Source organism: Ceratotherium simum, chromosome X, assembly GCF_057802395.1.
Source record: "Ceratotherium simum simum isolate JZ-2026a chromosome X, ASM5780239v1, whole genome shotgun sequence".
Classification (NCBI taxonomy): domain Eukaryota; kingdom Metazoa; phylum Chordata; class Mammalia; order Perissodactyla; family Rhinocerotidae; genus Ceratotherium; species Ceratotherium simum.
The window spans coordinates 17,236,852-17,308,940 of NC_141940.1; the positions used below are offsets into that span (position 1 = coordinate 17,236,852).

The 72,089-nt window shown below is 41.2% G+C and overlaps 3 protein-coding genes across 3 annotated transcripts; 2 read left to right on the forward strand and 1 right to left on the reverse strand.

Moving 5' to 3' along the window:
* Positions 1 to 17,240: 17,240 nt before the first annotated feature.
* Positions 17,241 to 43,153, reverse strand: CT55 (cancer/testis antigen 55). Its single transcript, XM_004443788.3, has 5 exons — positions 42,994 to 43,153; positions 39,833 to 40,017; positions 29,109 to 29,253; positions 18,419 to 18,531; positions 17,241 to 17,641 (listed from the first exon to the last, which is right to left on the reverse strand). The coding sequence occupies exons 1-5, from the start codon at positions 43,082 to 43,084 to the stop codon at positions 17,450 to 17,452; spliced, it is 726 nt and encodes a 241-aa protein (XP_004443845.1). The 5' UTR covers positions 43,085 to 43,153; the 3' UTR covers positions 17,241 to 17,449.
* Positions 43,154 to 64,415: 21,262 nt separating this feature from the next.
* On the forward strand, positions 64,416 to 64,994 carry SMIM10L2B (small integral membrane protein 10 like 2B). The gene has a single exon (XM_087427469.1). The coding sequence runs from the start codon at positions 64,611 to 64,613 to the stop codon at positions 64,845 to 64,847; it is 237 nt and encodes a 78-aa protein (XP_087283595.1). The 5' UTR covers positions 64,416 to 64,610; the 3' UTR covers positions 64,848 to 64,994.
* On the forward strand, positions 64,913 to 68,324 carry LOC147911764 (uncharacterized). The gene is made up of 4 exons (XM_087427568.1): positions 64,913 to 64,951; positions 64,994 to 65,245; positions 66,175 to 66,341; positions 66,965 to 68,324. The coding sequence occupies exons 1-3, from the start codon at positions 64,913 to 64,915 to the stop codon at positions 66,292 to 66,294; spliced, it is 411 nt and encodes a 136-aa protein (XP_087283694.1). The 3' UTR covers positions 66,295 to 66,341; positions 66,965 to 68,324.
* The last annotated feature ends 3,765 nt before the right edge of the window (positions 68,325 to 72,089 follow it).

Genomic DNA, 72,089 nt, shown 5'->3' on the forward strand with positions numbered 1-72,089 from the left:
ACTTGTTCCCCCAAAATGAATTAGCCATTTGAGAGTTCTGGAAAAAATATCAGGATAAAGAATGAGCAGTTATTTTCCAATCAGAAGTTTAGTCATTTAGATGGTATCAAACCCTTCATTCTTTCTGGCAGTCATTCCACAAACATTTAAGTGACAGTGACTCTGTACTGGGAATTTTAATAGCATTAGGAGACATATATATTAAAATAAAATTTCTTTCTATACTCTTGGGACTCAAAATCTTCTAGAGAAGGAGAGAGTCAAGTGTATAATGCACAATTGGGTCACAAATATTAAAATGAAGTTATGAAGTAAAGCACTGTTAGAGGCACACCAGGGTGGGTCAGAGATGGTCTTCTGAAGAGTGCTGTCTGAAGTGAGTGTTGGAAGATAAATGTTCTGCAGTCAGCCCCATACTAACTTCATGGTACATTGGTATAACCTAAAGACAATGGGTGGATATGGATAAACTAAAATTAAATATATCCATTGAATGTTTACTGAAGTATGGACACAAATCATAATTAGACCATCCTTATGCAAGGTTCTTTTCAATGAGACATTTTTGCAGCTCTTATCTACATGGCTTTGATTAAGCAAATAATCTGAACATTGCTTTTATTTTCCCTAAGAGTGTCTTTCTAATCAGACTGTCCACTGTTGTATGTGAAAGGGAGATCGCTTTCAAACACCAGGCTGTTGAGACTCACAACAGAGTCTTATATCAGGTGAAGAGACTCCAGGCATCTGTTAAGGAAAGGACTGAGGTACACTATGATTGTTACTGTAACCACTGGCCTAATAGTCTCTCCTCTAATGACACATGAAGTACTAGAATTTTAATTTTTGTTTTTGAGTAGAAAAATTATCAAAAATATATCTTCTAGGATAAAATAATACAACTTGGCAAACTTAAGAAGATAAATTTGTCTATAAACTTGTTTTTGCTGCAGAAAATTTAATTTTGTTGGGTAATAGTTAATTTTTGGATGTCTAAGTCAATTTTTATATGTATTAGCTTATAATATCAGATTGAATATTTGATCGAGGATTATGAAAAAATGCCTCTTAAAATTTAGTAGCATATTTCTTAAGTACTTTAAATTAAACATTTTCTATTTAAAATTTTTTAAAAACTACCAAACTGAAACTTCTATTTATAATAAGGAAGTTCATCCTCTTCCAGGCCATTTAATTCATTTAATTCAGTTTTAATCAAGGTTCCTTTCTTACTCTCATCTATTTTACATAAGGCTCCTGGACAGATTTTACTAATCTCCAAGACAGTGCACTGCAAGTTCCTTAGTACTCGCTCAGTGGTATGCTGGTAAATAGTTAACTGGCTCTCTAAAAAATATGTAAATAAATAAAAAACACTGATTTGTAATGTTTGCCAATTTCTATCATGTAAACACTTTCACCATGGTCAATTCCAAGCCACCAACATCATGTCGCTAAACATACAATCAGCTCTTGGCAGTTGTGAAGCAGTATACTCTCGGGAACTAGTGCCAACCAGCTCTAGCACACTACAGGACCCACTATCTCCCTTTCCAGAGTACTATTGAACACACTCACAAACATATTGACTTCTGCAATAGAATCGGGTACAGAGTGATCATGGTCTGTAAATAGGTGTGTATATTATTGTTGTTAGGAGATAATCTGGGTTTATGACAGCAGTTCTGACCTATTACTACTGATTTATGGGACAAGGAACAGAAAAGAGTTTTCTTCTTTTGTGCAATTAAGGATTGTTTATCAAGCACAGAAGTATGCCAGCAGCTGAAATGGGGAAAAATATTTTTTTAAAAGCCTAAATAGTTATTTTTAGGTACACACTCCTCTTCAAATTGAGACTAATTTTTTCTTGTAACAATTGATTCAAAAAGCAAACCTACATGGTCATAAAAATATTTAAATGCATCTTTCTTCTTAAAAACTTAAGTGATTGAATCTTTAAAAGATTAAAATTAGAACTACCAAATGATCCAGCAATCCCACTTCTGAATATATATCCAAAAGAATTGAAAGCAGGGTCTTGAGGAGATATTTGCACACCAACATTCATTGCAGCATTGTTCACAATAGCCAAGAGGTAGAAGCAACCCAAATGTCCATTGACAGATAAATGGATAAACAAAATGTGGTCTATACATACAATGGAATATTATTCAGCCTTTAAAAAGGAAGGAAATCCTGTCACATGCTACAGCATGGTTGAACCTGGAGGACATTATGCTAAATGAAACAAGTCAGTCACAAAACGACAAATACTGTCTGATTCTACTTATATGAGGTATCTAAAGTAGCCAAATTCATAGAAACAGAAAGTAAAATGGTAGTTACCATAGGCAGTGGGCAGGGGAAATGGAGAATTGTTTAATGGTTATAGAGCTTCAGTTTTGCAAGATGAAAAATTCTCGAGATCTATTTCACAGCAATGTGAATACACTTAACACTACTGAACTACACAATTAAAAATGGTTAAGATGGTAAATTTTATGTTATGTGTTTTTTACCACAGTTTTTTAAAAAAAGCTTAAGTGATTGAAGTGTTGTGAATGGAATGCTTATGATTTGTAGTGGTCTAGCTCTTTTTCTATTGCATGTGTCTGTGAGAAGACAGGGTACCAAGTTTCTGGAGAGAATTTGGTCTCTGGAAATTTGGGTTGAGCAAAATTTGCTTGTACTATGACTGTATTGTGTGGAGGCAAGGGGATATATCTAAAGGAAGAGCCACATAAAAGTGTCAGGTGGGCCATCCCCTGAGCTGTGGACCTGTAGGGCTTATATAGAGAGGAAGAAACTGCCAGAAATGGGATAGGACTGAAATAGGAGGGGTCAGAAGACAGTGAATGCTCAAAGTGGAGAGATGAAGAGAACCTGGAATAATTCACTTGTAGGCAGTAGGATGTTTTACGTGATTTCTACCACTGTAACAGGAATTTATGAATCCTCCCACACAAAATGAGCCTAATTTGAACTCATTTGAACTCTGGTCTTGATTTTTTCAGCCAATAAATTTATGTAGATTATAAATAGGTCAGTGTTAACTAACAACTTTTGGGTTTCATTTTATATGATTTTGAAAAATGTGTGTTTCCTGCCACATATTTTCCAATGCATTTCAAAATACCATTATTTGTAATTTAGTTTACATACCGGAATACATTCATACACCTGTTCATTCATTTTTTTAACCCATCCACCACTGTGTTAAGCCCTGTGCTTGATACCAAGATGTGTAAAATTTTCAATAAACATGCACTCTATTAGATGAGATAACTATATACACAAATTATTGTTAAACATGGAAAAGTAAGTGTTTTAAGGAAATATCATGGAAAGCTGGAGAAGGAAGCTCTTACTTCCAAAAAAGTTTATTAAGGAGAAGACCAGGAAAGTGATGGGCCTTGAAATATAGGTAGGAAATTTATAGTCAGAAATGGAAGCAAAGTATATTCCACACCAAGGGAATACAATGCCTAGAGTACTAGAAATGTGAGAAAGTGTATGGTGTACAGGGAATCAGTTGTCTGCCTGCACCTGAGAAGCCCGCACAGTGAGAGAGGAGACTGAAAATGTGGGTTGAGGTCAGATCATTGAGTGTTTAGAAACCTGGACTTGATTCTTTAGGCAATGAGGAGCCATTGAAAGTTTATGACTCATTTAAAAATAATATTATGTAGAAACATTATTGGCAAGAGTTTGAAGAATATCTATTAGAGACAAAGGGAAACTATTATGAGCTAGAAATCTACAAGGCAATCCAAGCACAATATCCCAATTAGGGGCCTATCAGAGTGGTCCAGATGAAAGATGATGAAGGCCCAAACTAGATTGATGACTGTATGAAAAGAAAGAAGGAGACAGCTTAGTTTTAAGATTTAATTTTTTGAAACTTAAATGGAATCCTCATTTAAAATGGAGTTGGGAGGCCAGAAGAGAGAAGGTTCATGCACATGTCACTCATGGCACACTACTGACCCCAAAAGGAAGAGACGCACCTTGCAGCTCCTATAGGAAGTGATACTACTTTACTACCTCAGCAGAAGGAAGAAATTCCTCCTTGCCCAGGAATAGCTCAGCCAATGAGAGACTGCCATAGCTCAGCCAATGAAAAGCGCCTATACCTGGAACACCCAATCTCCTCCAATGTACTCTTCCTTTACAACAGCCTCTCCCAACTTCATAAACGAAAGTTCCTCTCCTTTGTTTCTCCTGACTTGCAGTGTGGTTGGCTGGAGACCACAAGTCCCAAATTGCAATTCTTTGCTGTTCCTGAATAAACCTATTTTTCTGGTAAAATAACTGGCTGTTTATTTGTTTTAGGTCAATAATTTAACATAAAATTTTTTTGGACAAGGCTTAGCAACTCATTAGATGTGAGGATTGAAAAGGAAGTAGAAAATGACTCAGAAATTGATTACTGGCCTCAGTGGCTGAAACAATGGTAATTTTGTTTAACTGAAGTAGGACATAAAGAAGGAGAAATGCTTTTTCAGTTTAAAGTAACGGATTAAGTTTTGGACAGATTTAAGATGTTTGGGAGACATCAGTAAGGCAATATCTACCAAGCAGTTAAAGCTCTTGTTTATAGAGGGCTTACTATGTGTTGGCATTTTGCTAGGCCCTTGACATGCACTATATTGCTTAAAACTTACAATGGCTTTATGAGGCAGGTTCTTTTCTTTTTTTATCATCTCTCTATTATAGATCAAGAAAAAGAGCCTTAGAAAAGTTAAGTAACTTTCTCTAAGCCCCACAAGTTGCTAATACTTGAGCCAAGGTTAAACCTAAGCAATCTTACCTTATGGCCCACCCTATTGGCCACTGCCCTATATTAGCTCCCTAATATGTAGATTTGGAGCTTAGGAGAAAAGTCAGAGCTAACAAAGTAGATTTGGAAGTTTATTCCACAAGGCTTTATTGAACTCCTGCCAATGTCCAAGCATAGTGCTCTGAGTTGCAAGCACACACATGCCGTTGGCATGACCCTAGAAATGAGAATTAAAATAATGGACTAAATCTGGGCCGGCCCCGTGGCTTAGCGGTTAAGTGCTCGCACTCCGCTGCTGGCGGCCCGGGTTCGGATCCCAGGCGAGCACCGACGCACCGCTTCTCCGGCCATGCTGAGGCCGCGTCCCACATACAGCAACTAGAAGGATGTGCAACTACGACATACAACTATCTACTGGGGCTTTGGGGGAAAAATAAAGAAAATTAAAAAAAAAATGGACTGAATCAATGAGTGCGAACATTAGGAAGAGAAGAGGCTAAAGTGAAGAATCATGGATTGGGCTCATGAATAAGTAACACTCAAGAAGAGGGAAAATAAGTAGTCAGAAAAATGAGAAGAAAACTCAATCCAGGTGGCAAGAGAACTAAAGAAAGAGAGTGGTCAATTCCGTCAAGTATTCCAGAAAATAATTAAATGAAAGAATATTGATAGGAGGTGTGGAGTTTTATAAATTTTGGTGTAATTAATTATCTTCATAGAAACTAGCCTGTCATGACTTTTTGAGAGAATGTGAAGTGCAATGTGAAGATATATGTAAACTAATATACTTAGAATTTTGAGCATGAAAAGACAGATCTTTTGCCCATTTTTTAACTGGGTTGTTAGTTTTGTTGTTGTTGAGATGCATAAGTTCTTTACATATTTTGGAGATTAACCCTGTATCAGATGTATGGTTTGCAAATATCTTCTCCCAATTGTTAGGTTGTCTTTTCGTTTTGTTGATGGTTCCCTTTGCTGTGCAGAAGCTTTTTAGTTTGATATAGTCTCATTTGTTTATTTTTTCTATTGTTTCTCTTGCCTGGTCAGACATGGTGCTTGAAAATATGTTGCAAAGACCGAAGTCGAAGAGCGTACTGCCTATGTTTTCTTCTAGAACTTTCGTGGTTTCAGGTCTTACATTCAAGTCTTTAATACAGAGGGGAAGGAGGGAGGGAGGAGGGTGAAAGGGATAATTAGGCACATGTGTGTGGTGAGGGATTGTAATTAGTGTTTGGGTGGTGCACATGAGAACATGATGTAATCCATGCAGAAATAGAAGTATAATGATGCACACCTGAAATTTATACAATGTTATAAACCAATGTTACTGCAATAACCAAAAAAAAAAGAAAAGAAAAACAACAAAAGAAAGACAGATATGAGAGGATGGCTTAAGGGAGAAGCCAAATTGAAGACAGGGTTTTGTCATTTGCTTTCTGCCTCACAGACTTTTTTGCTGATTCTACAGCCTGAGGGAAGGGTATTATGTGTATAGTCAAAGCACTCTGTTCTTACAAAGTCAGAATTGGAGAGTAGATGATCCATCAATTGAAAAAGTTGATTCAACAGAAAATCGTATAAATAATGATATCTGCATACATTAAGCATTTTATTTTAATATGAAACATGTAAATATTCATTTATTTACCAACTTTTTGCTGAGGAGCCAAGGCCTTTTCTTTACATGCAGGCCTGCTAGTTGCATTTCCTCATTGTCTGTCCTGTATAAACTGCATTCATAATATAGTCTCCACCACTTCCTGTCTGGGTTGCTTCAAAGAGAAGGAGACCTTAGAGTCACTGTGAAGCAATGCAGAATACAGAGACCTTCTTGATGTTTTTGATTCTTTTAATCTTTTGCCATTTTCTTTCTCACACATAATTCAACAATTTTGATAATGACTTTCCAAAGCATTCAATCTGGTTTTCATAAAAGGATCAACTCTCTTTTCACATAAATATTTCACTAGTTTGTACTCTGATTCAAGCTTACACAAGGCCTCCAGGCAAGAAACAGGTGAAAGAGGCCCATGGTAGCTGAGCGGAGGACCACAGGAAGAGAAATTTGTCCTGCTCTTGGGACTGCAGGGTGAAAAGAGGGATGTGTCCCTGCCTAGGCCAGATGTGGACTCTGTGAGTGGGAGCCTTCCTGGGTCGTTTGGAAAAGGACCCCGCCATCGGAAATAATCCATAATCAATCTATAAATCAAAATTGGGGTGAGTTTATTATGAGCCAGGTCTGAGGACTATAGCCCAGGGGCTTTCTTCTCCAAGGAAGGAAGAACACCAAAGAAGTGGGGTGTACAGGGTGGTTATATACCATCTTGGAACAAACAGCATATATCACATATGACAAGAATATCTCTTTTACTACTGTGACGAGATGCTTAGCTGGCACAGCAGGTCAGGGGTCACAAGGTGAGCACAGCAAGTTAGTAATTAATCCTTAGTTTCTAGGAAGAGAAGCTTATCCTTAAAGAAATGCTGATATGCGGGAAAGCTACATCCCTATCTTTAAGGGCATCATTCTTGTCGTTGGGACATTGTAAATGTTTAAAGCAGATGTACAATGCATGCTCGATAGGCCACATCAGGCCTTTTTGGAAAAACAAGGTCAGGCTGAACTAGTTTTAAACTAAATGGCTTCCTCATATACTCCAATATATCCTGTTGCTTTTTATTTATTCATCAACCCCATCCAAGAGAACTGCCAGGAGCAGGGAAATCTGAGCAAAAAAGGCTGGAGGTGCACTTTCAGCTGCTGGGAGTGTGTCTTATGGGAGGGACAGAGGAGAGGTGTTGTCCAGGTCCCATGTTGAAGGAGTGGTTGTCAGATGTTCCTTGGGGAGGAATCTCAAGGAAACACATGAAATGCATCCCATAAAGGAAAGAGTCAACTCTCAACAGCCATCCAGACCAGACAGCATCAAGACCAAGTCATGACACTACTCTTCAAGTAAGACTCTCCCCTCTCCAAGGGTCACCCTTCCCCATCCCACCTTGACCCTAGAGATGTGTAAAGCCCCATCAGCAAGCATAGGTGTGAAGAAAAAGATTTGCAAGGCAGGTAAATAGACTAGAAGCCAACTACATCTCCACTTTGCTGCCAGAAGCTTTCCAGCTTAAGCAGGTCTTATCTGGGACAGGGACATGATTAAATTTTAGGTATAGTTGGGATTTTCACCGTTAAAAGAGAATGGAGATTTTAATTACTGAAATTATCTTATTTTTATGATTAATAGTGACCACGGAACATTTTATCTAAAAGTAATCAAAATAATAACAATAATGATAGGAACTGGCCATGATTTTACACAAAGAGTGAAGACAGTTTGTACCCCCAGAGAGGGTTTAAACAAATTTGGAGGGGGTGTGCGGTGGGGGACAATCAAGTACTCTGCTTGTACCCTATATAGCTATCTTATTCTCATGCAAAAGTTACAAATAGTGACCAAAAATGTATTTTAGCTTCCAGGGAATGTTGATTATAAATGGAATGATACTTTTGCTCTCTTATTTATATCTTTTGTACTATGATAATCATCTTTCAGGATGACGTAAGAGTACAGTCATTTAGATGTAAATACTAATTTGACATAACTCATGCAGAGTTTTTCTTGGTGATTTCCATATTGCCCTACCCTGTGAATGGCTTCCTCTCCCAATGTCAGGGATTGGAAACAGAGGTTTTACTTTGTTTTAGATTTTTTTTCTATCTCCTACTCGTTATAATATCCTTATTCATTCCATAAATAATCATACAAGGTATGCACAGGTCTCATGGAGGGTACAGGCGTGTATAAACAGAAAGACAAATAACGCCCAATCTAATTGCAAAATACGTTGAGCTCTGCAACTCTCTCTGGTTTGCCTAGAGTTTAGGTGAATGGTCATTGTGTTCACACGCTCATGATGAAATCTGTCTGTGTGTGAGGTTAAAGCTGCACAGATCTGTTACTTTCGAATAAAAATAATATCATAAGGCACTTCTTTGTGCCACTTGAACCCCTAGCAAAGATGCATTTATTTTTTTAAAGCTTGTTATCACCTGGTTGACAGGTAATAAAATTTGTCCGAAGTAAAAGCTGAAAGCGGAAGTGTAAAGTAATGTATGAAAACCTCAAAAAATTCATCTGTGCAGGCAAATCCATACACAAAGTACTGAAAAATTAATGTGACATGCATATATATGGAGCTTTTTTTACATTATGTAGATGCTGCTGTAGTTCATAAAATAAAGCCATTTAAAAGCAAAGAAAAAGTCACCTGTGACATTTGGGCACACATATGATGCGGCTCAGGGCAAGCCACCCAAAATATAACAAAGTAGCATATTAATTATTTTGAATTAAAGTTACTTGAGGAATAGCTGGTGCAAGAACTCTCTGACCCTCTTATTTGTCCCCCTGGAAGCTGGGAATAAATCCCCCATGTGAAAAGCACCCTCCCTGCACCACGAGGTAGAGAGACATCCTTATCATCAGAGATTGGGAATTCAGGGCTGAGAAGGCTATGTAAATAAACTCTGCTTAGATCCTTCACTAATTAGTACCCAAGCTTAAGTTTCTTTGTCTTGTCAGTTCTTCAAAAATTTATTGTTTCTTTGTCTAAAAGGTTTAAAAGCTGCCTGTTCCGGTCACTTCTCTGAGCCTCATATCTTCGGGGTTCCTGTATGCATGAAATTAAAATTTGTTTTTTCTCCTGTTAATCTGTCTTGTGTCAATTGAATTATTACACTAGCCAAAAGAACCAAGAAGGGTAGGGGGAAATTTTCCCCTCCCTGACACATACACAACTGATCTTTCAATTGAGGACACTATTCCCAAACTAAATACAATATCCTAGAAGAAGTAAAGAGTTTATAGTCATAATTTGGTTTTGTCAGAGCAGAATATGCAAATAAACTAATACTTGCTACTTGGATTAAACATATCCTTACCTTGTTCATACACTTGATATGAAGGAGTAATGGCAAGGTGTGTTCTCCCTGCATGCATAGCATTTGCAGGCTGTCTTTCTATGACTGTTGAAGGGGCACGTGCATGCTACACTGAGTTCTTCTAACTGGACCCTGTAAAATCACAAATGCTCTGTTGCTAGGATTTGTAGGATTCTTTGTGTTGCTTTATACAATTTCATACACTGATACTATTTCTGAGGTGGGTGTAATAATCTACATGTCAATTAAATTTTTTTTGGTGAGGAAGATTTCCTTGAGATAACATCTGTTGCCAATCTTCCTGTTTTTGTTTGAGGAAGATTAGCCCTGAGCTAACATCTGTACCAATATTCCTCTATTTTGTATGTGGGTTGCTGCCTCAGCATGTCTGACCAGTGGTGTAGGTCCACACCCGGGATCCAAAACTGTGAACCTGGGCCGCCAAACAGGGCGTGTGGAACTTAACCACTATGCCTCACGGCCGGCCCCCTCATTTAAATTTTTCCTACACTATAAATATTATTAAAACTGTTATTTGAGTTCATGTTTGATGTTAAAATACAAATCATACACTTTTATGTATGCATTCACTTTCCCCAATACTGTTCTCATTATATTCCCTTTGTGTGGAATACACTTTGCCTCCATTTCTGACCATGAAATTTCTATCTGTATTTCAAGGTCCTCTCTTTCGTGATGTTTTCCTTAACAATAATATTTCGAATTAAGAACTTCTTTCTCAATCTTGCTATAAAGTCAGTAGAAGAGAATACTTTGGAAGAGCTGCAGGAGTTGGGAAGTTTAGATGATGGACTTAGAAAAGAGGATATACACAGCCCTATGAGGATGATGGTCTAGTGGCTGATGCAGTCCCAGGATTCCTGGGCTTTTTGTGGTGATTGATGTGAGGATCTCAAGACAGATCGTGGTGGTGAGGCAGGGAGTGCTGGTGTGGAAGGCAAAGGTAGGAATACTTGCCAGGAACATACAGAGTTCTTGGGTGTCCTCCTCACAGTCTTGAGGCAGTGAGGACCTTATTTGGAGACAGTCAATCTTAGGGGCTCCTGCTTTATGCTCAGAGCACATGAAGCTCTGGGGCTTCCCTTCAGCTCCCAGGAATGAGTTGATGAGGAATTTGAAGAAGTAAGCCTGATAAGGACGAGAACTGTGCCTTTTCATCTTTTTCACTAGCGTTAGCTGAGCATGTAATAATATTGCTTTAAAAAGTTAAATGAATTACCAGACAGCCCCTGTCTTCCATAATTCACTCAATTTAATTCATCGTGCTTTTAAGGAGCTTAAAAATATGCTTGAGAAGCACAAAAAGTTACACAAAAGAAAACACAATAAAAAAGAGATCACAAGGTCAATTAATTGCAAAATTAGAGGTGCTGATGACTGAAGTGCTTATGGTCTGCCAAATGCATTCCTTACATCAGGGTTCATTGGGTTTTGTTTATATAGTAATAATAATAATAATCCTTAGTTTTCTCCAAGTAGCAGATTTTGACTCTACTCAAGAAAGTACTAAAAAATCAATTCTATTTATGTTCTTCAGGTTAAGATCATAATCTACTCTGAGATGCATTTAACATTGTATACTTCACAGCGTGGTGTTCAATATGTATTTTAGAATATATTGCCATTGAAGTAAATATGCTGACAAATTTGTGATAATTACATGGAGTATTCATTTTTCCTACAACCATTGTATGTGAACCAGCTAAGATATTGACTCCACCCTCCTAAGTTGTGTGCTGGGCCTTCACCCTTTTGACTATCTTTGCTGTTATTTGTTTGTTGCTTTTTTATGATCAAGTTTTGGTATCAGACAATCATAAAATTCTCTAGACATTGAAATTGTCTGTGTCAATGAATAGGAAGGGGTATTCGTATTCCATACCCAATACAGAGAATATCTTATATCTTAGTTTATATTGTGGGCATATATATATATGGGCAGTTAGGTCATAATTTTGTCATTGAATTTAAACCAGGCTACTATCAATTGCACTGCTCCAGGCTTTTTAATAAGCCCATTATACAACATATTTCAGATATTCTGCAAAATGATTTTACTTTAAAATGGCAGGATAATAGCACAATGCAACAGCAAAAAGAACTGCATTGACAAGCTGCCACATATCTAGATGATTTTGTTTACCTCAATCCATAAAATGATTATTAATTTTAATAACTAGACACGCAATTATTTTGAGTGAGGAAGGAATTTATTTTGCTTCAGCATCAACTAATATTTATGAGCTTGCTATGTCTTAGGTATTGTGCCATATGCTTCCATGCACATTGTTTCAGTGCAAGATTTGGAATATATTTGATTACAGCTTACACGCTCTTCAGAATAGGGACATATGCAGGAAATGGAAGGTCCCTATATCAAGAAAGGCCTCTGATCTTTAGTAGAGAAATAAACCAGCAAAGTAATGAAACAGTCCATATTATAGAAGAGATAAGGAAAGTTTGGATCAAAAGATATGTCTTTCTCACTCTTTATAAGGTGAGAGGATTCTCGTAGACTCTTGCTCCACTTTTCTTTTTTTTTTTTTTTTTTTATTGCAGTAACATTGGTTTATAACATTGCAAAAATTTCAGGTGTACATCATTGTACTTCTATTTCTGCATGGACTACATCATGTTCACCACCAAAATACTAATTACAACCCATCACCACACACATGTACCGAATTATCCCTTTCACCCTCCACCCTCCCCCCTTCCCCTCTGGTAACCACCAATCCAATCTCTGTCCCTATGTGTTTGTTTATTGTTGTATTATCTACTACTTAATGAAGGAAATCATACGGTATTTGGCCTTCTCCCTCTGACTTATTTCACTTTGCATTATACCCTCAATGTCCATCCATGTTGTCACAAATGGCTGGATTCCACTTTTCTATTAAACAAAATAGAGCAGAAAAAAGCCTCATCTATCTATAACTCCTAGATTTTATGATATACATGGAATAGAGGAACAAATAAAATGACACCACAAGGAAGCAATCAACCAATTCCAAAATGTGGGAGATTCTTCAAGAAAAAAAACTCATTCTTAAATCAATAAAAAAGGATGTCAGGAGAGGACTATTGAATAAAAGATACTTAGATATAAAAAGCAAATTAAATCTGTGGATGTTATTTGGATTCTCATTTGAACAAAACAAGTAAGAGAAATTTGAATATGAATTTGGAATTAGATGATTTTTTTTAAGTGGCCTTGGAATTACTATTAATTGGGATCTGGCATATCCTTATGACTTAGTAATGCATAATGCAGTAATAAGGGGTGAAATAACATAACGTTTTGGATTTGTTTTAAATTACTTCAATCAAAAATGTCAGGGGAAGGATAAATGAAACGAGGTGGCCAAATGTTGACAATTATTGAAGCTTTGGGACAGATAAAGGAATCTCATTAAACTTGTCTTTTAAAAATTATGAATGTTTAAAATTTTCATAATAAAAATTAAGAAATTATTCAAAAGCAAGTTGATGACTTAAATAGTAATCGTTGAATCATCCAGCCTGTCATTGTATTTTTGGCTGCCACTAAGCTTGTAGGGCACTGGAGAATTAGATAGACAAGGACAGGAAAAAATTATTCTCATTTATAATGTGACAAGCTCAGGGCTCTTATGGAGTCCATGTACTCATAAGGTATCCATAGATATGTTTCAGGAGGGTTTGAACTTTCACTAAGTATATACGAAATTTTTATTTGAAATTCTTTCTGGGGAGGTGGTTCATAGGTTTCACTAGATTCTCAAAGTCATTAATGACTGACAAAGGTTTAAGATATACTAGATTAGAGGATTTCTAAAGCCTCTCCTGGCTCTAAAATTCTACAAACCTGAAGGGGATCAGAATATGCCACCCCAAATCATGCCACTTTGGCATGAGGATTATTTTGAAGGCAATGGAGAGAAAGCAAACATAGGAAGGACTTTTTGCCTTTCCCCTATCTGCCTGAAGTAGGACAAAAATTTCCCTTTGTGAAGGTGGCCCCTCCCCTCTCTTGTTCCAGGAGGAGGAAACAACCCTCACCATCAGACATGGAAAGATAGCATCAAGATGAGTCTGCACAAACTTATTGAAATTACCCTTATCTTCCATAATTTCCCATATATTTACATTCCCACAATTTACTGCCCTTAGAAGCCCCAACCCCTGTTTCCTTTGTCTAGTCAGTTCTCCACAATTTATCACCCTTTGTTAAAATGGTATATAAGCTTCTGAGTCTAATGGCTTCTTTGAGTTTTCACTTCTATGCTGTGAAACCTCTGTGTACATAAAATTAAAATTAAATTTGTACTTTATGCATTTTCTTCTGTTAATTTTACTTTCATCTGTTTAATTTGCAAGTCCCAATAACAGAACATAAAAGTTTTTCCTCCTCTACAAACCCATATGTGTAAGAACAAGAAATAGAATTGTCCTATAGTAAGAACTCCCTGCACAGTGGAAAGGACTCCATGTTTCATGAACAATTCATTTTGAATGCATTTATATTCTTAAGATAATGCTTAAGTGCCATCAGATACATTTCAATAAAATCACATCTAGATGTTAGACCAGTTCAATCATTAACAAATGGCAAAATACATCAATGTAATTTTCTCTTAGATGCTCTTCAATGTCACCCTAAAGTCTATGCAGTAAAATCTCACTGTTAAAAAATTTGTTTGCCAAAAGACCTTAAAAAGTGGGAAGCATTATAGTAACATAAAAATCCCCTGGCTATATAGAAGGAAGAAACATAATACCTTTAAGTGCCAGCATCTTATTGACTGTGAGGGGAAAAAATGTGCTAGAAAAGACTGAGGCTTCTCTAAATCAGAAATTAAGAACATGTATGTGGCTTGTCAATGCACTTCTTTTTGCCACTGCATTGTGCTATTATGCTACCTTTTTAAAGTAAAATCATTTTTCAGAATATCTGAAATATGTTGTATAATGGGCTTATTAAAAAGCCTGGAGCAGTGCAATCGATAGTAGCAGCCTGGTTTAAATTCAATGACAAAAATTATGACCCAACTGCCCATCATCTAGTGTTGTTACAGTTAATAATCACGCTTCACACCCTGCATAGACTCCTAGTCATTGTTATCCTGTTCTTGCTTTAGTCAAGCCTGATGATGAAGCAGTGCAGAGCAAATGGCAGATTGTGTGTGTGTGTGTGTGTGTGTGTGTGTGTGTTAGTGAGGGTCATTTTTTATGTTAAAAGTCTGTATTAGCTATTGTCACAATAATGCCCAAACTCAGTGACCTATAATAACAAGCATTTAGTTGTGCATTCATATTTCTGCACATTGTTCATGAGCTAGAGTTTGTCAGTTCTTGGCTGCACAGTCCTGTTTCAGATGTGAGTTGGCTGGGTTTGGTTCCGCCTGCAGGCTGGATCAGCTCCATGTCTTGTCATTAGGGGCCTAGGATGAAAGGGGCATGTGCTTCTCATGGTGGATCACCAGAACATCAAGGGCATTTACTCATATCACATACTATCACATCCCATCAACTGAATCAAGTCACTTGGCCAGCCCCAAAGTCTTTCAATTCTTTTAAATGCACCAAGCTCTTTTCTGCCTCAGGGCATTTGCACATACTGTCCCCTCTACTCCACTCATAATCCTTTGCTCAGTAAATGTCTACTTATCCTTCCTTTCTCAACTTAAATATGGCTTCCTCAAGTGGTCTTCCCTGACACCTAATCTAACATAGTCTCCACCGCCACTATTATCTCACAATCAGAGCAGCCTATTTCTTCCTTCCTAGACCATCATAATTTTTACTTTCATGCTTACTTATGTGATCACATCCACCTTTCCCACTAGACCAAAGTGAACTGATGCCTAAGCCATGGCCTCTTTTTTTCGCCTTTGAGTTGGGAACAGATATTTAGCCCGGGATTGAAAAAAATAGCTGTTGCATAAATGAGTGAAGACCATGAGAACCCTGTAGGGAGAATTTCCTCTTGTCAAACGTACTGAGTTTACGAGTTTGGAGACAGACAGGTAAATGTGAATTTGATTCCCAGCTCTATTGTTTAAACAACCTCTGTCCTTTACAAAGTCACTTGACTTCTCTGTGCCTGTGTTTAACACTAACTCTGTACTCCCTAACTCTGAATGTATATTTGAGGATTAAATGAGATAGTGGATGTAAGTTCCTAGCCCAATGCTGTGAGTATACCGGGCAGTCAAAATTCGTGACCATTTTGCTCTCTTTATCCCCCATGGCAGCAGAGCCCTAGTCCCATTCTCATACAGACTAGCCGGCATTTTAGAGTCCTCGGCATTCTTTCTGGTTAACGGAGTGCAAATAGTGTTCTTTGATACCATAGGAAGGTAATACGTGTGGAACTTGGAACTAATGAACACTTTCCTAACTGATACTCTGTTTCAGTCTCTATTTCACACTTCTGTTTGCCTTTAGCCTGAAATAGATGGGATTATCACAGGCAACAATGGAATTGTAAAGACTATAGAGATGAAATTCTAGAAAAGAGTGAACAGCATCAACAAAAATAAAGCAAAAGGAAAGCATGCAGCATGTTGCAAGAGGAGTTCATGTCCCCTTTGGATGCAGAGTTTGCTGGTCCTAATCACCAGGACATGGAACAATAGTGAGTCCAAGGTGTAGTTCTAGAGATGGGAGGTGAAAAATTGTTTTATAACACTTGAGTTTGAGCTCAAGATGGATTGCAGTAGGCAACTGATTACACATTTAAGAAACTTAGGCACCACACCTGAGTGGGAATGGAGATTTGAAATTCAGATTGGAAGTGGCATCTGATGCCATACGTGTAACCAGTTGAACACAGTTGGGTCTCAATGGTTATAGGGCTTCAGAACCACTTGAAGGCTGACTTTAAAATGAGGAAAGGGAGTGAATGTGTCTGTGACTCTATCAAAAATGTGAAATGTACAATATGATTTTTATTCCTGACATGGGGTGTTTTCAAGCCGGGGTGAAAATGTTCTAAAATTAAGATTGTGGTGATGGTTGCATACCACTGCAGATATACTCAAAACCATTGAATTGTACATTTTAAATTGGTTCATTGCATTTATGTGAATTACGTCTCAGTGAAGCAATTTAAATTCCAGGTAGGCATTAATAGAACACAAGTTCCATCGGGGCACAGAATTTTGGCCTTTGTGTTCAAGGCTATAACCCCAGCACCTGGCACGTAAAAAGCAATCACTATTTTTTAAGTGAACCAATGAGTGAATACGTAAAATCTAGAGGACATTGAAACCTGACCCATAAAGTGGGAAACTAACCACTAGATGGTAGGGTGGTCCTACTGGACCTGTAATGCAAACTCAGAATATTAAAAAAAAAATCTATGATGCACAATGCATTCTAGAAAAAGTTTTCTCGTACTACAAACTCTGTCCTAAAGGTGAAAGAAAACAGAGAATGTAGATGAAATTAAAAATAAATAACTCCACTAAAAAGAGAAAATCATGAAAATAAGATTATTACAAGGGATTAAGATGAAAATGTCTTTAATCAATAATGAAAAATGCTGAACACTCTCCAGAAGATAACTCTATTTAGCCAACCCACACAGGATTTGAAAGGTGTATCTTAATTAATTGTTGAGGTTTACTAACCTACTTTTTCTTTTCAAAACACATTTAAACCAGGTCCTTCACTGCCAAGAGAAGAAAAGCTGAACAGGGAATAAAAACATTGTTTTCTTGTTACCACCTTTTCACTAGAGTCATAGAAATTGCTCTCCAAATATAGCAGGACTGAATGCTCTCGACTGCGACTGCATTAACGACGTCAGCTATTCGAGGTACGTATCCATCAGGAAGTTTCAGAGAATCCAAGGTGAAAAAGATACTCTCATCTATCACCCCATTTCTTCCGTGTAGGCTAGTAATGCAGACCTGTAATTACAAATAATGGGAACGTTGATGTAAAAGCACCGTACACTCTAGCTGAGCCTGCCCTTCCTCACTCTGGCTCTAAACTGTAGGTCACTCCAAACCTTCGATTCCCAACCCGGCTGGCGTATTTGAAACACCAGGAGCGCTGTGTAAAACTACCCGTGCCCAGACCCCACCTCACACCAATTAAGTCAGAATCTCTGCTGTTGGGGCCCAAGTCTAGGATTGGAAACTCTGCTCTGAATAGAACACACAGTGTCCACTAACCTCTATAGTTACAGTTGAAAGGGTGAAAGGGGTTGAGTGAGAAAGGAATGTGGTGGCAAATAGAACATCATTTTTCCCCACTTCCTCTATCACATTCCAAGCCACAGCTGTCTCTTTGTGCAAACTGAATTTCCCACTCACTGTCAGTCTCCACTGCCCAATCACACCCAGCATTTACTGTAAGCTCTCATCTCGCCACCCACTCCATTCATTTTTCCCAACAATTCCCTGAACACAATTTCTTTTCTGTTCTTACTGCTCTCAGAAAATTTTAATACTTCTAAATAAACTCCATAATTTAGATCTTAATTATACGTGTGCTCTATATTATTCTCTAATTATTTCCTTTCAGAAGCACAGCTTTTTCAAAAAGAAAATAGACTCCTCTTTGGCAAAGAATATATTTTCTTTTAGGTTTCCTAACACACTCAGTAGAATCCTGAGCAGCAAAATGTATCACTACAGGAAGGATAAGCAGAAACGAATAACAAGAGTAACATGCAAAACTACCTCATGCACATGCTTATGTCGCAGAGGCTTCACTGAGACGGCCTTTCTGCTCTGTGTGTCTGGCTGGATGGAAAACTCAACTTCTACTCGGTCACCCTGATAAGGCTCAAAATCTAAAACAGCCATGGAGAGAAATTGAGTTGGAATTATCTCTTATTTTTGGTAATATTAAATTTCACAGGTTACTCTGACGTTGTAATATCTTAAAATAGTTTCTATTACATCAAAGGTACATTCTGAACATTTTAAAACAGGTAATCTGTAAGTCTTCCCATCAGAAAGGAAGTTTATAATCCTTGAGGCATTGATTCTCTCTACTGATTTAACAAAGTCAATTGGGGAAAAGCATCAACTGTGCATCACTGGGCAATCTTTTTGAGAGTACACTGGATTTATTAAACCATTATTCACATTCACAACTCCTTCTGGAGAGGCAAGAAAGTATGTAAGTAAAAGCACAAGTATGAATCTGGCTGCCTGGGTTCAAACCTTGATGCTTCCACTTACTCAATTCACAACCTAGGTCAAGTCACTTAACCTCTCTGTGCCTCGCTTTCTTCATCTATGAAATGAGAAGCATAATAGTAGTACTTACCACAGAGAGTTGAAGGGACAATTAATCAATATACACAGAACTCACAGAATAGTGCCTGGCACATAATCAGTACCAAATAAATGTTGATTGCTATTGTCACCAGCCATGGGCTCTAACCTGCTTCTCTTGTCTTACTTAAACTCTAACCTTTTGTGTTTGACCTAATTCTCTTGTCTTCTTGAAGATGTTCCTTTCTCTAACAACTTTGGAGTCTTGAGCTTATGCAGTTTCAGCTATGTTCCAGGAAGAAGCTCTGAGTATCAACTGCCCTGGACCCAGCCACTCTGAACTGGACCAGACTGGCCAAGACCGCAATCATAAGACTGACACCTGCACAGATAGGCAGAAAGTTGTACTAACGTAACCTGCCCTCATTAACATTGTAAATTCTCCTCCCCTGGGAGGGGCAAAGAAGCCATTTTTAGGTCATGTGATGTATGTAAAATCATGATTTCAAACTACGCATGTACAAGCTTATGCCCACTTCTACTGTGATGATGAAACTTCCCCTTTGAATATTCATTTCCTACCCCAAATAAAGGTACCCACCTCCCCGTGCTCGAGGAGCCATAGCTTTGTGAAATTATTCCCTATAGTCTCCATTTTCTTTGCCACATGCTGCAAATAAAATTTCTGCTTTGTGAGACAAGTATTTCCGGTGCAGTTTGGTTTAACTCACCAAGAAGGTGCCCACGTTTGGTCCAGTAAAACTATTAGTGGCAGCAGTAGCAGTAGGACATATTGCTACAGAAAGAACCAATTTTCTCAGGTGTTTTGGATAGATTATGAACTCTATATATCTTATATTTTAAAGTTATAAACAAATATTTACAGATTTTCACAATAAGTTAAAAGCAAGTCACAGGATACAAAGGTACCAATGAGGATTTGAAGCAAATGGAATTCTCAAATACTGCTACTGGAAGTGAAAATTGGTACAACCACTTCAGAAAGCTGGTAATATCTACTAATGTTAAACATTTCTGTACCCAATGACTCAGCATTTCCTAGTTCCTTCATGGTCTTTTTCTTACTCCGCTCTCTTTCTCTCTCTTTTCTATACACATTTCTTTTGTGTGGCTTTATATAATATCCATAGGCTGATAACTCCAAAATGTACATAGCTGCAGCTCTAATCAACTTAAGATTTCCATATCCAAGTGCTTATTCAAATTATTATGTCTAAAGCTGAGCTCTTGCTATTCTTCTCATGTACCCAATTTTGCTCCTCGGGCTTTCCACATCTCAAAAATGGAAACTCTACACTTACAATTGCCCAAACAAAAACTTAGGAGTAATCCTTGACTCCTCTTTCCTTCACACCAAATGTCCAATCCATCAGCCGATACTTTCACTTCTACCTTCAAAATATTTCTAGAAATAAATCAATCCTTACAGCCTTCACTTCTACTAACCTTAGCCAAGTCTCCACTACTACTCACCAGGACTATTACAACAGATTTCTAACTTATCTTCCCAGTTCCATCCTTGTTGCATATAGTCTGTTCTCAACATGATAGCAGGGTGAACATCTTAAAACATAATAAACTCCCCACAAAAAGCCAAATCCTTACAATGACCCGTAACTCCCTGTGTGGCTCACCTCCTCACTCTCCCCTTTCAGGTCTTTATTGAAACTTTACTTTTTAAGTAAAACCTTCCCTGAATACTCTATCTAAAATTTCAACCCATGGCTCCCTAGATTTTTTTTCCTTAAACTATGACTCAGCGGTTTCAGTCCTAGTCCCAAGCATTTAGTCATGACAAACAAAATCATAGGTTCACAAAAACACTTGTACAAAAATGTTTTTTAGCAGTTTTATTCATAATAGCCAAAAGCTGATAACAGCCAACATGACGTTCAATAGGAAAATGGAAAAACTGTGATATATTCAACATAATGGAATGAACTACAGACACATGCAACAAGAGATGAATCTAAAAATATTCTCCTGAGTAAAAAAAGAGGATGTATGTCTGATTCTATTATATAAAATTCTAGAAAGGCAAATTAAATCTATGGTGAGAAAAAAAAACAGAAAAGTGTTTGCCCGGGGGGTGGGGACAGGCATTGACTTGGGAAAGGCATGAGGGTAATGTTTAGGTACATGTGTTTGTTAAAACCAAAGAAACTCAGAAAAAAACTATAAACAAATATTGAACTTGAGTTATTGATATACATGTTGAAGTACCCAGGAGATGCTATATAAATGTTTGCATTTTACTTTCAAATATGTCAAAAAATATGAAATACACTGATGAATGTGTGGGATGATGAATACATGGGGATAGATATGTGATAAAACAAATATAACAAAACGTTAATGGTAGACTCCAGGTGGTAGTATGGCTGTTCACTGTAAAATTCTTTCAGATTTGCTGTATGTTTAAACTCTTCGTTAATAAAAAGACAAAACCTTAAGCAAGGATGGTAAGCTTTGACTTCATAATTCCAGTTGCAGTTAACAGAGTTCTCACTAACATGGTAAAATCTGATAATAAGCAATACTCTGCCTCTCTTTTCCAAACTCTTTCCAGACACATGATAACTCTCCCCTTCCAAGGACCACATGGAAAGTGTCCTTGGACATGAGTGGCTGGGGATAGTTAACTCCAACCAGTCTCAGGTGGTGATAGGAGAGGTAACAGATGCTGCTGGCACAGCCAACCACTAGGTAGAAGAGTTGGTTATGCTGTGGCCCATGCCACACCAAAAATGCCAAGATTCCACCAGGCCATCAGGTTGGCAGGATCACCAGGAAACGTGAGATACACTCGGTTAGGTTTACATGAAACATCTGTGGGAAAAATCAGTTCAGATGTCCTGTCATAAAGTGTAGAGATTAGTCCTAATGCTCTTGCTATTGTATAAATCTATAACTACTTATTTGTTTAATAAATTGATAACTCTTTTTTAGTTTTCAATAAACCCTTTTGGCAGCAATGAGCTAAAAAACAAATGCGTGCTTAGGGAAAATGAGTAATGAATTGATTTTCCAAGAAAGTTGATGAACACATGACTTGTGCAATTCATCTGTGTTATGGACTGAATGTTTGTGTCCCCTCAAAATTCATATGTTGGAGCTCTGACCTCCAGTGTGGCTGTATTTGGAGATGGAGCCTCTAAGGAAGTAATTAAGATTAAACGAGGTCATAAGGATGGGGCCCTAACCCAATAGGATTAGTGTCCTTATAAGAAGAGACACTGAGAGCTTGTGTTCTCTCTCTCCCCTGTGTACACACCAAGGAAAGGTCATGTGGGGACTTGGTGAGAAGGCAGCTATCTACAAGCCAGGAAGAGAGCTCTCATCAGAAACCAAATTGGCTGAAACCTCTATCTTGGACATCTTAGCCTTCAGAATAGTGAGAAAATAAATTTCTGTTGTTTAAGCTACCCATTCTATGGTATTTCATTATGGCAGCCCGAGTAGACTAAAACAACACTTAGTCTGTCAACATTCACTCTCCACCATGGGGGTCATAGTGATCTCACTAACCACAAGAAAACCAGAGGGCCCAAATTTACTGAAGCATTTACTTTATAACTCAGTAGATATTTTAATAAACAGTGCCCAAAGACCACAAGTTAACAAGGGGAAGCTACAAACAGTACATTTACATATAATTCTATGATGCATGACTTTTCTTTTATCAAATAACTGCTCTAACATAATTTCAACAGTTTTATTCCAATTTTTCTCAGGTACATTAGAAAAGTGAAACAACAGCTGTTCCTATGTTAGCTCCATAAGAACTTCACAAACAGTTAAATGATTCCGGATGCTTTAAACAAGAAAAAGAGTTAAGTGAATTCCAATAATGGTTTGATTCCTTCCATCCAAATCATGGAATCAAAGTGAGAAAGGAAAACACCAGCCCCTAATGTCCAAAACTGTTCACAGCTAGACCTCAATATTATAACTAGCTGGTCTGATACTCACAGCCAGGCCATTTTGTTTTCCTGTTGGACATAAACAATCCCATAAGATACAACCTCAGATAAAGTCACCCTGAGACCACAACAAAATGAAACAAAACAAGGCAACTTCTTTATTTTGTCTAAGTACAGAAAAAAACAAGGCCACTGTGCCATCCACAAAATACCCAATCATAGAATCACCCCTGCTTTCTGACAGCATCCAGTCTAGGACTAACCCCTGCTTCCTCAGACCCTCCCCCAAATCACCCAACTAAATCTCAAATCCTATAATGTGTTCTTTCTAATACCCTCTTACTGAGACATGCCATGATTCCACCATGGTGTGTGTTCTCCCTCTCTGAAACAAGGAATAACCCTAACTTGGTCTTTGGCTGAAAAGCATTGACCAAAGTTATGAAAGTTCTTTCTGGCAAGGGTGAAATATCTAATATTAGTATACATGCTATTATAAATTCAGTTTAAAAGTCCTACACTGGGGATAAAATTATTTGTGTTTGCAGTGCAAATACAAATACAAATTTGAAAAAAAGCATCATAGTAAACATAAGATTCTTAGAAATTAAAAAAAAACTGATGGAGCAGAAATGTAATTGGCTGTGGTGCAAGCATAATTCATAACTGCTCATAATTCATACATACTATGATATTCAACCAGTTGAAACCGAAGCCATAGTAATCAAAATTTAGAAAATATGTATGTGTGTGCACGTGTGTGTGTGTGTATGTTGTGTATTTATATATTCAAAATAACTGAACTACAAAACTTCTGGGACAAAGTTAATACTGAATACAAAAGGATAATGACTCAGCATGGCTAGCTTTCTCTTTTTTTCTCACTAATTTTCTCTTTTTGCTGCACTGATCAGTCAGATTTCAGGCACGCTTGAGCCTTTGAAGGACTACTATGTAAATCAGCCCAACATCTTACCATAGTATCAATTCTTCTTTGGAAATGAGTCCTTCCAATTTTGGTTACGGTCTGTTTAAGATCAATTGGAAATCTTTAATCAAAAAATTCAACAAACAGTACAAAATTTCAGGTTTTGAAGAATCACAATTATTGATATGAAGATTGCAAAGAGAGAGACGTTGAAATTTTTCCCTAAAAAATGGAGGAAGTGAACATGTTGAGCCATCAGAGCTCAAATGGTGTACAAATTTGAAGTCAGATGATCGTACTTGGGAAGATTTTAGCATGTGGCAAGAATCTTTGAATATAGCTCTTATTTTGTACTGGAGACATTTATATTCTAAAACAGAATGGAAGGAAATTAAGAAAACCTACAAATTTGCCACTAGACTGCAATTTGATGAAACATTCACAGTTTCCATTAAATGTACACAGACACGTTCTTTTTTTAGAAATAATTTTATGTTTGAAAAATTTATGAATAATACTATTTTAAAGATAGAAACATAAACCCAATCTGTTAGTCATATATAAATACTTCAAAGGCCAATTTAATTTTAACCAATTGTAACACACCCATTTAGTCTCAAAAATGACTCAGATTGGACACTTGAGGGTATGGTTACCCCGCACAGCTATTGCTGTAGGAGCGGGTTGCCCTACAGAAGCCCATGGCCTTTGGTAGAAGTATAAAGTCATTGCCAATGTGCAGCCTGGCAATGAGGTAGCTAGGGGAATAAATAGGCCAACATCTCCCTGCCTACTCCAGTCTCCTGCTTGTGCCTCCCATTGGCTAAATACAATCATAAAAATGTCAGCAGATAAAGAACAGGGTCCTTTAGTGACTTGTTTGGTCACTACAGAGGCATATTGAAACAGGGAAGCTACCTCTGGACTGAGTAAGACGCTGGACTACTGGGCAATTCAAGGCGTAAGGGAAAGTTCAAAAAAAGATAAGAAGGCTACATGGAACTTCTTTTTAATCTTTTAAGTGGGTACTCAAGCCAGTATATTCTGAAAAATTAAGAAATAACCTTATTTGTGACCCTAGGCTTCTAATCCAGGTCTCACTGGTTACGTAAGGACATGTAGGATGTTATAGGACTGCATTAGTGCATAACCTGAAAAATAAAGGGGAAAGAAATAGCAGCTTGTGCACTTGGTAGACCACCTCATCTCCACCCTTAGGTTGAATGCCCAATTCCATTTTAGCATCCTTCACCTAAATGGTTAAGATTTATTGCTTACTCACATAAAAAAACCAATCTGAGACTCATTACTGATGTTAACCATTTCCCATGAGTAGCACTCATGGACCTAAACCCTCAAATCCTGTCTGTAAAACAGAGCTGATCACTACCATCCTGTAAGACAGGTAAAGGCAGATGGGATCTTGGGCCCTAAAGCACCAATTAGACGACCTCCCGCTGACATATAAACACATTCATGTTGTGCAGAGAAGAACACACACTCAATCGTCCCTCTCACGCACTCTTGTCACACTCGGTTTGCATACATTCGCCTCCCACTCATTCCTCAACCTACTTACAATTGTTTTTTTCACTTATACCAGCCTATTGGAACTGACCACACCAAGGTTACCTCAGAAGGTTCCTGATAGGATTAAATCTGATAGTATAAATTATGTACTTAACACAGTACTAGATTCTACACCATCTGGATCTTACTGGCATTTATAATCTTGTTTCATACCATCCCTCATTCAAGTCATACCACACATACTCACCACATTCCAGCTATCTTGTCCTCCCTTCAGTTCCTAGGAGACGCCAAAGTTTTTCCACTTCAGGACTTTTATAATGACTCTTCCCTATTGGAATATTTTCCCCAGCTGGCTCCTTCTTATCCTCCAGGTCTCAGCTCAAGTGTCACCTCCTCAGAGAGGCCTTCCCTAATCTGCTATCTACAGTAAACTCCAACCCACCCTACTCCCAGTTTTGCTATCACAGTATCTTGTTCAAATCCTGGAGAGAGAAAAACAATCTGTTACTCTCTTTTTGTTTGTTTGTTTGTTTGTTTTTTGGCTTACTTGCTGATTGTCTGAGGTTTACCTTATTAGAATGCAAATATGAAAATAGTACCTGGAACAGAGTGAGGCACTCAAATATCCCTTGAATGATCATCAACAAGAAAAGAACATATACTGACTCTCCTTTATGTGGGTCAAAAAATTTAACACAAGTTTTCCTTCTTTCAGGTTCCCCTTATGTTTTAAATTGGAATTTTGTGTGTGTGCGTGTGACATTTTCATTGGGTTTCATAATCAGATTAGCAGCAGCTATTATGCCAATTCTAAGTATGACTGATTAGGTGCTCAGATCTTCTTTTATTAAGTGCCCCAGTACAGAACTGTATATTCTAGTTGTAAGTCTTTCTAGTTCTTCTATGTGAGCTGCCGCCAGAGCATGGCTATTGATAGATGACTGGTGTGTTTCCACACCCGGGAAACAAACCTGGGCTGCTGAATCAGGGCGCACCAAACTTTAACCACTAGGCCATCAGGGCTGGCTCCAGATCTTCTTTTTAATCTACTTTCTCTTTCATCCTAGAGAGGTCTATTACTCTGATTCACTAAGTTTATTTTGTAGCAGTAAATCCCTCCACCTTGTTCCATCAGTCCTTCCTGATCTCTTCTGCACCTTCAATCAATCCCTTTGGCATTACAGACATGTTCAAGTGTTTCCATCTTGAAAAGAATTCTCCTAGCGAGCGCTACCATTGATGGTGACTTCCTGTTGGCATGGTTACAGGGACCAAGAAATTGCCTTTGGAGCTAAGCAATCACAGGGGCCTTTTCTCCTAAAATTGGGTATTTCTGACTAAACAGGTCTTAAAATCATAGCTGCCACAAGACAATCATCTTTGGGGACTTCCAGAATTAACAACTAAAGTCAAGTCCTGGCTTTTACATCCAAAACAAGTCAAATGGAAAGCTGCCTGGTGGCTGAACTAACATCCCCTTTTGTATCCAAGGTAAATGGCAGCTGATTAGGCTTAAACAGGTACGAAGTTTTTACTTCTGCTCATCTTTTAAAATCCAGCCTGGCAAAGGGTTGCAGGAGTATGGAGTCCAGTTCAGAGAGCACCTCACCCAGGAAATTTTCCTCAATTCTCCCCATAACAGTCAATCATTCTCTCTCCTCTGCTCAGTAATGTTGTATTTATCACGTTCTTTTAATGTATTCACGTCTGTCTCTCTCAATTAGACTATGAGCTCTTTGCAGGCAGAGTTTAATAAAGTCTTATTTACCTTGGTCTTGCCAATATTTATCACTGTATCTTGAGCTGAATTAAACTCAAATACCATAAACAAATTAACTAATTATTGCTTTAGGCATAAGACAACAAAATGTTACACCTGATAATTACAAATAGAATTCAACAATGGATACACACACACACACACACTTGAAAAGTGTTGGAGGCGTTGTTTATCAGTCCCACGTCGGCCAAGTTCTGTATTCCAAGCCTAGTGTGATTATCATTCCTGCAATTCATTATAATTTCAAAAGTGCCTATCATGATGATCTCTGCTGTTTATATTATACTTTAAGTTTGTTGGCAAAAAAAACCCTAAGCTACAGTTCATTGTCTTTCATGTATTCTGCCTATGATAACCTACCTCTCTGGGTCATAAAATGTTAACAGAGTAATCTTAAGTTTATGAGCAGTGAAAGCTGTTAACAGTAATTTTTAAAAGATGTTTATTTAACATAAAACCAGACTGGACATGGTAGTGGAAGTGGGCCTCGATCCAGTGGGACATTGACACAACCCTTAGACTGATGCACAATTGTCACTAATTGTTGAATGGGCTTAAATTAGCTCTGCAGGTGAACTTCTCCGGCAGAGATAAAAATTCTCATGGGATAGGAGTGGGACAAGAGGTTTACCTTTCTACTACTATACTGCCTGTAACTCTAATCTCCCTGCAAGGCTACAAAGCAAGTTAGAGACTTGAGTTGGAAATACCTGATTTACTGCGATTGTCTCAGCACTCTGCTGACTTGTGGTTTTGAACGAAGTTAATGTAGCAATTCAGACATGAGCACCTCTTTAATGAGCTTTTCATTAATTCCTCTCTTATCAAAATAAAGCTTTTTAAAGGAAAAAAAAGTGTTGGAGGAGGTCATCAAGAGGATATGACCACTGGTTGACCCAAGAGCTGGACCTGGGCAGTTGAAGGGTCCTCACTCCCTCCCCTGTCCTTGGAATGTACGTTCCACCCACCCTTCCCATAGCCAGAGCTGTTTCAAGGATGCAGCCTTGAGAGAGTAAGGTATTGTTGAAACCGTCTGGACTGTATATAAACTTTTCAGATTCTGGTGGGTGAGCGTGAAGATCTACTCGTCTTGCAGCCTCCCAAGACAAGCCTAGTATGTAAGTTCCCTCGCTTATTGAAACCGCTGCCTACCAATCTGGAGTGGTCTGCCTCTTTCTTCGGTCTCTCCTTGCCCTTGGGGTACGGGGGCCAGTTTATGAACCAACAGAAAGGTACAAGGCTATCTCTAAACCTTATTTTAAAGCATGGAAGTATTTTAAAAAATAGTATCCCTGGGCCGGCCCCGTGGCTTAGCGGTTAAGTGCGCGCGCTCCACTATTGGCGGCTGGGTTCGGATCCCAGCGCGCACCGATGCACCGCTTCTCCAGCCATGCTGAGGCCGCGCCCACATACAGCAACTAGAAGGATGTGCAACTATGACATACAACTATCTACTGGGGCTTTAGGGGAAAAAAAAGGAGGAGGACTGGCAATAGATGTTAGCTCAGAGCCGGTCTTCCTCAGCAAAAAGAGGAGGATTAGCACGATGTTAGCTCAGGGCTGATCTTCCTCACAAAAAAAAAAAAATAGTATCCCTGTACACTTGTAATATTTTTCAGTTAGATTCAATGCCTATATGAATGGAAAAATTACACAAATACTAGTAACTGCACCAATAAATGAAAATGCCACAAATGATAGCATGAGTTTTTAAAAACATTATGTATCTGTCCCTTGCTATGCGTTATTTTAAACTCCAAAGATCCACCTTAAGTATTAAAGAGCCTCCGACTGGAGTCAAAGACTCTGGAGAAGTAGTTCTAGTACTAAAATCCTCTCACCAAATAAGCAGGATCCAAATCTGACCCTGGAAATGATCCCGGTAACCACCTCCAAATTCAATCTATGAAGTTAAAACATACATAAAACCTAATTTTAAATTTTAAAAAATGTAAATTGTACCTTTACAAACAACATCTAGAGAGAAGTAACTTGTATGATCAATGTAGTTAGCACCTTCCACTGGAGAAGTAATACAGCCAAATGAAACTCTAGAATAGGAGTCTGACAGCCCATCACCACGGCAATGATCATGGAAAGCATCCACCTGTGAGATAAAGAAACAGTTACTTCAAACATAACAAAAGTTTAAAAATCAGAAACATACACTTAAATCATTATGGTTCAAGAAATGGTTTAAACAACTATAATAAACAGTGGTGAATATATTTCACCTGACAAACATATCATAGACATGAGATGATGATAAAATAATACCTGAGCTTCATATCTTTTTTACTTTACTTGTTAGAGTAGTTTAGGATAATTGAGCAGAAATTTCCCATATATTCCTCTCCTCCACTCACAGTTTCCCCTACTACTAGCATCTTGCATTTGTTTAACTGATAGATTTGTTCAGTTGGTACATTTGTTCAATTGATGAGCCAATATTCATACATTATACTTAACTAAAGTCCATAGTTTAAATGAAGGTTCACTCTCTGTGTTGTACTGTCATGTATTTTTAAAACATGTTTAAAAACATTATTTGTGGGGCCGGCCCCGTGGCTTAGCGGTTAAGCGCACGCACTCCGCTACTGGCGGCCAGGGTTCGGATCCCGGGCGCGCACCAACGCACTGCTTCTCCAGCCATGCTGAGGCCACGTCCCACATACAGCAACTAGAAGGATGTGCAACTATGACATACAACTATCTACTGGGGCTTTGGGGAAAAAAAAAAAGGAGGATTGGCAATAGATGTTAGCTCAGAGCCGGTCTTCCTCAGCAAAAAGAGGAGGATTAGCATGGATGTTAGCTCGGGGCTGATCTTCCTCACAAAAATAAATAAATAAATAAATAAATATTTAAAAAAAAGAAACATTATTTGTGCATCAGCCAGGTTGAATGCACTGATAGTATTAGATTCAAAGATAAAAGATATACTGTTCCTGCCCTCCAGAAATTCACAATCAAAAGGGAGTAAAAGACAAAAATAACTAATTCAAAGCAAGTTGTGACAAATAGTGAAAACAAGCGCAAAAACTGGCTTCTGGACATTCCCAGTAGGGAGAGAATTTCAGATTGCTAGAATACAGGACAATTTCTTGGGGAAAGTGGGATTTGACCTGGTCTGTGAAAGAAGAGAAATGATTTTTACCTGGCAAATGGGGGTAGGGTTGAGGACAGGGGTAGGGAGACAGCAAGGAGGAGAGAAAATACATGTCAAGTTAAAGAAACAAGAAAGAAAACCATAAGACTCCAGATCAGGGCACCTAGGGGGACAGAGCATGAGATAAAGTTGGGAAAATAATGGGGGTGGGGGGTTTTAAAAAAGACAAGTCAAATTAGGGGTTAGTTTATCTACTAAGGCATTTAAAACTTTTATTATTGGAAGTGTAATGACCTTTATTTTATATTTTGCTTTTCTAATTATACAAATAATACGTGTTCCATTATACAAAAAATATAAAAGATACAGAAAAGAAAAAAGCAAAAAACAATTACACATAATCCATAAATCTACTACCTATAGGCACTGACCACATTCTGGTACTTACCCTGCTCCAGACGTTTTTACTATGCATACATATCTATGCACTATTTTAAGGGAAAATTTAATATTATATATATTATAATGTATCACCAAAGGATCACAAATATGTCAACAGATTGTTGAAACATTATTTTTTTTTATTGATGATTTAATAGTTTTTAACATTGTGAAATTTTGGGTTGTACATTTTTGCTTGTCTATCACCATATATATGTCTCCCTTCACCCCTTGTGCCCACCCCCCACCCCCATTGCCCCTGGCAACCACAATACAGTTTTCTCTGTCCATGTGTTGGTTTATATTCCACATATGAGTGAGATCATACAGTATTTGTCTTTCTCCTTCTGGCTTACTTCACTTAACATAATACCCTCAAGGCCCATCCATGTTGTTGCAAATGGGACAATTTTGTCTTTTTTTTTTTACCGCTGAGTAGTATTCCATTTTATATATATACCACATTTTCTTAATCCAATCGCCAGTCGAGGGACACTTAGGTTGCTTCCACTTCTTGGCTATGGTGAATAATGCTGCAATGAACACAGGGGTGCATAAGCCTCCTTGGATTGTTGATTTCAGGTTCGTTGGATAGATTCCCAGTAGTGGGATGGCTGGATCATAGGGCATCTCTATTTTTAATTCTTTGAGGGATCTCCATACCGTTTTCCATAGAGGCTGCACCAATTTGCATTCCCACCAGCTGTGTATGAGAGCTGTTTCTCCACATCCTCTCCAACATTTGTTGTTTTTTGTCTTGGTGATTATAGGCATTCTAATGGGTGTGAGGTGATATCTTATTGTTGTTTTGATTTGCATTTCCCTGATGATGAGTGATGTTGAACATCTTTTCATGTGCCCATTGGCCATCTGTATATCTTCTTCAGAGAAGTGTCTGTTCATTTCCTCTGCCCATTTTTTGATCGGGTTGTTTGTTTTTTTGTTGTTCAGTTGTGTGAGTTCTTTATATATTATGGAGATCAACCCCTTGTCAGATGTATGTTTTGCAAATATTCTCTCCCAGCTGGTGGGTTGTCTGTTCATCTTGATTCTGGTTTTGTTTGTCTTATAGAAGCTCTTTAATCTGATAAAGTCCCACTTGTTTATTTTTTCTTAGTTTCCCTAGTCTGGGTAGGCATGTCATCCAAAAAGATTCCTTTATAACCAATGTCAAATAGTGTGTTGCCTATATTTTCTTCTATGAGTTTTATAGTTTCAGGTCTCACCTTCAGGTCTTGGATCCATTTTGAGTTAATTTTTGTGAATGGCGATAGCAAATGGTTCACTTTCATTCTTTTGCATGTGGCTGTCCAGTTTTCCCAACACCATTTATTGAAGAGACTTTCCTTTCTCCATTGTAGGTTCTTAGCACCTTTGTCGAAAATTAGCTGTCTGTATATGTATGGTTTTATTTCTGGGCTTTCAATTCTGTTCCATTGATCTGTGTGTCTGTTTTTGTACCAGTACCATGCTGTTTTGATTACTATTGCTTTGTAGTATATTTTGAAGTCAGGGATTGTGATGCCTCCTGCTTTGTTCTTTTTTCTTAGGATTGCTTTAGCTATTCGGGGTCTTTTGTTGCCCCATATAAATTTTAGTATTCTTTTTTCTATTTCTGTGAAGAATATCCTTGGGATTCTGAGTGGGATTGCATTGATTCTGTAGATTGCTTTATGTAATATAGACATTTTAACTATGTTTATTCTTCCAATCCACGTGCATGGGATATCTTTCGATTTCCTTATGTCATCATCGATTTCTTTCAATAATGTCTTGTAGTTCTCATTGTATAGGTCATTCACATCCTTGGTAAGACTTATTCCTCCGTATTTTATTCTTTTTGATGCAATTGTAAATGGTATTATCTTTTTGAGCTCTCTTTCTGTTAGTTCATTATTAGCATACAGAAATGCAACTGAGGGGCCGGCCCCATGGCTTAGTGGTTAAGTGCGCGCGCTCCGCTGCTGGCGGCCCGGGTTCACATCCCAGGTGCGCAACGACACACCGCTTCTCCGGCCATGCTGAGGCCGCGTCCCACGTACAGCAACTAGAAGGATGTGCATCTATGACATACAACTATCTACTGGGGCTTTGGGGGAAATAAATAAATAAATAAAATTTAAAAAAAATTTAAAAAAAAAGAAATGCAACTGATTTTTGTAGATTGAGTTTGTACCCTGCAACTTTGTTGTAGCTGTTGATTATTTCTAATAGTTTTCCAACAGATTCTTTAGGGTTTTCTATATATAAAACCATGTCATCTGCAAATAGTGAGAGTTTCACTTCTTCGTTACCTATTTGGATTCCTTTTATTCCTTTTTCTTGCCTAATTGCTCTGGCCAGAACCTCCAGTACTATGTTGAACAGGAGTGGTGAGAGTGGGCAGCCCTGCCTCGTTCCTGTTTTCAGAGGAATGGCTTTCAGTCTTTCCCCGTTGAGTATGATGTTGGCTGTGGGTCTGTCATAAATAGCCTTTATTATGTTAAGGTACTTTCCTTCTATTCCCATTTCGTTGAGAGTTTTTATCATAAATGGATGTTGTATCTTGTCAAATGCCTTCTCTGTCTCTATGGAGATGACCATGTAGATTTTATTCTTTGTTTTGTTGATGTGATGTATCACGTTGATTGATTTGCAGATGTTGAACCATCCCTGCATCCCTGGTATAAATCCCACTTGATCATGGTGTATGATCTTTTTAATGTATTGTTGTATTCGGTTTGCCAATATTTTGTTGAGGATTTTTGCATCTATGTTCAACAGCGATATTGGCCTGTAATTTTCTTTCTTTGTATTGTCTTTGTCTGGCTTTGGTATCAGCGTGATGTTGGCCTCGTAGAATGATTTAGGAAGTGTTCCATCTTCCTCTATTTTTTGGAATAGTTTGAGAAGGATGGGTATTAAATCTTCTTTGAATGTTTGGTAAAATTCACCAGAGAAGCCATCTGGTCCTGGACTTTTACTTTTTGGGAGGTTTTTGATTACTATTTCAATCTCTTTACTTGTTGAAACATTATTTTAAAGGCTAATATGGCATCCCACTGAATGGAAGCACCATAATTTGTTGACTCAATTCCATACAGCTGAACATTTGGCTTATATCCAAACACACTGCCTACTTGCCTGATTTGTTTTGGTAGGATTAACTCCTAGGAGTAGAATTTCTTGTTCAAAATTTTCTAATGGAAATTTGATCCATGAAGTTGTAAATTTGTTTTCACGTTTCTTTTTTCAATAGCCTAGTTCATGGCCTATTCCCATTTCTCTATCCATGTCTTTCCAGCTGCCAATGCTAATCTCATGGTTATTTCCCCCTCATTCACTTTCATTGAGGAGTGAAGCACCAGGCTTCCAACTATTTATGCATCACCACTTTTGTCAATATCCAAGTGGATGATTCATAAGACCCCCTGGCTTCTCTATTCCCTGACTCCACACTAACTCACTGTCATACCTAGTAAATATGCCTTCCCACAATCCAAAACTATCTATACCTCAAAACTATAACATCGCTATTTTATTTTTTTAATTACACAAATATTTTATGTTCATTGATGCAAAATTAGTAAACACAGATATTTTCTCTGAGAAAATAAAGGCCACTGGACAGGACCTCCTGTATCAACCTCCTGGCTTTCTCTGCCTTCCCTCCTATAACAATGGAGGGACTTCCAAGCCCTTATCTGAGGCTGACTCTTCCACTGGGCATGTGGTACCATTCCCTCTTGCCTCCATACAGACTTAGCTCCTACAGTTATTGCTTCTCTTCCTCCTACCTCAACAATTTTTCTCTTTCTAATGAATCAACATACGAACATACTTTAGACTCTCCTATCTCAAAAAAAAAGATAAATAAACCTCCCTTGGTTTTATTTCCCCTTCAGTCTCATTTCTTTGCTCCCCCTCCCAACAAAAGATATTTAAAGAATCATCTATACTCACTTCCTCATCTCCCATTCCCTCCTCATTCCTCTTCAATCAGGCTTTTATCTCCAACATGCCTCTGAAACTGCTCTTAAGTTCACCAGCAACCTCCAGGTTGTCAAATTGAATGGTGAATTTTCTATGCTCTCACCACTCAACCTCTTAGCATTTGATCCAGTCGATCACAGCTTACTTCTTGAAATGCTTTGCCTAGCTTTTGTGTGACCACCCTCTCCTGGAGAGGCTCCAGCTCAGCCTCCTTTGTTAGATCTTCCTCCTGTTTTCTGTCCCTGAACTGAGTAGACTAAGTTACAGACATGGATGTCCCATAGGTTTCTCAAGCTTGGCTTGTACAAAATTTAACATGTCCTAAACTTCCCACAAAAAAACTTCACTTCCCCAATCTTTTCCATCTCAGAAAATGACAATTCAGCCCTCCTAGGCTTAACACAAAACTCCTGGCATAACCTTTAACTCCCACACTTTCTTTCATACCCCCATCCAATCCATTAGCAAATCCTATCAATACCTTCAAAATATATCTGTGATCTGGTCATTTCTCACCACCTCTATTCCTACCACTCTAGTCCGTGCCACTAGCATTTTACGCCTACAATATTGCAAAAGCATTCTACCTCACCCCTCTGCTTCCCTCTTCATCACTACCATCCATTCTTCACACAGCAGCCAATGTTTACTTTTAATGAAGCATTAAATCTGTCTTTTCTCTGTTTTAAATCTTCTAATGGATTTCCACTGCACTTCAGGTAAAGCCCAAACTGCTTACCCCAATCTACAAAGTCCTATGTGATCTCTTCCTCTCTGCCCTCATCATCTACTACTCTCACTGTCCCTCACCATGCTCCAGCATCTTGGACCATCTTCCTGTCCCTCAAACACACATCCCCTTTTGGACTGCCTAAAATCTAAATCAAATTTTTAAAAATCACATCATTAGTGACCAAGAGGCTTGACTTGAGACATTCGACATAAGAGAGCAAGCCATCCAAGTGGACTGAGGAGCAGTAGATGGAGGGCTCTTCTGGGGAGGGAACTGCACTGGGATAAAAATAGGCACAGCCTGGAGCTCAACTTGCATATTCCCTGACAAGTGATTTCTGTATACCTGAGTAGGGATAGTTTTGGGTTCATGGTGGGTAGGTGGATGAGGAAGTCAGATTTAAACGGATTGACACATGACAGGAAGAGAAGGCAATAGAGACAGAGAATTCTGTCAAGTTGCCTTGTCTGCAAAGGGAAGAGGGGAAGGTAAAAGAAAAAGCAATCTGGAGGGCCAGGACTTGTATTTTCTGAGCTAAGATTGGAGCGTGTTTAAATGCTCATGGATATTGGTCTTTAAAAGAGGGAAAACCTAAAAAGACAGGAAGAGAAGAGATACTCAATAGTGTGAGAAAGGGTTCCAAGAAAGCAAAGAGAATGGGATCCAAAATACAGGTATGGAGAGTTGGCCTCAGAAGGAGGGACACCTTTTCCATTCCAGCAGGACAGAAGGAGGAGGAGGGGATAAGTGAAGATGTAGGTGTAGGTAGATTTATAGATTTTGTTGTTAAAACAAACAACAAAAAAATACTAGCTTTGGAAGGAAACGAAAAGCTATCCAACCCTATCCCACATGGAATGCCAATCCTAAGGTGGCTAGATAGATGACTTCTTTATAATCTTCGTGGAATATATAATTCTGATGTTAAATTGTGCAGAAATAGAAAAAATGAAGGAAAAGTCCCAATTCTTTTTATAAGTCGAATATAAAAAATGACTTCAAAAACAGATAACAGCAGCATAAAAGAGACAGCTGCAGATCAATTCCATTTATGGAAATGCAAACATCTAAATAAAATAAGCAAGCAAATCAAGCAGGACATTATAAGAATTATACGTCATGACCAAATGAGGATCATTCACATAAAATAAGAATGGCTCAACATTAGGAAAGTTATTCACATTTTTATCCATATCAGTAGCTCAAAAGAAAGAAAAACTAGATGAATGTCTTGAGTGATGAAAAACAATTGGAAAATTCATCATCCTTAATTTTCAAAAAAGTCTAGAAATGTAATACAGAGGACACTTCTTTAACATAACTAAGATATTTCAAAGCGTCTGTTAATATCATGCATTCCAATAAAATGGAAACCATATAAGGGCTATAACTAGTCTTTCTTGTATTTCAAGATGCCCATTTTTTTTCACATTTTAACATTTCTGAAACCAAGAGGACAGCCATAACTAATGTATACTCTAAATTTCCATTATTAAACTATTGGTATGCCTTAAAATTGACAGAGGTCTTAAAAATTGATGAGATTCTGTTTGAAAGGGCCAACCAGTGTTGAATAAGCACAAATACCGCATTTTCTAGATGCTAAGATCCTGAAATCATACTATTTCGTATTATACATGTCAAAAAATTAACTGTCTTTGCCGATTTTGAAGTTACAATAGTAATCTACACAATAACTAAAAAGAATGTGCACATATGCGTGTTTGTATAAATTAATACAATACCGATAAAAGGGAGAGAAAAATGGATAATGTAATTTAGCCAAATTCCACATCTTTCATGATGCAAAGTCAATAAAAACTGGCTAATATTGCTAAGTCAAGAAAAGGTGTAAGAATATTATGCATGTTATCCAGGTGCCCATGAGAAGAGGGCTTCTATTTCTAAAAGTAGGAACCACAAAAAGCATAATGTCTAAGGAATAAAAGTTGCCCAGGAGGACATGAAGGACGATTTATTGTTTCATTTTATATCTTTCTAGAGTTTGAATTATTTATGTATGATTTTACATATAATTAAAACTTTTCAAATGTAGAGAAAGTTTATATTAAGCAATTGGTTGACAGTTGTTATATATAATAGTAATAATAATGATAAAGTACATCTCAACCATTTAAGAAAGACACACAGAGTTCAGTAAGTTCGCCATCTACCAAATTATATAACAAAAATCAATATTTTATTATATAATAGAAGACAAAAATTGTTTGAACATATAATATATAAATTTATTGATAATGATTTAAATTATCTTTAAATTAAAAGTTTATTATTAAAAGTTAAATAAATGATTTAAGTTAAAATGTATACTGATAATGGAACAAAAATACTAAAAATTTGAGAAATAAAATTGGTAGGAAATATATAGAACCTATTCGAAGAAAAGTATAAAACAATTCAGAAGCATATAAGAAGAGAGACGTGCTTTTTGGAGGAAAATACTATTATCATTATGTTAGCGCTCCCTAAATTAAATCTATAAACTTAGTCATCCCAATTTAAAAATCCCACAGGTGGTGTTGTGGTTGGGCGTGGGGGAACTAAACACAATGTTTTTAAAATGATACAGGAAAACCAACATACAGGAATAGTCAGGAAAATTCCAAAAACTTAAGCAAAAGTTTTGACAGGGAAACCAGGCTCCCAAACATTGAAATGTGTTATAATGCTTCAGTAATTCAAACCATTTGATCATACCTCCATGCAAGATAATACAATCAAATGAACACAATAGGACATCCCCATAGTTTCAAATGCCTATAAGAATGTAGCACATTGATAGAAGTGGCATTTCAACTCCACAGGGAAAAAGTGGATTATTCCATTAAAGGTATAGGGACTACAGGGTAGCCATTATCAAAATAAGATCTGGATCCTTCACTCAATCACTATATCCAAATTGACTCCAGTCAGACTGAATAGTTGGATGTAAATAAATAAATAACTTTCAGAAGAAAACCTAAGTGAATATATGTGTAAATTATGAAATGGAATAAGCCTTTGTAAGGATTTTTATTGAACCAAAAACCCACATGGACAAGACGGACACATTTATAATATATAAAAATTAAACTCCACAAAGTTGAGTCTTGGAGGAAATATTTGCAAAATGTTTATATGAAAAATTTCCTAACAAAGCTCTAATTTCCATAACATACAAATAGCTCTAATGCTCCTAATATATAAAGAGCTCTAAGAAAAGAAAAGTTGCTCTACTCTCACCAACACTTAAAGAAATGCAAAATAAAATTATGAGTGCTTTTCACTTTTCACATTGGCAAAGATTTCAAAGATTGACGATATTTCCATCCTTGTCAATACTGACAAACAGGCAGTTTCACAGCCTAGTGCTAACAGTGTCAATTAGTACAATAAAGCTGAAGCAAAATTTGATTATACCTATTAAAATGGTAAATATCTGCACTGAGGTAATGGTTGCAGGATTCTGTAAATTTACTAAAAATGTTGTTGAATTATATCCTTAAAACCAGAGAATCTTATGGTATGTAACTTGTACCTCAATAAAGCTGTTTTGTTTTGTTTTGTTTTTTGTGAGGAAGACCAGCCCTGAGCTAACATCCGATGCCTATCCTCCCCTTTTTTGCTGAGGAAGACTGGCCCTGGGCTAACATCCGTGCCCATCTTCCTCCACTTTATATGGGACGCCGCCACAGCATGGCTTGACAAGCAGTGCATTGGTGCACGCCTGGGATCCAAACCGGCGAGCCCCGGGACTCCACAGCAGAGCGTGCTCACTTAACCGCTTGCGCCACCGGGCTGGCCCCTCAATAAAGCTGTTTTTAAAAAGTGATTAAAAGGCATGTCTGCTCACCTAGCAATTAGATTTCAACAAATGCAAAAGTCCTTTACTTGGGTGAAAAAAAGCAAGTTTCAGGATAGTATAGACTCTAATAATTATCATTGTTAACCATATTTTTAAATGCTGAAGAATAGATATACAATTTATACTTTTATAAACAGAAACCACTACAAAGATAAGAACAAATGTCCCACACAATCTGGTAAATGGGACTTTAAATTCCACTCTGCATCTCCTATACCAGATCACTTCAGAGAGGCAGAATAAATAGAAGGAAGGTTGAAGCCTCCCCAGGATTAAAGACTGTCGCCAATTTATAAGTTTATTTATTTATTTATTTATTTTTTATCTTTTATAATGCTTCTTTTTTTAAATTTTTTGTTTATTGCAGTAACATTGGTTTATAACATTGTATAAATTTCAAGTGTACATCATTATACTTCTATTTCTGCACAGATTACATCATGTTCACCACCCAAATACTAATTACAACCCATCACCACTTATAAATTGTTAAAATAAATAAATAAATAAATAGTCAGATAGTAAAAAAAAAAAAAAGACAGTCCCCAAACTCATAGTAATCTTACTTTAATCGCTTTCAATCCGTGAGATGTTTTATCTTCTTCCACAACTGCAGTAACTTTTTGTCCAACCTTCAGAAGCACATTGCCAGTCACAACATCACTGCTGAAGTAGATCAACTCATCAATCAAGCCGTAATCACTACAGAACTTTGTCACGACTCCCTGCACAGTTTCTAACCTGGTGTCACCTAAGAGATGGGTAAACAAAGGGTTTCATTAATTAAGCTCAAAAGCAAATACACATTACAAATAGGCCCTACCAGAGAAAGATATGGTAGACAATGATCTAACTCTAGAAATAAATTGGGCTGGATTTGAGATACAGATGACACAGACAGTAGAGCTTAGTGGTTACGTGTGCAGGAGTCTAGAGGCAGAATGTTAGGTTCAAATTCCGTTCCACCATTTCTCTGTAGAGCACGGTGGCTCCAAGCCCCCGGCGGTGCAGTGCCATTGGTAAGAGCACTGAGTCTGGGGCCAGACCGCCTGGTTTTGAATCTCAGCTCTTCCACTTACCATGTGTGTGACCCTGGGCACATTTCTTAACCTCTCTGAACCTGTTTTCATCTGTAAACCCAGGACAACAACAATGTCTGCCTAACAGAGTAGATCTTAAATGTTCTCACCACAGAAAATAAGATAATTAGGGGCGGGCCGGTGGCGCAGCAGTTAAGTGCGTGCGCTCTGCTTCTGCAGCCGGGAGTTCCGCAGGTTTGGATCCTGGGCGTGCACCGACGCACGGCTTGTCAAGCCATGCAGTGGCGGCGCCCCATATAAAGTGAGGAAGATGGGCATAGATGTTAGTTAGCCCAGGACTAATCTTCCTCAGCAAAAAAGAGGAGGATTGGCTACAGGGGATGTTAGCTCAGGGTTGATCTTCCTCACAAAAAAAGAAAAAGAAAATAAGATAATTATGTGAAGTGATTAACTAGCTTAAAGTATTAACTAGCTTTACTGTGTAATCATTTCACAATATATACATATATCAAATCACATTGTACACCTTAAGCTTATACAATGATTTATGTCAATTATATCTCAATAAAGCTGGGGAAAAAAGGGTTGTTATAAATATTAACTAATGCATACACATCAACTGCTTAGAACTGTGAATGTCTCCCACAGGTTAGAGCTTATATGTTAGTTGTTGTCATGGTATCTGCATCTAGGCAGTCTTTAAGCATCCATTATTGTTATATAATTTCATCATTATCAACAACAGCATCAGCAGCAGTATCTGGAGATTCTTAAACATCTCACCACAAAAAGCACATAAAGAGATCTTGGGATTTAAATCTAGCACAAATGTGTATCTGAATCACTCAGGTTTATTTTTTTCTGAACAAACACAGCTAGTAAGCCATAATTTGGGATCTGAACCTAGAGAGTCAGCCTGCAGAGCCCACACTATGAACGACAAAGCCTTAGGTGTAAGGTGCTTCCCCAAAGACTTGGGGGAACTGACAGGATGGCTGGGGAAAATCTTGATCGTAATAGATTATGGAATCAGAGGCCAAGAAAATCCTGAAAATTTGAAAAAAATAGGTCAAATCTGTCAGGTGAAATAATAAAATACAAGAAAGCGGAAGGAACAAGGGTGACAACTGCCACTGAAGCACATGAAAATACTGTACGGGTTTCCCCTGTTACTCGAAAGTTCCATTTACACCACTTCGCTTTTACGAAAGACCTACAGGAGTACCTGCTTTCGCTAACTGAAAGAAATCCGAAGTGGATTTTAGCTTTTATGAAAAAAGGCAAAAATGGAAAAAAACGTTCAGCGTTTGTTTTTCAGTGAGCCATTACAGAGGCAGCGCACACCCCGAGCAGCAAGAGTGACGCCGCCAGACTCCTTCCTGGGGAACTATATTCAGTATCTCAGCATCAAGCTGCCATAGCTTTGAACTGTATCTGTGAGCATCTGTGCTTTATCTTGATTTATTTTGGTAGGTTATTTTGGGGTCTGGAAACGCTCGAAAATTTTTCCCATACAAATTAATAGTAATTGCTTCTTTGCTTTCCGCCATTTCGGCTTATGCAAGGTTTCATAGGAACGCTCTACTTTCCGATAGCAAGAGAAACCTGTAAGTCCTGTGTCATTCAGTTGGTAAAAGTGAGGATAATTAGTGGACCCGGCCATGAAAGATTTACGCTAAAAGCTAAGCAGCAGCCTTCTGTGGGGAAGTCAGCTAAGACTCAGCCACCTCTGCAGGGGTTCAGCCTCAGCCGGCACAGAAGCTGCAGGGAGATTCTGGCAGCAGGAAGGCCAGGCCTCCACTGAGAGAACAATGCTGACAGACTAGGAGTCTCTTCCAAAGGACCATCCAGAGCACACTGTGAAGTGACTCCCGTGGAAGGAAGTCCTCAGAGGCAGGAGCACAGAGGTCAGGAAATGGCTGCTAGGCCTCAGGGTCTGGGTGAGACTAGCTCCGTGTCCTCTCGTTCCTGATTGTGTCTCCCTGACTCGGCTGTAAAACGGACTTGACAATACCCCGGCTTCTCTCCTGGGAGGGTTCTGAGGATGAAATGACACGAATGCCCTTACGGCCTAAGCCGAGTGCTTGGCGCAGACAAGTACTCAACACACGTCAGAATCGATGCGATTCAGAGCAGGGATGCCACCACCCCAGCAAACCTCGGTTTTAACAGATTCCCACAAACAAAATGACGCCTTCAAAGTGTCCCTTGAGTCATCCACTCAGTGCCAAATCTAGGGCAAGTTTTTAGAATACAAAGGTGCGCAAGTTCAACGCAGCCCCTACCCTCCTATCGACGAGATATACGACTGTCCACTTGGCTTCAAAACATATGCCCGTTTGGGAAACAAAATCAAATGTACCCTCAAATCAGGGAGATGCATTACTACTGGAAATGTGGGAAGGAATCTGTTACACATTTGCATAACATATGCACAATGTAAGTTCCAAAAGCATCTGGGGAAATGCAACGGTGAGGCACAGCTCCCTACGGGCCTTCTCTGTCTACACCACCGACACTTCGGACAGGAGAGTGCCAGGCGAGCTCAGGGACGCGGGGACGCCCTCCCCACAAAGTGGCGCCGCCACGGGCATGCAGTGCCCGTCTGAGCTCTTGAGGCCCAGAACCAGGAGTGGGGCACAAGTCTAGGTGCAGGCCCCTGGGGAGGGAGGGGATGAGTTGAGTACCTTCCAAGAGCCTCAGATACTGAGCCCTCTGTCCCTCCGACGAGTCCCTTCTCCTCCAGAAAGCAAGAGCCCTGGAAATAAACCGGAACATGGTCCCGTCGTGTGTGACACTGGGTGCGAGGCTTGCTTCTAAGTCTCTGCCTCCCAGCTGCACTCCGATCACGGCAGTTCAGAGATGGTGCCGGCTCCTTTGCACCGCCCAACCTCTCGCCAGAGGTCCTCACACAAGCCTTGACTGCGGCTGCCACTTGAGGATCCTCAGTGTTCCGGTGCCCACCATCCCGCCAATGGGGGCGTAGTGTGCTTGGTGGAGGCCACTGAGATGCAGTGGGCTGGTGGGCGGGACTTCGTGGCTCCTCCTTCACAGGCGAGGGTGAAAATATGGTGGCCCACCGAAAATCTCTTCCAGTCCGACCCCTTTTTGCATCTCGCAGGGTAGAGGGTCTCCTCTGCAGGCTTCTGCAGGGAGGGCCTGATGCCTCTCTTGGAAGGTGGTGCAGCAGCTCACCCACAGAATGGAGGCAGGCTCCCAGGCTCTGGCTTGCAGGTGTCGAGCCCCCACTCCTCACTGCACTGCCTGAGTTCTTTTCTCTTCCTTTGCTTCTAGGCACCCTCTACCCACCCACCCCACAACAGCCCCACCTCCTCGCTCCTACACCCACTCCAACGAGAGTTCAGTGGTCAGCTCTAAGCAATGGCTTTCTGTTCAATGTTAAATGATATCATAATATTGTGAAAAAGGCAAACTTGCACATCTACTTGGGTCTCAAAATAGAGGCTGTGCCCCGCTCTGCTTGGAAGCTGGGGCCAACTGCGGCTTTATAGCAAAGCACTCATTATGGTCCTGAGAGACACATCTAAGTGTGATCTGGAGTCGAGGATGGCTAGGTGAGGAGGGTCAGGTGATGCAGCACCATGCAGGGAGTTTGGATTATATCACTACTATTTTCTTTTGGGAACCATGCAGACATCGTCACATTAAGAATATTAGGAGCCGCCTCATGGCGCAGTGGTGAAGTTCCGCACGCTCTGCTTCTACGGCTGGGGTTCTGGGTTTGAATTCCGGAGGCAGACATAACACCACTTGTCAGTCATGCTAAGGTGGGGACCCACATACAAAATAGAGGAAGATTGGCAACAGATGTTAGCTCAGGGTGAATCTTCCTCAGCAAAAAAAAAAGAAGAAGAAGAAGAAGATTAAATGAGGATTTGGGTTGTCTTCAATGTACCACTTACCAAAAGTCTATTTCTAAAACATTTGTGTAGCTTTAAGAATCCCCATTACGGGCCGGCCCCATGGCTTAGCGGTTAAGTGAGCGTGCTCCGCTGCTGGCAGCCCGGGGTTCGGATCCCAGGTGCTCACCAACGCACCGCTTCTCCGGCCATGCTGAGGCCGCGTCCCACATACAGCAACTAGAAGGATGTGCAGCTATGACATACAACAATCTACTGGGGCTTTGGGGGGAAAATAAATAAAAAAAAAAAAAAAAAAAAAAAGAATCCCCATTTCTAGGTAACAGTAGAGACCATTTACTCGAGAATGTCTGGAACAAGAGTCAAATGTCTCCAGTGTGCCCTCAAGACTGTGAAAAACTTGTAGAGGCAGAGTATCCACTTCCCAAAGCCCACAAATAGGTAATTTAGTGGGTATTATTCTTTCAACATGATGGCCAGTCTAGGGCTCCTCATGGTCTTGGGATATAAAACAGAAACCTGAATCAGCCTCCCTATCCCTTTTTCTTACCAGTATCCATCCTGCATTCCACATCACTTCCTAGGACCAGGGCTTTCCTTCTGCACCTTGAGGCCCCACCCACAGTACCCTGCATTCCTCCCATATACCCTCCCTCTCTCCAGGAGGCCCTGGCCAGCCAAGTGCTCTGGACCCTAGGGGGTGTCCTGTGGTGAAGGAGAGTAAAAGCATTTACCCATCTGTGATGGTGCTTTCTGAAGCCCAGGCCTGGCAGCCTCACTCCCCACCTCACCAACCCTCCTGTTGTGGATGTCTTCTCAACCTCAGGTGATCCCAACTTCTCAGTTCTCCTGGGCCATTGGTTGCCAGAGTCCCTCACCTCCAGTACCCTCTTCTACTCCACACTCACTGCCCACTGCCTCTTGGTCTCCTCAGATACATCACTCAGAAATCTTATCAGCCTGCTCTCTGGGGACCCTCTAATGCCTCATCCACCACCAAATCCCTTAAAATCCCTCCCTCTCCAGCTCATATACAATCACATCTGCTATTTTTGCCAAGGTTGTTAAAGCTGCTGCAGGCTGGACGTATCTCTACCTGGTTCCGACAAGCCCCAGAAATAGCCCCAAACTCCTGAGTGTGGGGCAGTGCACACTATCTCCATGTTCGACTGGCCCTGGACACTGTGCAGCTTAATATCCAGGGCATCTAGTGGGCCCAGCTGTTCCCTCCCCATTTATCAGGTTAAGGAATTTCCTTTCTACGCTCAGTCTTTTGAGTGACTTTATCATGAAAGGATGTTGAATTATGTCAATTGCTTTTTCTGTTGAGATGATCATCTGGTTTTGGCCTTTATCCTATTAATAAGGTGTACAATATTGACCGATTTTCATGTTTAACCAAACTTGTGTTCCTGGGATAAATTCCACTTGGCTATTTTATGAGCTGAATTGTGTTCCCCTAAATTCATATGCTGAAGTCTTAACCCCCAGTACCTCAGAATGTGAGTGTATTTGGAGATAGGGTCTGTAAAGAGGTAATTAAGTGAAAATGAGGTCATTAGGATGGGCCCTGATCCAATATCACTAGTGTCCTTATAGGACAAAATTTTGACACAGACACAGATAGAGGGAAGACCATATGAAGACACAGAGAGAAAATCACCATCTATAGGCCAAGGAGAGAGGCCTCAGAAAAAATCAACCTCACTGACACCTTGATCTTGGACTTCTAGCCCCCAGAATTGTGAGAAAATAAATTTCCGTTGTTTAAGCCACCCAGTCTGTGATACTTTGTTATGGCAGTCCTAGCCAACTAATACAGTCATTGTGTACAATCCTTTTATATGTTCCTGGATTGGTTTGAGGATTTTTGTTTCTATATTCATAAAGACATTGGTCTGTAATTATTATTTCTTTTTCTTGTGATGTTTCTGTCTAGTTTTTGTATCAGGGTAATACTACTCTCATAAAATGAGTTGGGAAGTGTTCCCTCTTCTTCTGTTTTTTGGAAGTTTGAGAAGGATTGGTATTCATTCTTTAAGTGATTAGTAGAATTCACCAGTGAATCAATCTAGACCTGGGCTTATTTTTTTTTTTTTTGTGAGTGTGAGAAGTGTTTTAATGACTAATTCAATCTCTTTACTTGTCATAGGTAGACTCAGATTTTCTATTTCTTTTTTATAAGGGTTTTGGCTTTTATTTTTAATTTTTTATAACAACTTTATTGAGATATAATTCACATACCATAGCATTCACCTATTTGAAGTAGACAATTCAATGTCTATTTCTTCTTCAGTTAGTTTTGATAGTTTTTCTCTTTCTAGGAATTTATCCATTTCATCTAGGTCATCTAATTTTTTAGCATACAATTGTTCATAGAATTCTCTTATAGTCCTTTTTTTAGGTAGGGATGTCCTCTCTTTCACTCCTGGTTTTAGTCGTTTGTGTGTTCTCTCTTTTTCCTTGGTCAGTCTACCTTAACATTTATCAATTTTCTTGATCATTTCGAAGAACAAACTTTTGGTTTTATTGATTTTTCTCCATTATTTTTCTATTCTCTAGTTCATTTATTTCTGCTCTAATCTTTACAATTTCTTTCCTTCAGCTTGCCTTGGGTTCAGGTCACTCTTCTTTTTCTAGTTTCTAGTTTTGCCAATGTTGTTAAAGCTGCTTCAGGCTGGACGTGTCTCTACCTGGTTCTGACAAGCCCCAGAAATAGCCCCAGACTCCCGAGGGCTATAACTTAACCCTTATTGATTTGAGAACTTTCTTTGTTCTTACTCTGCAATTTCTGAATTGATTCTCACCTAATACTCTTTAGTTGCTCTCACAATAAGGCCCAAGACCCCAGTGGGCCCTGGGGTTGGTGGCCTTCATTTTGGGCCCTTTACACTGGGTCAGCTGCCAAGGTGCCCAGGCATACTTTAGGTGCTCAGAGATACCAGCACTCTGAAAGTCTCCTACTAACACACACTGCCTTGAATTGTTTATTCATTCCTCATTTGTTTGATGTCTCTCTTTCTTCCACACACTGAGCTTCATTTCTCTATATTTCTTAGCACAGTGCCTGGGACTCTGGTGTAAGCCCTTACCAATTTTTATTGACTGACTGACTGACTGACAAACTGACTGATGGACCCTTCATGCTGTATGGTAACTGCCTGTTCCCTTGGCCATACCCCCTTATTAGAAGTTCAGTGAAGGTAGGACCTTGTGTCTGCCTTGCTCCCTGGCTTAGTCAAGAACAGTCAGTTAAAGAGAAAACACTACAGGCATTTCAAAAAGAAATGAATCTAATACTGGAATTAGATACTGACTAGTCTGTTTAAGGTCTGGAAGAGCAAAGGCCAAGGGGTATGGGTACCACCAAGGAATGAAGACAGTGCAGGAAGCTGTGCCAAAGCCAGAGCTTCCCTGATGCCCCAGAGCTGGAGACTAATAGGAGAACATGGAGCCCAAGAAAGCTGCAGGAATCCTCACCCCTTAAGCCTGCACTAGCCTGCCACCACCAGTGCCAGAGAAAGAATGCATCCCTCTCTGGCCTCTACATCTCGCAGCAGTGCCTTTCAGAGTAGACTCTGACTGGAACCTTGCCTGCAAGGGGTTACAGGCATGAGAATGGGACCAAATGAAAACAAAACTCAGAAGTAATTACTTGTTGCTTGGGTGAAGTGTGTGTGTGTGGTCGTGTAGGCATGCAACATTTTAGGGATGGCTAACACCTGTCTTTTTTGTGTGTGTGTGAGGAAGATCGGCCCTGAGCTAACGTCCGATGCCAATCCTCCTCTTTTTGCTGAGGAAGACTGGCCCTGGGCTAACATCCGTGCCCATCTTCCTCTACTTTGTATGGGACGCCGCCACAGCATGGCTCGACAAGCAGCGCGTCGGTGTACACTCGGAATCCGAACCGGCAAACCCTGGGCCGCTGCAGCGGAGTGCACGCACCTAACCACTACACCACCCAGCTGGCCCCAATACTTGTCTTTTATACTCTGAATCCCTTTATGGAGCCCAATGATAATTTACCATGGAATTCTTTCTTAATCACTACTACCATTTACTGAGTGCTTACCTCAGTACCAGCTAGTTTCTCTGCCAAATACTTTCCATTTATTCCCTCATTTAGTTAATATTTGTTGAGTGCCGACTATAAGCCCGATACTCTTGTGAGCACTTGGGATAAATTGGTGAACAAAAAGACAAAAACGTTGGTCCTTGTAGAACTAACATTCTCACAGGTTGAGGGAAGAGTAGATGATAAAAACAATAAATAAGTAAATCATAGGGTATGCTGCAAAATAATAAGTGTTACATAAAAAATATAGCAGGGCAAGGAAGTTCTGAAGTGCTGGGGAGGTTGGCAAGTTGTATTTTAGAATAGGGTATTCAAGGTAAATTTCATTAAAAAAATAATAGTTGAGCAAGGACTTGAAGGAGTTAGAGAGTTAACAAGGTAGATACTTGGAGTAAGAACTATCCAGGGTGAAACTTTGAAAGCATCCCCTTTAGGATCACGATAAAGACAAAGAAATCCCCTGAGACTGAAGGTCTCAACCATGCTTGTAATGCAACAAAAATCAATCTTAGGGTAGGAAAGGAAGATACAAAACTGTCATTCCTTATAGATGATAGAATTTTCTACTTAGAAAGCACAAAGAATCAGATATTACGCATTGGAATTAATCAGAGAGTTTAACAAGGATGCTAGATATAAATATAATAAATTAATATAAATATTTTAAGGTTCTCTTTATATTACCTAGTTTATTTCCAAAAGGATCATTCAAATTTACATTACCACCAATAATGTATGAGAACTGTGGTGTTTAAGACATCCTTACCAGCACTGGGTACTATCCTTTTTTGTTTGGTGATGGTGGTATATATTTTTCAATCGTGTTAATGAGGTAGGTAAAGAGAGTATCACGTCATTGTTTGAATTTGCTTTTTTTTTTGTACCAGAGAGACTGAACATTTTTCCATGTCTGTAAACTAGTTGTGGTTCCCATGTTTTAAATTATTTGTTTATGTCCTTTGTTTATACAATCAATTCCTAGGAGTTCCTTATACACGAAAGATGTCAGCCTTTTGTCTGTCGTATTTGCTGTGAATATTTTCACCAGTTTGGTGTATGCCCTTTGACTTTGGCTATTTCTCAGTTTTCTGTAATCATAATGGTTAATAATCCTTTATTCAAACATCCTTTTCTTTGGTTAAGGGTCCCATATGTGAATTGCAGTTATCAGTTACATAATAATGCTGATTGTAAATTTGGGTTAATTGGGTTCACAGACTCCCACCTATCCTGCCCCAGAGCCCCAGTTTGCACCTCCTTTTAAGCTCCGTCCACTGCAACTCCAGGCAACATGGACCAGTCACAATTCTTTAGTCCCCTCCCCTCCAAACGACTGGATTTTAGATGATGATTATCCTTCATAATGGCTGCTGAAAATTTAAAATATGCTAAAAGACTAGGATGCAATATGAAAATGATGATCAGATTCTTAAAATGGAAATATTTCATGACTTGGTAGAAAGCTGACACTACCACCATGCCTCCCCTTGTGTGCCAGCCAGCATAGTATCTGGAAAAGAAAAATGAAACTAGTACAATTTCTTTGGGCCCAATTCTGAATTATTCCCACAGACGAGTTGCCCATAGAATTGGCTACAAACAGAGAGAACTGGGTATGTGAAAACCCTGCAGACTTTGGAGTTTTAACAGCTGGTAGGCAACAATTTTTTAATACATTTACAAAAATGTTCTTAAAAACTCATAAAAGAGGAGGGCATTTTTCTCATATGAAACAAAATAATTGAAAAAGACACATAAAATGACTTATACAATCCTCTCAACGGATTAGAGTGGCCACCTTCCTGGGGTCAAAGTTCTCTTGGGATGGAAAAACAAAAGCCATTAGTTCTGGAAAGGAACTGAATGTTCAACAGATTCTGCCAGAATTCTGGCATTTGAGAAAGGACACTGCAAATAGAGGGAAAGGAAAGTGAGGACGGGAGGCAGGAGGTGATGTGTCCTCTAAATCTCAACTGTGATCAGAAAGTCAGAGGGCTCCATTTGCCTATGGCTGGACAAAAGAAACTGCACTGGCTGTTGCAATCCAAGAGGCACCAACAAAACATCACCTTGTCCAGGGCACAGAGTACCCCTCATACAGGGGATGGGAGGGAGATCCAAGCAGGCAGAGCCTGAGTACTGAGTGCCCCCAGCACAGTTGCTGGGAGTCCAGGCTGATTTGTAAAATGCTTATTTATGAAGAGTTGATACTCAGTTGCTTTTGAAGCAAAGGCATTTTCCTTCCTCCAGCTGTAATGCTCCATTGCTGGAGGCCATGGAGTTCTGTAAAGGAGGCAGAGCAGAGGAGGACTGGGTTGCTCTTTTGGGGACAGGGTCATTTTGGGTTGTAGTTACTCCAGTCAGGGCTCCCATTTGACTAAAGTTTCTCTAAAACAAATCTGGACTGGGACAATGTAGTGAGTTTGAGGGACTATAGGGCTGATCAAGGGGAAAATATGACCATGAGGAAGTAGTACACAACAAGTTTCCTTTGGGCAATGCTATGACAAGTTTGCATGTAAGGGAAAGTGCCTTGTTGCATGAGACCTTCCAGAGGCTAAGGTGTGTGTGTGTGGAGGGGGGGAAAGATAAGGTGCAGCCACTGTGGAAAACAATTTGGTAGCTCCTCAAAAAGTTAAACATAGAATTAGCACATGATCCAGCAATTCCTTTCCAAGGTATATACCCAACGAATTGAAAACAGATGTTCAAACAAATACGTGTACACAGTGTTCGTAGCAACACTATTTACAATACTCAAAAGGTTGAAACAATGCAAATTTCCTTCAATGGATGAATGGATAAATGAAATGTGATCTATCCATACAATGGAATATTATTCAGCCACGAAAAGAAATAAAGTAGTGATTTTCAGAGGCTTCAAGATGGCAGTGTAGCAAGAGCTGGTGCTTACCTCCTACCATGGACAAACCAAAACTACATCTACAGAGCCAGCCCTGATGGCCTAGCAGTTAAAGTTCAGTGTTCTCTGCTTTGGCAGCCTGGGTTCTGTTCCTGGGTACAGAACCACACCACTCATCTGTCAGTAGCTATGCTGTGGTGGCAGCTCACATAGAACTAGAAGGAATTACAACTAGAATATACAACTATCTACTGAGGCTTTGGGGGAAAAAAGAAGCGAGAGGAAGGTTGGCAACAGATGTCAGCTCAGGGCAAATCTTTCCCGCAAAAGAAACCCTTCACATAGAACAATTCTCTCTGAAAATGACCTGAAGACTAGCAGAACAGCTCTTCCACAACTAAGAAGAAAAAGAAAAAGCCACATTGAGATGGGTATGAGGGGCAGAGATGTGGTCTTGTCAGGATGCACATCCCTGACATGGCAACCCACAAGCAGGAGGGACACCACAAAGGCACAGCTCCTCCCTGAGGAGTGAGGGGTTCGAGCCCCACATCAGGCACACCAGCACTTGAGACCTGCATTGGGAAAATGAGCACCCATAACATCTAGCTTTGAAAACCAGCGGGGCTTACATCTGAGAGAACCAAAGGGATGTAGGAAACTGAGACTTTGCTGTTAAAGGGCTTGTATGCAGATTCACTCACTCCAAGATCTAGCACAGAGGCAGCAGTTTGAAAAGTGCCTGGGTCATAAGTGAAGGAGATTCACTGACTAATCTTAGGGTGTGTGCTGGAGGAGCAGGGGTCTGTTGGAACTTTCTCCTGGAACAGAAGCACTGGTGGGTGCCAGTTTTTAAAAATCTCCTTCTACCTGGCTATCCCAGCACTGCCAGTTACCATTTTTGACACTCTCCCTCTACCTTGCTAGCAATGCTCACCCCACCCCTGCATTCCACTGTGGCCCCATCCACCCCGGCCTGGTGATCCTCCACCATGGCAACTGGCCCAGCACTCCTTCAAAGTGGCTCCTGCCCCACCATACCCAGCGAGCAGTCTCTGCTCAGCCCGCTGCCCCTCCAAAGCAGCCCTCTCACTGACAGACCTGGTGAGTGGTCTCTGCCCAGCCCAGTGCCCCTCCAAAATGGCTCCCACACCACCAGAACCAGAGAGTGCACACACTCCACACAGGTTCCACCCCTTGAATACTTGGTGCTAGTGGCCAGGGGGGCTTGCATTTCTGGGCCCAATAGGACTGAAACAATTGGAGAGAGAGTTCTTAACAGGCTACCACCGCAGGCCACTGCACAGACAACAGACTGAAACACACCCCCAGTCTTCTAGTGACCACTCCTTCAAGGCTAGGAGAGACAGCTGCTTCACCTAATACATAGAAACAAACACAAAAAATCAAGAAAAATGAGGAAACAAAGGGATAGGTTCAAAATGAAAGTTCAAGATAAAATGCCAGAAAAAACCCTAATGAAATGGAGATAAGTAATCTACCTGATAAAGTGTTAAAAATAATGGTCATAAAGATGCTCACCAATCTCGAGAGAAGAATGAACGAACATATGGAGAACTTCAACAAAGAGATAGAAAATATAAAAAGTCCCAAAAAGAAGTCACAGAGTTGAAGAATGCAATAACTGAATTGAAAAATACACTAGAGGGGTTCAACAGAAGATTAGAAAAAGCAGAAGAAAGAATCAGTGACCTGGAAGACAGGGCAGTGAAATTTACCCAAATAGAGCAGCAAAAAGAGAAAATAATTTTAAAAAGTGAAGATAGGTAGCTAGCCTGGTGGCGTAGTGGTTAAGTTCGCGTGCTCTGCTTTGGTGGCCTGGGGTTCGCAGGTTCGGATCCCAGGCGAGGACCTGCGTACCACTTATCAAGCCATGCCATGGCAGGCATCCCACATATAAAATAGAGGAAGATGGGCACAGATGTTAGCTCAGGGCCAATCTTCTTTGGCAAAAAGAGGAGGATTGGCAACAGGTGTTAGCTCAGGGCCAATCTTCCTCACCAAAAAAATAAAAAAGTGAAGATAGCTTAAGAGACTACAGGACAACATCAAGCAGAACAACATTCACATTATAGGAGGTCCCAGAAGGAGAAGATAGAGAGAAGGGAACAGAAAATTTATTTGAAGAAATAATGGCTGAAATTTCCATAACCTGGGGTAGGAAACAGACATCCAGATCCGGGAAGCCCAGAGAGTTCCAAATAAGATGGACCTAAAGAGATCCACACCAAGACACATAATCAAAATGTCTAAAGTTAAAGATAATGAGAGAATTTTAAAAGCAGCAAAAGAAAAAAACATTTTACTTGCAAGAGAACCCCCATAAGACTATCATCAGATTTTTCAGCAGAGACCTTATGATCTAGAAGGAAGTGGCATGATATTCAAAGAGCTTAAAGCAAAAAGTTTCCAACCAAGAATACTCTACCTGGCAAGGTTATCAGTCAGAATTGAAGGAGGGATAAAGAGTTTGCCAGATAAGCAAAAACTCAGGGAGTTCACCACCACTAGACTGTCCTTAGAAGAAATGTTAAAGGGACATCTTTAAGCTGAAAAGAAAGGGTACTAATTAGTAACAAGAAAACATAAGAAAGTAAAAATCTCACTGATAAAGGTAATATACAGTAAACGTAGCAGACTAATCAATTATAAAGCCAATATGAATGTTAAAAGACAAAAGTAGTAAAAATAACTATAACTACATCAATTAATAAAGGGATACACGAAATACAAAGATATAAAATGTGACATCAAAAAACATAACACATGGCAAAGGGGGAGTAAAAATGTAGAGTTCTAGAGTGCATTCAAACTTAACTTGTTATCAACTTAAGGCAGGCTGGAATATATACAGACTGACATGTGAGCTCATGGTAACAACAAAGCAAAAACCTACAGTAGATACACAAAAAATAATGAGAATGGAATCTACACATAACACTAAAGAAAGTCATCAAATCACAAGGAAAAAGAACAAGATAAGAAGAAAGAAACAAAGAGGAACTACAAAAGAGCCAGAAAACAATTAGTAAAATGGCAATAAGTACATATCTATCTATAATTACTTTAAATGTAAATGGGCTAAATTCTTCCATCAAAAGACATAGAGTGGCTGAACGGATAGAAAAACAAGACCCATCAATATGCTACCAACAGGAGACTTACTTAAGATGTAAGGACACACAGACTGAAAGTGAAGGGATGGAAAAAGATGTTTCAAGCAAATCGAAACCAAAAGAAACCTGGAGTAGCTATACTTATATCATAAAAAATAGACTTTAAAACAAAGAAGGTAATATAAGACAAAGATATACATTACATAGAAGGGGTCAATCCAACAAGAAGAAATAACTTTAAAATATATATGTACCCAACATAGGAGCACTTAAATATATAAAGCATATATTAACAGACCTAAAACAGGAAATTGACAGCAGTACAATAATAATAGGAGACTTTAATACTCCATTTACGTCAATAGATAGATCATCCAGACAGAAAATCAACAAGGAAACATTAGCTTTAAATGACAGACCTAATAAATATATACAGAACATTTCATCCAAGAGCAGCAGAATACACATTCTTCTTAAGTGTACATGGAACATTCTCTAAGATAGATCATATGTTAGGCCACAAAACAAGTCTTAATAAATTTAAGAGGATTGAAATCATATCAATCATCTTTTCTGACAACAATGATATGAAACTAGAAATCAATTACAAGAAGAAAAGGGGGAAATTCACAAATATGTGAAGATTAAACAACATGCTACTGAACAACCAGTGAGTCAGCAAAGAAATAAAAAAATACCTCAAGGCAAATGAAAATGGAAATACAAAATTCCAAAATCTATGGGATGCAGCAAAAGCAGTTGTAAGAGGAAAGTTCATAATGATACAGGCCTACCTAAAGAAACAAGAAAAATCTCAATCTAACATTACACCCAAAGGAAATAGACAAAGAAGAATAAATGAAACCCAAAGATAGTAGAAGGAAGGAAATAATAAAGATCAGAGTGGACATAAATGAAATAGACACTAAGAAAACAATTGAAATTATCAATGAAATTAAGAGCTGGTTCTTTAAAGAGATAAAATTGACAAACCTTTAGCTAGACACTCCAAGAAAAAAAGAGAAAGGGCTCAAATAAACAAAATCAGAAACGAAAGAGGAAAAGTTACAACTGATACCTTAGAAATACAAAAGATCATAAGAGACTACTATGAACAGTTACACACTAACAAATTGAACAACCTAGAGGAAATGGATAAATTCCTAGAAACACAGTCTTCCAAGACTGAACCATAAAGAAATAGAAAATCAGAAGAAACCAATTACTAGTAAGGAGATTGAATCAGTAGTCAAAAAGCTCCCAGCACACAAAAGTCCAGGACAAGATGGCTTCACTGGTGAATTCTACCAAACATTCAAAGAAAATTTAATACTTCTTCTTCTTAAACTCTTCCAAAAAAGTGAAGAGGAGGGAAGGCTTCCAAACTCATTTTACGAGGTCAGCATTACCCTGATCCCAAAACCAGACAAGGATACCACAAAAAAAGAAAATTACAGGCCAATATCCCTGATGAATAGATGCAAAACTCCTCAACAAAATCTTAGCAAGCTGGATTCAACAATACATTAAAAGGATCATACACCATGACCAAGTGGGATTTATTCCAGGGATGCAAGGATGGTTCAATAACTGCAAATCAATGTGATACACCACATTAACAAAATGAAGGATGAAAATCATATGATTATCTCAATAGATGCAGAAAAAGCATTTGACAAAATTCAACATCGATTTATGATAAAACCTCTCAACAAAGTGGGTATAGAGGGAACATACCTCAACATAATAAAGACCATATGTGACAAGCCCGCAGCCAGCATCATAATCAACAATGAAAAGCTGAAAGATTTCCCCTAAGATCAGGAACAAGACAAGGATGCCCACTCTCACCACTTGTATTCAACTTAGTATTGGAAGTCCTAGCCACAGCAATTAGGCAAGAAAAAGAAATAAAAGGTTTCCAAATGAGAAAGGAGGAAGTAAATTCATCTCTATTTGCAGGCAACATGATATTATACAGAGAAACCTGAAAGACTCCACCAAAAAACTGTTAGAACTAATAATGGAAAGATAGTCCATATTCATGGATTGGAAGAATTAAAATTATTAAAATATCCATACTACCCAAAGCAATCTACAGATTCAATGCAATCCCTATCAAAATTCCAATGGCATTTTTCACACAACTAGAACAAATAATTCTAAACTTTGTATGGAACCACAAAAGATCCTGAACAGCCAAAACAATCCTGAGAAAGAAGAAGAAAGCTGGAGGTATCATGTTCCCTGATTTTGAAGTACACTACAAAGCCATAGTAATCAAAACAGTATGGTATTGGCATAAAAACAGACACACAGATCAATGGAACAGAACAGAGAGCCCAGAACTAAACCCACACATATGTGGACAATTAATTTACAACAAAGGAGCCAAGAACATACAATGGGGAAAGAACAGCCTTTTCAATAAATAGTGTTGGGAAAACTGGACAGTCACATGCAAAATAATGAACCTAGACCACTATCTTACACCATACACAAAAATTAACTCAAAATGGAGTTAAAGACTTGAATGTAAGACGTGAAACCATAAAATTCCTATAGGAAAACATAGGTCGTAAGCTCCTTGACATCAGTCTTAGTGATTTTTTTTGTATATGACTCCAAAGGAAAGGGAAAGAAAAGCAAAAAATAAACAAATGGGAATACAGCAAACCAAAAAGCTTCTTCACAGCGAAGGAAACCATCAACAAAACAAAAAGACAAGCTACTGAATAGGAGGAGATATTTGTAAATCGTATAACCAATAAGTGCTTAATACACAAAAGATAAAGAACTCACACAACTCAACAACAAAAAAACAAACAACCCAATTAAAAAATGGGCAGAGGATCTAAATAGACATTTTTTCTAGAGAAGGCATACAGATGGCCAACAGGTACATGAAAAAATGTTCAACATCACTAATTTTCAGGGAAATGCAAATCAAAACCACAATGAGATATTACCTCACACCTGCTAGAATGGCTATTATCAAAAAGACAAGAAATAACAAGTGTTGGAGAGGATGTGGAGAAAAGGGAACCCTTGTACACAGTTAGTGGAAATATTAACTGGTGCAGCCACCATGGAAAACACTATGGAAATTCCTCAAAAAATTAAGAATAAAACTACCATATGATCTAGCTATTCCGCTTCTGGGTATTTATCCAAAGAATATGAAAACTAATTCAAAAAGATATATGCACCCCTATGTTCATTGCAGCATTATTTACAATAGCCAAGATATGGAAACAACCTAAGTTTCCGTGGATGGGTTAACGGATAAAGAAGATGTGGTATATATATACACAATGGAATACTACTCAGCCACAAAAAAGGAGGAAATCTTGCCATTTGAGACAACTTGTATGACCTTGAGGGTATTATGCTAATTGAAATAAGTCAGACAAAGACAAATACCGTATGATTTCACTTATATGTGGAATCTAAAAAACAAAACAAATGAACAAACAAAACAAAAACAAACTCATAGATACAGAGAACAGATCAGTGTGGGCCGGCCTCGTGGCTTAGCGGTTAAGTGCGCGTGCTCCACTACTGGCGGCCCGGGTTCAGATCCCAGGCGCACTGATGCACCGCTTGTCTGGCCATGCTGAGGCCATGTCCCACATACAGCAACTAGAAGGATGTGCAACTATGTCATACAACTATCTACTGGGGCTTTGGGGAAAAAAAAAGGAGGAGGATTGGCAATAGATGTTAGCTCAGAGTCAGTCTTCCTCAGCAAAAAGAGTAGGATTAGCATGGATGTTAGCTCAGGGCTGATCTTCCTCAAAAGAAAAAAAAAAAAAAAGAACAGATCAGTGGTTACCAGAGTGGAAAGGGCTTGTGGGGAGGGCGAAATGGGTGAAGGGGATCAACTGTATGGTGATGAATGGTAACTAGACTTACAGTGGTTATCACTATGTAGAGTATCAAATAATGAATTATAATATACACCTGAAAGATATATAATATTTTATACCAATTTTACCACAAAAAAAAGAAATGAAGTACTGACACATGCTACAACGTGGATGAATTTTGAAAACATTATGCTAAGTGAAAGAAGCCAGTCACAAATCCCACATACTGTATGACGCCATTTATATGAAATGTCCAGAATAGGCAAATTCATAGAGACGGAAATCAGATTAGTGGTTGCCATGGAATGGTAGGTGGGAGTGGGGATGAGTTGTGACCGCTGACTGGGTATAGGGTTTTTATTTAGGGAGAAAAAAAGTTCTGGAACTAGATAGTGGTGACGGTTGCACAACTTTGTGAATGTACGTAATGCCATTGAATTGCACACTTTAAAATGGTAAATTTTACGTAAAGGAATACTTTCTGTGCTCTCAAAAATTCTGACACCAAATATGTGGGTTTTCTACAGCAAGCAATTCTCCAGTTCTCTATGAACACCAACTGGGTGTCCTACAATTTAATTCAATCCTGACACTACCCAGAATTAGTGCAGACCCCACGGATTAAGGGCTCAGTCCCACAAGCCTGTCCCCCACTTGAGGTGCCAATCACAAGTAGTGAATTCCCAGGTTACCCACACTTCTTTCCAGCTTGGCTACAAATTAGGGGTTCCCATGATCCCTTTCTCAGGTGCAACACTTTGCTATAAGGGCTCACAGAACTCAGGGAAACACCTTACTTATGTTTACCAGTTTATTATAAAGGAGATTATAAGGGGTACAAATGAACAGCCAGATGAAGAGGTACTTAGGGAGAGGTCTGGAAGGGTCTGGAGCACAGGAGTTTCTGTCCCAGTGGAGTTTAGGGTGTACCATCCTCCCAGCACATGGATGCGTTCACCAACCTGTGAGCTCTACCCACCCTGTAGTTTAGGGATTTTTATGGAGGCTTCATTACATAGGCATGACTGATTATTAACTCAATATCTAGCCCCTCTCCTCTCCCTGGAGGTTGAGGAGTGTGGCTGAAAGCTCCAAGCTTGCAATCATCACTTGGTCTTTCTGGTGATCAGCCCCCATCCTGAAGCTATCCAGGAGCCCATCAAGAGTCACCATATTAGAACAAAAGACACTTGGATCACCCCAGAAAGGGATTGAGGAGCTCTGTATAAGATGCTTTAGCACCCCTATGATCCAGGACATTACAAGGATTTTGGGAGCTCTGTGTCAGGAACCAGAGCCAAAGACTGAATATATATTTCTTATTATGTCACATATGTTACATCTATTTTACTACAATTTTAAGAAATCAGCAAAGGATATGAATAGATATTTCTCCAAAGATGGCCAACAAGCACATGACAACACTCAACATCATTAGTCATTAGAAAAATAAAAATCAATACCCCAATTACCTGCTACTTCATATCCATTAGGATGTTTATAATAAAAAATACAGGCACTAGCTAGTGTTGGCTAGGATGTGGGGAAATTATAACCCTCATACATTGTTGGTGGGATTGTTAAATGGTGCAGCCACTTTGGCAAACCCCCTGGCTGTTCTTCAGAAAATTTAACATAGAGTTACCATATGGCCTGATAATTCCACTGCTAGGTATATACCCAAGAGAAATAAAAACGTATGTCTACCACAAAAATTTGTACATGAATGTTCATAACAGTACTTTTCATTATAGCCAAGAGAGGAAACAACTCAAATGTCCATTAACTGATGAATGGATAAATAAAATTTGTTCTATTCATACAATGGAATATTATTCAGCCATAAAAATGAAACACTGATATAGGCTACAGCATGATGAATCTTGAAAACTTTATGCTAAGTGAAAGAATCCAGTTACAAACAACCACATATTTTATGCTCCGTTTATACAAAATGTCCAGCATAAGCAAATCCACAGACATAGAAAGTACACTAGTGGTTGCCTGGGGCTGAGAGAAGGGCAGAATGGGGTTTGACTAATAAAGAGTTCAGGGTTTCTTTCTGGGGTGAGTAAAATGTTCTAAAATTAGATAGTGGTAATGGCTGCACAACTTTGTCAATATACTACAAATTATTGAATTGCTCATTTTAAAAGGATGAATTTTATGGCATATGAATTATATCTCAATAAAACCATTATTAAAAAAAAACACTAGTGTATTTACAAGCATTTCCTAATCTGATTCTTTCTGAAGCCAAACATCTGGATGGAAAAAAAAATAAGACTAGTACCCACCATATGTAATAAAGTGCTCCATTGTAGATGCCTCATTTTAAGAGCTACACTGACAAAGTGGAGTGTTTCCAGAGGAAGGTAAAGAAAATGGTAAGGGAACTAAAGTATGTTGTTTAGAGAACAAAATTAGTAAGGAGACATGAGTGCTCCTCCAACCATCTGAAGGTATACCATGCTGAAGAAGGATTAACCCACTACTGTGTTTTCCAAAATTTAGACTTTAGACCAATGGATTGAAACCACTTTCTTTCAACATAAGGAATGGGCTTTCTTGAAAAGCAATAAAGTTCCTGTCATTTTAATTGTCCTAGCACCAACCGGAAATTGATCATCAGTCAAGGATATTGTTAAAATAAGTTCTCCATGATGGGAAACATTAAACTAGATGCCCTGAAAGATCCTTTGCAATTTCAGGATTCTGTGCTTCCAAGTTAAATTTTTTTTCTTTTCTTTTCTTTTCTTTCTTTTTTTTTTTTTTGGTGAGGAAGATTGGCCCTGAGCTAACATCTATTGCCAATCTTCCTCTTTTTGCTTGAGGAAGATGGTCTCTGAGCTAAAATATGTGCCAATCTTCCTCTACTTTGTATATGGGATGCCGCCACAGCATGGCTTGATAAGCAGTATGTACGTCCATGCCCAGGATCCAAACCCACGAACGCTGGGCCACCAAAGTGGAGCATGCGAACTTAACCACTACGCACAGGGCTGGCCCTAAGTTCAATTTCTAATACTTATTTTAATCATAAAATTACATATAGTCCTTGGGGAAAATGCTTTGTTTGTGGGAAGCATAAAATCATGTTTAAGAATGAGTAAATATTTAAAATTACAGAAGAAAATTTGAAGTGAGTTCTTGTAGACAGGGTATAGTTGGGTCATGGTTTTTGTTTTCATCCTTTAATCCACTCTGCCAATCTATGTCTTTTAATTGGTATACTTACACCACTTATATTTAAAGTAATTATTGACATATTAGGACTTATGTGTGACATTTTATTATACATTTTCTGTTTGTTTATTGTTTCTTGTTCCTCTGTTTCCCCTTTCTTGTCTTCCTGTGAGTGACTTGAACATTCTTTAGAATTCTTTTTCATTTATCTATAGTGTTTTTGAATATATATCTTTGTATAGTTTTTTTAATGGTTACTGTAGGTATTACAATATACCTATTAACTGCTCATAGTCTACTGGCCTTGACAATGTAAACCACTTCCAGTGAGGTGTAGAAATCTTACTCTCATTTAGGTCTATTTAACCTCCTAAATTTTAAATATAAATGTAAAGGATTTCCTCTACATACATTGAGCACCACATTAGACGACACTATAATTTTTCTTTGACCATCAAAATAATTTTAAAAACTCATAAGGAAGATAGTCTATTATATTTACCCCTATTTTTACCCATTCCAATTGTTCTTGTTCCTTCCTAAAGTGCCATCCTCCTCAGGTTATCATTTCCTTTCTGTTTAGGGAACTTCTTTTAGCCATTCTTTAAGGGTAGATCTGCTGGCCAAAAATGTTCTTAATTTTCCTTCATCTGAGAATATCTTTATTTCCCCTTCATTTCTGAAGGATGTATTTACAGATATAACATTTGTGTATGGGTGGTAAAGTGAATCACCAATTAATCCTGCTCTGTACCATCTCCTTCAGTTTTCTTGATGCTTCAGGTTTGCCTTTTTTTCCTTGACCATGCAGGTGGGCAACTGCCCAATCAGTGTATACGAATCCACTGGGTTTCTTAAACAGTTACATGGATGACATAGATGATACCTAACCTCTTAATCTCGGGTTCTTGTGCCTGATGCACATTAAGAGACATTGTGCTTGGAGATGGAGAAAGGCTTATTTGAATTGGCCAAAACGAAAAGGCGGGATGATAGGTTCTCTCAAATTTGCCCTAATGAAAGAAGAAAGTGGGGGTGGGGTGTCTTTATAGAGCTAAGGGGCTTGGGAGGAGGAGTTTCAGAGAAACAAAGGGGAAATCTGTGTTTCTTTCACTCCAGATAAGTCCTTGGGCAATCAGACTTCTGGGTGTCAACAGCAGCTGGGGGTTGGTTATTTGGCATCATAACTTCCTTAAAGGCATTCTTTTTCTTCTGCAAAACAAGCTCATAAATCCTTGTGAACCCTGAGTCACCCTTCAGGTTTAACAAGAAAATAGCAAATTAACAAGATTAACTTCTTTTCATCTGTGTCTGTGTTGTAAACAAGGTTGAAGGGTAATCATGTGCTTATTGAATATTTACAGTAACGCTCAGGTACCCAGCTTCACAGAGGTGTTCACACCTGATGGTGAACAGGCATTTTGAGAGGGCCTTATTACTCAGCCCAGCCCTCCTTATGAAAACTGGGATGGGGTCATGGTAAATCTACTTCTCACAGACAGCTTTTAAAAAGTCATGACTATAAGGAAGCATGAGCATTTCAATAGTCTTGAAAACATGATAGAGTTTAGGCTGGATTGGTTTAAAATAAAAAGATTAGATGAAACAATGAAAAGGCTTTTAAGCCCATTAGCAAGAAAAAGGCTATGAACAAGGGCAAACGAAAACCTGAGAAGATCCTGTGCAGTATCCAGGGCAAACAATGGATTAAGAGGAGGGTTTAGAAATCACTAGGAGGTAGGAAGGAGTTCAGGACATGCCACTCCAAAATATGCCACTTTAGTATACTGATTATTTTGAGCTGAAGGCACTTGAAAAACAGCAAATGCAGAGAGGCCTCTTCTGAAATCCCCTTATCTGTCTAAAGACAGATCCTCCAGAAGGAACTCAGTTGTCATAAATCCCTTCCTTGGGAGTTTCATCAGCCAGGGAAGAATTAACTCTTACCACAGGAGAGGAAACTAGAAGTCCACACCACACTCAGACAAACTCTGTCACAAAGTATCATATCTTCCATCTACTCTTCTAAGGACCATTCATCTTTTCTAAAAATCATTCTTTCCCCTAAATTGCCTACATCTTTCCTCCTCTTCCCCTATTAAGAATATGGTATATAGGGGCCTGCCTGGTGGCGCAAGCAGTTAAGTGCGCGCGCTAGACTGCGGCAGCCCATGGTTGGCTGGTTCGGATCCCGGGCACGCACCGACGCATTTCTTGGCAAGCCATGCTGTGGTGGCGTCCCATGTAAAGTAGAGCCAGATGGGCACAGATGTTAGCCCAGGGCCAGTCTTCCTCAGCAAAACGAGGAGGATTGGCAGACATTAGCTCAGGGCCGATCTTCCTCACACACAAAAAAAGAAGAATACAGTATATAAGCTCTCAAATCTCACTGCCTTTCTGGGTGCTCACTTTTTTTCCTGTGATGCCCCCGTGCAAGCAATATTAAAAGCTAATAAATGTGTATACATTTCTCCTGTTAATCTGCCTGTTGTGGGTTTATTTGACAGACCTAAGAGGTGTATATATATTGAATCTAGGAGAGTAGAGGGAGAGTCTTTCAACCCCTACAGGGACAAGGAAGGCCAATGGAACAATTCACGAATAAAGAAACACACATGACCAGCAAACATATCAGAAAGCAAAAAAATGCGCGTGTGGGTTTGATGAAACACAGAAACGCGAATTAAAGCAAGGTACAACGGGTTGGCTGGCCGGGTTTTCTGCGGAGACGGTGGGGGAAAGCGAATGGGGTGAACGGCGGAGTGTTCCAGGCGGACCTTCTGTACACAATCAGCACAGCGGTCCAGACCCTCTGGCCCTGCACTCCGCTCTAGAAAGTTCCGTAGGAGCGGTCCCTGCCTTCCAATCAGCTCAGGCCCTGAGGCGGGAGGAGCCCAGGAGGGGGCGCGCTTGCGGGCTGGGTGGCCTCGTGGGCTGGGCTTGCCGGCTGGGCGGACTCTTGGGCGGGGCTTGCCGGGGGCGGTCCCTCGGGCGGGGCTGTGTCAGCGGCGACGGCTCCAGGGCGCACGGCAAGGGGCGTGGCTACGCTCGGGGCGGAGCTCCGCTGGCGGCCGCGCTTCAGGGAGCCGGCGAGGGGGCGGAGCTGTCGGTGGGCGACGGAGAAGCGGCCGTGGCTGTGTTGGTGTGTGCGGCCCGAGCCTAGCCTGGGAGCCGGAGACTGAGGGCGGGTCGGGAGGGCGGCGGCGGGTCGGTGCGGGCCTCGCGTCCACCTGCCCACCCGCCCGCCCGCTCGCGCTGCGGTGGGTCGGCGGGGCCTGCGCGGGCCCGGGCCCATGGCGGCGTCGGTGGCTGTGACCGCAGCGGCGGCGGCGGCGGCCCTGTCGGGCCTGGCGGTGCGGCTGTCGCGCTCGGTGGCGGCCCGCGGCTCCTACGGCGCCTTCTGCAAGGGGCTCACGCGCACGCTGCTCACCTTCTTCGACCTGGCCTGGCGGCTGCGCATGAACTTCCCCTACTTCTACGTCGTGGCCTCCGTGATGCTCAACGTCCGCCTGCAGGTGCGGATCGAGTGAGCGCCCGCGGCCACAGCGGCCCGGCCCGAGGGTCCCGCGCCCGCCCCCCGGGCAGGGGCGCCGGCATGAAGGACGGTGGGGCCGCCCGGGGCCGCCGGGACGCGGCGGAGGGAGGAGGCGGGGCGGCCCCGGCCCCTGGACCCTAGACCTGTGCGGGAGGACGCCGGCCTCCGAGCCGCAGACCCCCTGCTCCAGCCCCCGAGCCCCAGCCCCGGCGTGACCGGCCTACACGCGCCGCAGCCGGTGACAGGTTGCACCGAAACTCACACAACGGGCCCTTTCCGTCGGGCTCGAGAAAATTGAGCGTGGCCGACCTGTTGCCTCACATTGGCCAAAGGGGGACCAGAAAGGAGAAATTCCGCAGCAGGAACTTGATTCGGCTGGCCCTGACCACAAAGGTAGGAGGCCCGAGGGTGGACTCGCGGGCTGGAGGGAGGCGGTTGCCATGACATCTAGATGTCCAAGCCCTTTGGTGGTTTGGGGGAAATATGGAAGGGACCCGAGGAAGCCCTCCTGGAAAGCTACCGAGCTGAGCGGAGGCAAGGCAGGGCAGGCGCAGGCTCTCCAGATCCTCGTGTCATGGTTCCAAGATGGGGGTGAGGGGCGGCGGCGCCTCGACACCGCGCATCTGCATCTCGGAGGGTCAGCCCATCACCGACAGAGACCCGGGCGTCCTCTCCTGTCCACGGCCCAGTCCCCACCCCCTGGGCTGGGAGAAGGCCTTAGAGGAGAAATGATGCTGCCACCCTTCTCCTCCACCCCCTGGGGTAGACAGCCCGGGAGGATGGTTGTGTTCTTGGCCAAACGTTTCCCAGGTCTGTCCCCTTCGCAGCCCTCAGGCCCCTGGGGCTCTCTGCAGCTCCCGGCACAGCCCTTTGCAGGCTACCGCCTGCCCTGTATTTGGGGCCGGGGGCCTGCTCTCCGCCTGCTGCTGCTGTCCCTGTTGCTCCCCTCTGCCCTCTCTGAGGGCGTCCCCCAAAGCTCTGCATTTGGAGTCAAGGAAGAGTGGGAAAGACTTGCTCCCTCACCCTCTTCCTCCCCCACAGTCTTGCTGTTCTGCCATCTCAGCCATGCTCCCTGCAGCCCTACCACTGCCCTCCTGGTGCCCCAGAACACCCTCCTCCGGCCCGGGCCCGGCGCGGCCTCCAGCAGCACCTGTATACCCAAAGGATCTGGGGAAATGGGGATCTCCTTGAGCAGAGGGCAGCTCTCAGGCTGGGGTGGGGGAGCACATGGAGAAGGGGCTTGTAGAGGCAGCACTGGGGAAACAGGGACCTCTCTGGGGGGCGAGGCAACTCTCAAGTCTCCCTCTCTTTCTGTCTTTCAGGAACTGGTGTGTGTGGGTGGTGACCTGCCCCTTCTCTGGCCTTGTCGGGAGAGGCAAATGCCTGCCCAGGGGGCGCCCCTGGCTCTAGAGCTGCCTGAGGAGCAGCGAGTGAGAGCCTGATGGAGGAGGAGAAGAAGGGCCTTCCAGGCAGAGGCCCGAGGGGTGAGGTAGGCCAGTGGTCGGTTTCTGGCATGGGGAAGGACAGGCCCTGTCACCTGGGCACTGAGATCTCCTAGCAAGACCATGAGGGAGTTCCAGTCTCCCCACTACTGACTGGGGAAACTGGGGCAATCGGGGAAAGAGGGATTGGCCCTTGTCACACAGATAAGTGGTGCAGCTGAATCTGTGCCTAGGCTGCACTCCCCCAGCGACCCCCCAGTCTTCTCCAAGACCTGGCACAGGGGGATGGGGAGGGGAAGCACAAGGATCCCAGGGGACCTAGGGAGAGAGAGGTCCCGGGTAGGGAAGGTGGGGAACTAGCTTTCCTTGGAGTGGCAGGGGAGGTCACAGGGAAGACCAGGAGAACATTCTGAGCTGAGAAGGGCACGGGAGAGATGAGCCCCAGAACCACCCCACTCTCCCCCCCGAGCCGAGGTCCCCACCCACAGAGCCTGGCCTCCCCACCCCCACCCCAGGTGTGACCAAGGGCTCTGCAGCAGTTGGGTGGCACAAGCCTCTCAGCTTGGGTGGCGGGGTGGGGGTGGGACATGATGTAAGCAGGAGAGTGAAGGGATAACCCTGGGGTGGGATGGGGCTGGGTCCCTGCGTGACCCCATCTCTCTGTCCCCAGGCTCGGCCCAGGATCACACAGGAGAATCTCCTCTGGATGGGCTTGGGTTGGTCCTGGGGGCCCTGGCTGCGCTGCTGACTGGCATAACAGGATGGCCCGTGGTGGCCCAGAGGGGAGCCCCGTCCCACATCTGCTCTACACTGCTTGCTCCAGGCCCACGTGCTCAGGGTTCCTGGGACTGAAAACCACAGCAGTCTGCTCAAGCCCAGGGACAGAGCGGCCCGCTCTCACAGCATCTGCCCTCTTCAGCTGCCTGGCGGAGCCTGAGTCCTGGTGAAGATCTCTGCCTGCCTCATCCCAGGGACGAGGCTGGACCAAGGCCACCACGTGGCCCCTGCAGTTTCCCACAGACAGGGCCCGATGGCTTCCTTCCTTGTGCCAAGTCTCCTGGGAGCCCCCGTCCTAGTGGTCCCTCCTCCACCCCAGCTCTGTCCACCCAGGACCACTTCTGGGAGCCTGCCAGCCTGCTGACTCCACCCATCAATCTCTGGGGCAGCCTCTGAGAGGAGAGCAACACGGGGCTGCATGAGAGCAGAGGAGGAGGAGAGGCCTCCTTGGTGCTGACATGCAGATGTGCCCCTTTCAAGCCGAGGTCTCACCCTCTGGGTGACTCGATCCCCAGCTCCAGCATCTTTCTGGTCCAGGCAGGGAGGGAGGAGGAAGGCCTGGGAATGGCACGAGGGAGGCTCTTCACTCACTGCGTGTGCCTGTGCGTGTGCAGGTGTGTGTGTGTGTGCATGCGTGTGTGGTGAGGTGGGGTGGAGCTGTGGAGCAGGATGAGTGCACTGAGTGCCTGGCCCTCCCTGGGCAGGGGGCTCAGCTGGCGCTGCCTGGGGCCTAGGAGGCAGCTTTCCCACAGACAGGGCACAGCTTCATGGGCCTGGCCTCCGAGACCTCCTCCCCTGCAGAGAGCCCCACCCCACACAGGGGGGCACAGGAAGTCCCGGTGGCTCTGGCTGTGGCTGTCTGGGCTCAGAGGGATTGGCTGGGGGAGGGGCCAGGGACAGGTCCTCAGCCTGAGTCCCTGCCACTGCTTTCCTTACCGTGTTGGCCTTGAGTAGTTAGCACGCTTCTGCCCTCCCACTTCCTTCTCTCCCTCCCTGGGCCCTCGCTGCTTGACGGGCTGTCAGTGCACTTTATTTATTTGCAGCCTGCTTTTCAGGTAGCGGAGCTTCTACAAAATCAAAGACACCGACCTAGTAAGATGACTTTCAGTTTCCTGTGGGTGTTAACTCTGTACTGGTCCGCACAGTCTGGTCAGAGAAGTGGTCTTGTTTCTGCTGTTGTCACATCTTGTTGTCTCTCTAAGTTGAAAACAGTCCTTGAGTTCAATGAAATGAAATAAAATAAAACTGGAGGCCTCCTGTTTCTGGTGTGGTGCAGTCGCCTTGGAGGAGAGAGGGGCCAGTGGTGAGGTCACCCCGCTGATGGCCAGGAGCTGGGGAGGGGAGCACCCTCAGAGGGCTGTAAGGGGCTGGGACCCATTCAGAGGATGCTCAGAGACCCAACTTGACCTGGACCACTGCCTCCATGAGGAGAAGGCAGCAGCATAGGCCTGGCCCGAGAGGTGGCAGTTTGTCCCATTCATAGCCTTTGTTTGAATAACCTACTACCTAAGTCTTTTCTTCATTTTAGAGCCTGGTGTTACAAAGCGCTTAATTCAGTTGAACCCCAAGGGTGGGCTGGGGGAAGTGAGGTGAAATAGACTGTCTGCAGATCATTTTGTGTCACCTGGAGGCCCCTCTGCAGCAGCAGGTAGCAAGGTCCCCCTGCCTCCCTGCTGGCCAGGACTATGCGGAGCTTTGGGGAAGATGAACCACCAGGATCAGAAACCTGCTCCCCCTCCCCCACTCTAGACCCAAACTGCCTCTTCAGAGCCCCCCTCCCAGTGACTCCCCAGAGAAGCCGGGCCGGGGGCTCTGAGGCTGCTGCACGGTAAGGGTGGGCAGAGGGGCAGAGGACTGGGTGAGGGAGGCCTGGGGGGGAAGCACAGCAACCAGCCACAGAGGAAGGAAGGCCCACAGGCCCCAGGAGGGAGGCATCCTGAGGACGCAGGGTTATGTTCACACTGAGGAGCACGGCCTGAGACAAAGCACCCTGATAAGAGGGACCCTTCCAACATCTGCCACCTATCAACCAATTATGAGGTAGACTCTGATAGACTTAAAAAGATAAGTTTATTCGTGGTTTGTTAGGACTGCAGCCCAGGAAAAACACAAATTCCTGCAGCCCTTGAATTGTGTTTTCTGCCACTGAAAGGGAGAAGGAAGGCTTTACAGTTGTGGCTAACACAGGCAAAGAAAAAAACAAAGGGAAGGACTGTCCTTTAACAAATTCCAGGCACAAGGTAATCATCAGGTGAGGATCAGTTGAAACAAGCCATTAAACTTAGGAATGTGGGAGATGACTCTGATAGGAAACTTAGGAATGTGGGAGATGACTCTGATAGGAATGAGGTTTCTGTCCCAATAATCTTATAATCTTTGGAATGAGGTCTCTGAATAATCTTATCGTCCTCAAGAAGACTTGCAGGTGCATTGCAGGCATCTAATGAGTTCAAGAGTTCATCCTGAAGGAGGAATTTGTTCTCCTCTTCATGTCCACCTGTCTCCATTTTAGTGCCTTAAATACCAGAGACTCCATCTTTTTTCAATTCCCCGCGCTATAGGAGGGATGGACCCCAGTCCCTGCCAGTGCCCTGAGCTTCAATCCCCTTTGTCCAGATGGTCCTAGTCAGTCCCTGATGGTCCCGCACCCACTCCAGGGATCGTGTAGCCTGGCACAACCAAGATGGGAGAGGATCAGACCAGAGCCTGGGGTCCAAGGCCTGCTGATGAGGGAGGACCACCCTTCCCTGCTATGGAGGAAGGCAGGCAGGCACGTCCTGCTCTGCTTGAGAGCAGAGCCCTGAGCCCAGGCCCTCCGCTGACCACTGCGTGGCCCCAGGCCAGCCACGTACCCTCATGTGTTTTCAGCAAGGAGCCTTCAGGTGGTTATGGGCATTCAGTGTGATGATGTCTATCCCACATTTGTCCTCACATCTCACCTGGAGCAGCCTTGTCACTATGTGGAGAGGAAACCAAGTGAAGGGAACTGACATGTGATGAGAGCCTACCCAGCTCCAGGCACCCTGCTGGGTGCTTTGCTTCCACAATCTCATCATAATCCCAACAGCCACCTGTTGGAGGAGGTCATCAAGAGGATGTGACCGCTGGTTGACCCATGAGCTGGACCCGGCCAATTGAAGGCTCCTCAGCTCCTCCCCTGTCCTTGAAATGTATGTTCCACACACTGTTCCCATAGCCAGAGCTGTTTAAGGGATGCAGCCTTGAGAGAGTAAGGTGTTGTTGAGACCATCTGGACGGTATATGTGACAAATGCCATTAAGACCCCTATATAAACTTTTAAGATTCTGGTGGGCGGAGGCCGAGATCTACTCATCTCTAGGCCTCCCAAGACAAGCATTATATGTAAGTTCCCTTGCTTATTGTACCTGCCACCTACCAATCAGAGTGGTCTGCCTCTTTATCTGGTCTCTCCTTGCCCTCTGTGACGGGGGCCAGTTTGTGAACCAACAATTGGTGAGCCAGCCAGGAGACCAGAGAAATGGGTCTTGGGAAAGAGGCATCCATGAGGGAAATCCCAAGTTGGCCATCGACCTCTATGTGGGGAAGGATGGCCCGTATGTTAGATGATTGTGGACCACCACGTGGGTATGGGGACACTCTGAATACACCAGCCCGTTTGATGTGCTTGTTTGAGGTACTGCATAGTACACTGCAGCCAAGAAGGGAGACAAATGGCTGCTGCAGTGGGCTGGTCTCTACTGTGGGCAGTTCAGGTGGCCACTGATGCCCAATTAGAAGCTGAAGCTCGAGTTGGAAAGTTGGAAGAAGAGATGAGGTTAGAGAAGGATGTGCAGTTGTCCACTACTTTGCTAGATTCAGAGCTGGCAGGCAAGGTGGTGTAACTGAACCCAAACACAGGTTTGTTTACCTGCCACATAGTAGGGCCAATAAAGAAAAAAACTGAAACACCAGGCTTGTGGCAAGGAAAGAGGTTTACTATTGAAAGGTAGCCAGATGAGGAAATGGGAGTCAGAACTCAGACCCACCTCCCTGAAGGGAAAAAGGTAGGGGTTTTTATCTGGGGTTTTAGGTAGGGGAGGGAGAGCATGTGGCTGTGCTGGTTGGCACCTTCCCACCAGCCTGTGTTTGGCCTTGAAGACTGAATTTCTTTTCCCTTGACTGTCTGGACTTCTCTGGTTAGTTTTCATCTTCAGCCTGCATTTGCCCTTGTGAGGCTGAATCTTGAATGTCTGGACCTTGACTTCCTGGGAAAGACAGCTCACTCATATACTAAAGAGGGACAGAAAGACCTGGTTAGTTTTAAACAAGTTGATTATGCTGAATATGCACAGCTGCAGTTAGCAAAGCTTATCTCAAAGTTTTTGCTCTCTTCTTCTAGCTCAGGGAAGGTTTTTTAACATCTTCATCCTTGGTTTCAGTGGGAGAGCAGGATAATAAATTGGAGAACTTAATGTACTATTTTGCAAAGCTACGAGGGTGCCAGCTGCTGTGGATTAAGGTCTGAGTGCTTGTGACAAAGCCTGATTGGGACATTAAGAGGTAGAATCCCTGGGAAAGTGAGGAGAGCAAAGAGGAAGATGTTGTGGTGATTGACAGTGAAATGGACAAAACACCCAATGCTGTCCAACCCCTAATACAATGGAAAGCAGCAACAACCCCAGCCAGCGGGGCAGCCCTCAGTTAAGGAAACTTTCTTGATAAGAGATTATACTCCCACTAAGCTTACTGATATAGCTGCGAAGTTCCAGCAAAAGGCCAGGCAAAGTATCCGGGCATGGTTAGTGTGGTTATGGGATATGAGGGGGCTATGGCATTCTCTGACTGGCAGGAGACAGAGAAAATGAGCAACATCACCACACACCCTGCCCTCTGGCAGGGCCTGCATGGTGCTCAGAGGGTTCAAGGTGCTTACTCCCTTATAGATTAGATTATTCTAGCCTGCAGGGAGGCTTGGCCCAATGAGGGGGATCTCCCCGGGCAGGTGGGACACTAGAAATCTATAAAGGAGGTACAACAAATTCTTAGGGAGTTGGGAA

Bases quoted from the DNA above. Each gene is read 5' to 3' on its own strand.
- CT55 (XM_004443788.3), bottom strand. From the start codon at position 43,084: ATGTTCCGGTTTATTTCCAGGGCTCTTGCTTTCTGGAGGAGAAGGGAC. The intron at 40,018-42,993 runs GTACTCAACTCA...CCCATCTCTTAG, and splicing joins GTATCTGAGGCTCTTGGAAG to GTGACACCAGGTTAGAAACT. The intron at 18,532-29,108 runs GTACAATTTACA...TGGCTGTTTTAG, and splicing joins TCTAGATGTTGTTTGTAAAG to ATTTTGAGCCTTATCAGGGT.
- LOC147911764 (XM_087427568.1), top strand. From the start codon at position 64,913: ATGAAGGACGGTGGGGCCGCCCGGGGCCGCCGGGACGCG. The intron at 64,952-64,993 runs GCGGAGGGAGGA...CCTGGACCCTAG, and splicing joins CCCGGGGCCGCCGGGACGCG to ACCTGTGCGGGAGGACGCCG. The intron at 65,246-66,174 runs GTAGGAGGCCCG...TCTGTCTTTCAG, and splicing joins GGCTGGCCCTGACCACAAAG to GAACTGGTGTGTGTGGGTGG.
- SMIM10L2B (XM_087427469.1), top strand. From the start codon at position 64,611: ATGGCGGCGTCGGTGGCTGTGACCGCAGCGGCGGCGGCGGCGGCCCTG.